The 72,089-nt window shown below is 37.3% G+C and overlaps 2 protein-coding genes, 1 long non-coding RNA gene, 1 other non-coding gene and 1 pseudogene across 6 annotated transcripts; 1 reads left to right on the top strand and 4 right to left on the bottom strand.

The window, feature by feature from the left end:
* Nucleotides 1-8,287: 8,287 nt before the first annotated feature.
* On the bottom strand, nucleotides 8,288-9,772 carry LOC112164118. The gene is made up of 2 exons (XM_024300361.2): nucleotides 8,923-9,772; nucleotides 8,288-8,343 (listed from the first exon to the last, which is right to left on the bottom strand). Exons 1-2 carry the CDS (start codon nucleotides 9,770-9,772, stop codon nucleotides 8,288-8,290), a joined length of 906 nt encoding a protein of 301 aa, XP_024156129.2.
* Nucleotides 9,773-17,305: 7,533 nt separating this feature from the next.
* Nucleotides 17,306-20,783, top strand: LOC121050517. Its single transcript, XR_005803213.1, has 3 exons — nucleotides 17,306-17,701; nucleotides 17,947-18,987; nucleotides 20,362-20,783. It is a non-coding gene; the product is annotated as an uncharacterized LOC121050517 (long non-coding RNA).
* Nucleotides 20,784-21,404: 621 nt separating this feature from the next.
* LOC112174628 (putative ripening-related protein 1) lies at nucleotides 21,405-22,232 on the bottom strand. Its single transcript, XM_024312430.2, has one exon. The coding sequence runs from the start codon at nucleotides 21,963-21,965 to the stop codon at nucleotides 21,405-21,407; it is 561 nt and encodes a 186-aa protein (XP_024168198.1). The 5' UTR covers nucleotides 21,966-22,232.
* Nucleotides 22,233-23,583: 1,351 nt separating this feature from the next.
* Nucleotides 23,584-29,533, bottom strand: LOC112183005 (annotated as a pseudogene).
* A 22,178-nt stretch (nucleotides 29,534-51,711) lies between these two features.
* On the bottom strand, nucleotides 51,712-55,753 carry LOC112190554. 3 transcript variants are annotated; one of them, XR_005810027.1, is made up of 8 exons: nucleotides 55,656-55,753; nucleotides 55,393-55,526; nucleotides 55,124-55,303; nucleotides 54,684-54,820; nucleotides 54,012-54,091; nucleotides 53,143-53,300; nucleotides 52,473-52,546; nucleotides 51,712-52,383 (listed from the first exon to the last, which is right to left on the bottom strand). It is a non-coding gene; the product is annotated as an uncharacterized LOC112190554 (transcript). The 3 variants fall into 3 exon arrangements; XR_005809940.1 differs by having other exon boundaries at nucleotides 54,012-54,186; XR_005810055.1 differs by having other exon boundaries at nucleotides 54,012-54,186; nucleotides 55,393-55,568; nucleotides 55,656-55,724.
* Nucleotides 55,754-72,089: the final 16,336 nt, after the last annotated feature.

A 72,089-nucleotide genomic window follows, 5' to 3' on the forward strand; every position in this document is an offset into this window, starting at 1 on the left:
ATAGATTAGTAATCTTTGATATTTCTTTATTTAGATAATTTTAGTGTATCTTTTTACATTTAATTTATGATTTACATTTATTAGCTTACCAATTTAGCTCAAGTCTACTTATTCTCCAAGTATTGTTAACCCTATAAATATCGGTTTTATAATCATTGTTAAGGAGCTTATGGTTTATGAATAATATCAGTTTATTTGTGGCATGGATTTGCCCTATTTTACGAGGTTGCTACTCCTTATTTTTTGTGACTGTTGGAGGTATGTGTTTGATATCTTTTTCCCATAAGAGAGAGTGAAGTGTGAGTAATAATTCTATAGTCCTAGACTATCATATGGTATTGTCATGTGGTGATCTAAGTTAATAATATAATTTGAATTTAGTGGGGACCATTATAGGGGTAAAAAATAATTAAATTACTGGAATCAATCAGCAACAAGTACAGGTGATATGAACCAATAATATTAATTTGGATCACCACGAGTATTATAGTCCGAAATCATAGAATAATTATTCGAAGTATGAAAGTGGCTTTCTAAAACCAAATAAAAGAGTTTAACCTTTTATTTGAATGATAATACATAAATGAATTTATAGCCATGTCTGAAATAGTCAAGTTTTCAGATTTCACAGAGAAATGTTTGTAAGAGTGAGAAAAAGAGAGCTCTGAAGGAAAGATGCAATTCACATTATATAATATCTTTCAACTCAAAAAATCCAGAAAGAAAGCAAAGGACTATCTAGCTTCATTTAGGGTAAAAAGATAATTATTGTTTATGTGATGGCGGCAGAGGAGGCTATCATGCACACCTAGTTAGGGGCGAGGATAAGATCCAGGATCCTTTTTTCTATGTATGTGGCCAAATGATTTCTTAGAAACGGGTGTTGCTTCTGTCATTTTCGGCGGCCATTACCGGCATCTGGGGTCTGAAAGAGCAGGTTTCTATCCGTGAGGAGGAAGAGGGGATCCTTGTTTTTCAATTCAAGAAGTAGGAGATGAAGGATCACGTCTTCAATGAAGGGCCTTAGTTCTTTAACAACTCCATTCTTCTCTTAGCGGATTATGATGGAATCCATGATCTGGCATTATGGCATTTACTGAAACTGTGGGTTCTTTGATCATGGGTTGGGTAATTGTGACGGAGCACTAACAGCAGTAATGGTGTCAGGTTTGACTGAGACAGCGTTGGTGGTGGTGGACACGGTCAAAGATAGGCTGCCGGGCTGTTTTAAGGTGCTGCCGGTTGTCAGAGGGGGTCCAGAACCTCAGACGGAAGGGACTGTGGTGGTCGAGTCAGCGCCTGTGCTCGGGTCGACATTTGGCCTGGAGGCCGCAGCTGCTCTAATTTTCTCAACAGGAAACCCTAATTTGAAATTAGGCCTCTTTGTTGGGCTAGTAGTAGTGGGCCTGGGGCTGGGGTGGATTGAATGCTGGGCCCTAAATGTGGGCCTCTTGGAGCTAAGGTGGCTGATGTGGTTGCCGGGCTGGTAGGAATTGGTGAAGGACCTGCTAGGCTTGTGGAGATGGGTGGGCCTGCATCTACTAGTGCACATGGGCCTGATGCTGCAAGAAGCACAATATTGGGGGTGCGCAAATGGTGTCAAAGTGAGTGGAGCTTGGAGAAGCGGCTAGCTAAAGCCTAACTTGTTAGAGATACCTCCTAAGTTTCATCTTGGTGAACTTGTGGATGTCCCGGTTACTATTTGGAAGACTCCAAAGAAGAAGGGACGACTAAGGGTTGTTAGAACAAACCTAAGTCTCAAGATGGAGAGTTGGAAACCAAGAGGACCAACCTGATGCCGAGGTTGTTGGATGCTGAAGAGCCTGAGGTAGGTACTAACTCTGACCCCAAGGGAAAGGAGGAGGTACATGCTTAGGCTTTTAACAAAACAAGAAATTTTGGACACGAGCCTTTGCGGTAGGGGTAATTTCTATAAGCTTTTCTAAGACATTTCTAGTTGATATTTTTACCATAATTACGTGCTTGGCAGATTAGACTAGATGAATGTTTTTTCCTTAGAGGGCGAGATTGTTCTTGCTTAGGTTAGGCTTGTTGTTCAGCGAGCGTCCATTTTGATCTTAATGAGTTTAATTGTGGTTTAGATAGGTTTCATTTGGTTTGTCCCGGAATTCCTTATGTAAGTTTTGTTAGACTCTGATCTATCTATCATGGCTTGATTATTAATAAAATCAACCCAATTAGGAAAAAAAAAATTAAGAGCTTTAATCTTCAGCCAAAAAAATTAGAGCTTTAATTCATGGGGTTAAAGGGTGTAAATCGGAAAAAGAGTTGAGAGTTTTGGTGTTGGCAACTCCAACACTCCACATTTATGTTTCTCTAGGCTGAATACGGTGACACCACCATGGGTAAGTGATCGGCCAGCAGTTGCTTGTGGCTTCATTTTATGTGGTTTAAAATAAAAGGTTTTGAAAAGAAGAAGAAGAAAAAAAATAAGGTTATAGTTTTAGCGGCATCATTTAATTGGCCTCTTATTTCTTCATTCATTCATTCATACAGTTCTCAAAGAATGGAAGAGTAAAGAAGAGAAGACGCAGCTAAGGTGATTTTTTTTTTAAAATCATATGTAGCATATACTGCATGCTGCATATATAGCCGATACCATAAGGAACTCCCTCTAGTCTAAAGAGGTATCATTTCAAGAATGTACATTGCCAGTCTTACAGCCTTGCTTGTCCAACTGTTTGAATCAATTTATTGAATCTCTTAATCCTTTTGTGTTTGTCATTTTCCTCTATTTCTATTTCTCATGCTTGTAGCACAGAGACTTGTCTAAGCTGAGCATTTCTTTTAACATCAGATTTATTTTGCTTTTCTTTTACAATTTCTCTTGAATACTTCAATATTATGTAGAACATAATTGAAAAAAGAACAAAAGAAAACCGAAACGAAAAGTACATACATCTCTTCAAAATACTATGTGACATCCAAACAGAACTTCATGCAAACTAGTGAGGAAGATGTTAAGCAATATACGTATTATGTCCAGCCAAAAGACGTCAAACATATATGCACAGGACCATCTCGCACGTAACTTCTATAAACTTTAGCAGTTAATATAATTCCACCTTCAAGCCAACTTTAGTTAAAACCAACATCAAACTATTTTCCCCCTTCTTCTTGATGAATTCAAGTTTCATTAGTGAAAGCGTAAAGAGGAAAGTAAGCTGATCAAGTCCACATGAATTTGCACTACTCGAGGAAAGTTCAAGTAACCTTTGTATTACAGGCACTGCCCCTGCCCTCGCTATCTATATCAAATGGAATACCTAGAACCTGCAGAGAGCATGTAGAAAAGACTTGTACAATCAACCTGGCATGTTAAAGTCCTTATTGCCAGAAAGATCATAATCCCGATTTACAGACGAAATTTTTTTGTGAGGAAAAATATATGAACATGCAAAGGGGTGTCCTTTGGAATTTCTCACAGCAACATCTTCATCATATACACTGAACATCAATTTTGTACTTAGAGCAACAATGCACAAGAGTTAATTAAGAAAGCCAGTATTTTCCATGAGCCTGCTAGTTTAGATGGACCAGAGATATTTTATTCAGAAAAATCCAATGCCATTGCTTTTTCAGATCCACGCCTCAAGCAGTAGGGGCAATCAATGCATTCTTATGGACTATAGAATCGATGGCTAATGGCAACATAAGGTAACAAACAGCTAGAGAGAATTGGGAACCTTTCCTAAGACAAGAGCAGAGCAGAGCAGAGATTGATAACAAAGAACAGAAAGTGGAGATGGATTAGGAATAGAAGGGGATTACACAAGGGATAGACGGAATCCTTCTCTTGATCGGAATCCGGATAAAACAATAAAATTCACATTTAAATTAACGATATTTAATTTAAATTTGAATTTACAAAAGAAACTTTTTTTAATTCACAAAATACTGATTTTTTTTTTTTGTCAAACAAAATACTTAAATTGAATCTTTTTAATGTCTCATGGGACCTCTACCGTTTAGGGTACCTTCTCTATTGAATAAGAAAATTCTACACAAACAAAAAGGAATGAATTTGAGCATTGAATTTATTTTTGGGGAAATGATAAAAAAACAAAAGTCATTTACATGTGTAAAAATAACAAAAATTGACACAAGCACCTCTCCCCTCCCGTTACCCAAACCAGTCTGAACCCTAATCCATTTGCACTCGACCCTTACCAAAATCTCTCTCTCTTGGCGTGGTGTAGATATAGAAAGAGAGAAAACTGACTGACGTCAGTCGTGAGTGTTGGTGTTGTTACGATTAAAACTCTGTGAGAATTGGTGGACTGATTTGTAGAACACAAAACAAAGGGCACTTAAGAGTAAGAGCACAGAGTTTGAAGCCTAAATACTAGGATCGTGCTTTAGCACAGACGCAAAACCAAGCGACATGTCAACATGACATGTGCACTTTAACAAACTTCAAATAATGGATATAGTTAAGAGAAAATGAAATTTTGATTAATAACATTAACAACATGAATACAATATCATGAATTAATTTAATCACTGATCACAATAATTTACATTTCGAACATATAATTATAAAAATTTATAAGTTTTCTTTGAGATCAATTGTCCTTCTAATAGAAAAAATAATGTAGCAAAAAGATGGATAAAGTGTGAAATTATGAATGAAAGAGAAATGGAGCTCTCTTCCGTTGGCATGGAGTGATGGGAGAGAGTAAAGTGTGTGAGTAATTATTTTATGGTCCGAGATTATTACATGGTATTGTCATGTGGTGGTCCAAGTTAATAATATAATTTGAATTTAGTGGGGACCATTATAGGGGTAAAAAAAATAATTAAACTACGGAAATCAATCAACAACAAGTACATGTCATATGAACCAATAATATTAACCTAGACCACCATGATTATATAGTCAGAAATCATATATTTTTCCAATTGTGAAAGTGGCTTTCTAAAACCAAAGAAAAGAGATTAAACGTTTATTTGAATGATAATAGATTAAACGTTTATTTGTGTCACGCCCCTGATTTTACACACATGAAAATCGATATATATAACCCCATAATTATATATGCGTGAACGTCCAGTCATCAATACAAAATACCTGGAATCTTTTTCCCTTTAACTTACACAGATATTGATGCCCTGAACCCTCAAAGTTAATATAAACTCGCTCCATAGAGTTATATATTACAATGCTTACGAAATAGATTGTCAACAACAAAATAAAACGTAAATGCAGCTCAGAGTAACTATACAACGGAAGTCCTTAATCAACGGTAAAGTTACAAAATGGCATCCTACCGTAAAGCCGCAAAGGCGCTACCTCCGCTTCAGCCCCGATTATCCTAACCTGCAGGATTAACCCCTACACCGTTTGAATAGTGTACCGGGTTGCCACACAACAAACCCGGTAAGCTTTTTCAAGCCCGTATGAGTAACTCAAACCACACACAACTCACGCCAAAAATAAGGAAAACAACTCACGCTTTAATTCCTTAAAACACGAAATAAAGGAGAATAACTCACACTTTAATTTCCTTTCAAATCGAAATAAAAGAAAGCAACTCACACCTTGTTTCCTTTTAAAACGAAACATAGAAAACAACCCACACTTGATTTCTATCAATAAAACATAGAAAGCAACTCACACCTTGATTTCTATCAATAAAACATAGAAAACAACTCACACCTTGAATTCTATCAATAAAACATAGAAAGCAACTCACACCTTGATTTCTATCAATAAAACATAGAAAACAACTCACACCTTGAATTCTATCAATAAAACATAGAAAGCAACTCACACCTTGATTTCTATCAATAAAACATAGTAAACAACTCACACCTTGATTTCTATCAATAAAACATAGAAAACAACTCACACCTTGAATTCTATCAATAAAACATAGAAAACAACTCACACCTTGAATTCTATCAGTTGTACCATAAGCGTACCATAGAAAGCAACTCACACCTTGATTTCTATCAAATCGTTAATAAGGAAATCAACTTGCACCTTGTCCCCTTAAAAACCATTAATAAGGAAGCAACTCACACCTTGTTCCCTAAAAATACGTAATGTCATGAGTTGTAAATAACCAATTCCCGTTACCCCATGAATTACCTATATGGTAGACAGATTAGAGCTCTAACTGAAAAACGTAACCACTCGTCCGGCCAAAGACGTGGTCACCTGGTATTCTGCCCAAGGTCTCAGACCTTCGATCCTCGGGTCGCAATGTCCCTTGGAGCAAAACATTAAAGGAGTCGCATTGGACCCAAAATGTTACACAAATCACAACGCTTTTGAAAACAATCGAAATCAACATTTCCATAATTATTGTTTTCCGAAAAAGCCATAACACAAAACAATAAAAAGCATCAATTCATGCCTATTGTTTTCATACCCAAATCTCAACACTTTTCTCAAATCTCAACGCTTTTCAAAACAAATCGAAATCAATCATTTCCACAAATCATTTGTTTTCCAAAAGCCACACCCCAAAACAATAAAAAGCATCATTTCATGCATATTGTTTTCACAAATCCACAAACCACCCAAAACATATATATTTCACGTAAACATATATCTACTAATACATGAATACGTATGTATATATATACATCCCATAATATATATATACACACACGTAATCATCTACTCTAAAGTGCCACTAATACCATCTATAGTTTGCAGTTAACTAAATAACTCTCAAATAATAAGGGGATTCCCGTTCGTGAAATGAACTTCGTGAGATTACTCACCTCTGAATCCCGTTGCGTCTTCTATACAGAACCGAACTAGTACACTATCACCAACAACTCGTCCAATTCACCTTCTAGAAGCACCTATTCACCAATGATCTCAAATCAGTAACGATTCATAACCAATTTTAAGTCCGAAACCCCTGTTTTGAACTAAAATCCCCCAAAGTGGCGCCAATCGAGGCAAAACCACATCCGAGACCTCCCGAAGTCTCTGGAATACGTCCACGATCGATGTGACCAAACCACAAGTCAATCGGACGCTCAAATCCTCACGGATCGAATAAATTCACCGATATGAAACGGTAAAAATCCTAACAATTCCATACGAACTCCAAAATTTGCATATTATATATCGAAACGCTCGTATCAACGAGTAGAACATATATAATACCAAAAACAGTTCCTTAAGTGGCCGGAACACCGCCGGAACACCGCCACAGACGGTGGTGCACCGCCGCCGGCCAAAAACTCATTATTTCACAAAACTCCCAACATCAAAAAGCTTCATCTAAGCATGCTTGTGAATTCTGATAACTGGATCGAAGTCAGAAAACAAGCCTAAGGGATCGAAAACTACCTCACAAGCCGTGAACAGTGATCCAATCCGAGTTGATCGAAGTTTCACGTGAATCGATCCAAACAACCACCATGGATCGACTAGGGAGCTTGTTCTGAACTCAACCCAAGAAAATCGAAGCCGTGCCGACGTCGGAACTGTGTTTTCCGGTCAGGTCCGATTTCTCCAGTCTGCACCGCCTTGAACTGCCACCGAGACGGAGAATCGCCGTAAGAGAACACCAGAGCGAGGACCAGACGGAGGAGACGACCCTGCTGGCCAAGTTTCAAGGCCGGAGACCGCCGCAGTTGGCCGGAAAAGTCGGGTCGGATCGGCCGGGTTCCGGTCGGGTCAGGCGGTTTTCTTCGATACTGAGGGAGCGGACGAGAGAGAAGAGAGAGAGAAAAAAAGGCTTCCGGAAAAGGAAATGAGGAAATGAAAATATATTTCTGATTTTTCCTATATATACTAAAATGGAAACTTTTTCCAATAGCCATAACTTCCTCATACGAACTCCGATTCTCGCGTTCCACATGTCCACGAACTCGTATCGACGCGCTCTACAACTTTCGTGAAGGAAGTTTTCGGAGAATCCCAACGAATAAAAAGTCAACCTTTGGCAACCCCCCTAAAACCATATTCTTCAATTAATTATTCGCCCGAAACACTTCCGCTCCATCCACGAGCCACGAAACCGTCCAATAGTTATAAAATTAATTCTGAAAAAATCCTCAGAAAATAATTATGAATTTCCGGGGCATCACATTCTACCCCCCTTAAAGAAATTTCGTCCCGAAATTTACACGCACCAATCCCACAAGTACGCATAAACCAAGCTCAAATCCAATTTTCATTCTCAGCAAGAATTCCTTCATTTCAAAGTACAACTTCCTCGATCAATAGTGGATATAGGTACCTCACCTAGTATCACAACAATAGGAATCGTTACCACACCACTTGGTGGTAATCCTATCATTCTTGAATTCCCAATCTCAAACCCTGCCCACTAAAACCTTGTGACTGCAATACTACACACAAATCACACAAGAGTCCAGAATCCTGTTATCACAACAGTATCTGCACCACTCAACGATAATGTAACCCTTACGTTACTAGAATTGAAAATGAAACCGTCAATTCAATTCAATTCGACCAAAGCCTATGCATCACAACATGCCACACTCATAGGTCAAACTATAATCAACAAGTAAAACCTATCACAACACAACATACGGAAAGAAGTACGCAACTATCACACATCATTCTAACAACCCAAGTAGAAATAGATAAAGTACCTTCTTCCTCGGTATTCTGCTGACCAATAGCAAACACCCTAGCCTGCCCCTGAGGCAGTTGCCTCTGCTGGTTCCCTTGTCCCCTACCCTGCTGCTGGGTACAATCCCTTGAGAAATGCCCTGTCTGGCCACATGTGAAACATACCAAATTCTTCGGTTTCGTGCAAACTCGAGCAACATGGCCCATCTCATTGCAATTGAAACACTTATGGTTTGCCACCTGCCCCACAGGTGCAACCCTAACAGGTGCAGCTGCAGCCCTAGCTGGCGCCTGCTGATGAGTCCTCTCTCTCATAACTTTAGGTTGGGTACACTCCCGAACAACATGTCCCTTCAGTCCACACTTGTAACATTTCCTGCACTTCGGCTTCACACAACTCCTAGCCACATGCCCCAACTCGTTGCAGTTAAAACATCTCAAAGGCACATCTTGCCCAACAGGTGCAATCCAAGTAGGTTCAGCGGCTACACCAACAGGAGCCTGCTGACAAGTCTTCTGTCTTTTCCGAGACCCATCCTGAGTACCTGGTGCATTACTACCTTCCGCAATTGCCTTTCCCTTTCCTCGGAAATCTCCTACGATTGATGACTCCCTCCGAGAAGCCTGGAGCTCCCGCTCGATTGCCATAGCCCTATCCAATATCATTGCCACAGTAGGCAATCGAAGGATAATCACCTTCTCCCTGATCTCATAGTTCAATCCTTGTTCGAACCTACGAGCCAACTTTTCTGCATCCATCGGCCAGACAAACCGATACAATTGTGAAAATCGAGCCTCATAGTCTCTGACACTCATAGTTCCTTGAACTAATGAGATAAAGTCGATCCCCAATTGCTCCCTAGAAGAAGCCGGAAAATACTTATCTCGAAAGAGTCCCACAAAACATCTCCAGGTCAAGGTGACTACATCCCTAGTCTTCAGTACAAAATCCCACCACTGCTTTGCCTCATCCTGGAGGAGAAATGTAGCTACTATCCACCTCTCAACGTCAGTACAGATAATCATCTTAAAATAGGTCTCCATGTTCTCGATCCAGCATTCGGCTAACATGTAGTCTGTACCACCATGAAATGCGACTGCTCCCAATCTAGTAACTTCCCCAGTCAACCATGATAGGCGAGTAGTATTAATGCCCTCAAAAACAGGCAGAACAGGCTGCATCAAAAGCAATGCTTGCACTTCATCTTTCCGGTAAGACTCCTTCAGAGGAAAAATCTGCCTCTACCTTTAGCACTGTCTCCCTGAAGATCCATTACCTAAAGAACATAGCGTAACCATAAGGTACTCTCCCAATCACAAGTAGAAGTCAATGTTATGACTAAATCAACCACCTTACTACGTCAGAAGATACAATTCTATCCCCTACGTAAACAAGAGTTAAATCTAAAGGTCCTCATTCCTCAAAAGACTATAACTCCTAGAAGCTACCTTAAGCTCCTACAACTTATTCACTGAGCCAACACTACCCTGAAGACTCACATTCCAACACTCATTGCATACCCAATGACTATATCAATACCGAAGAGCATCAGATGGGGATCCGCTGCAGACGGGCCATCACTCGAGGAGTATTGATTGTCACCAAATATGCACCTTACGCTCTGATACCAAACTGTCACGCCCCTGATTTTACACACATGAAAATCGATATATATAACCCCATAATTATATATGCGTGAACGTCCAGTCATCAATACAAAATACCTGGAATCTTTTTCCCTTTAACTTACACAGATATTGATGCCCTGAACCCTCAAAGTTAATATAAACTCGCTCCATAGAGTTATATATTACAATGCTTACGAAATAGATTGTCAACAACAAAATAAAACGTAAATGCAGCTCAGAGTAACTATACAACGGAAGTCCTTAATCAACGGTAAAGTTACAAAATGGCATCCTACCGTAAAGCCGCAAAGGCGCTACCTCCGCTTCAGCCCCGATTATCCTAACCTGCAGGATTAACCCCTACACCGTTTGAATAGTGTACCGGGTTGCCACACAACAAACCCGGTAAGCTTTTGCAAGCCCGTATGAGTAACTCAAACCACACACAACTCACGCCAAAAATAAGGAAAACAACTCACGCTTTAATTCCTTAAAACACGAAATAAAGGAGAATAACTCACACTTTAATTTCCTTTCAAATCGAAATAAAAGAAAGCAACTCACACCTTGTTTCCTTTTAAAACGAAACATAGAAAACAAGCCACACTTGATTTCTATCAATAAAACATAGAAAACAACTCACACCTTGAATTCTATCAATAAAACATAGAAAGCAACTCACACCTTGATTTCTATCAATAAAACATAGAAAACAACTCACACCTTGAATTCTATCAATAAAACATAGAAAGCAACTCACACCTTGATTTCTATCAATAAAACATAGAAAACAACTCACACCTTGAATTCTATCAATAAAACATAGAAAACAACTCACACCTTGAATTCTATCAGTTGTACCATAAGCGTACCATAGAAAGCAACTCACACCTTGATTTCTATCAAATCGTTAATAAGGAAATCAACTTGCACCTTGTCCCCTTAAAAACCATTAATAAGGAAGCAACTCACACCTTGTTCCCTAAAAATACGTAATGTCATGAGTTGTAAATAACCAATTCCCGTTACCCCATGAATTACCTATATGGCAGACAGATTAGAGCTCTAACTGAAAAACGTAACCACTCGTCCGGCCAAAGACGTGGTCACCTGGTATTCTGCCCAAGGTCTCAGACCTTCGATCCTCGGGCCGCAATGTCCCTTGGAGCAAAACATTAAAGGAGTCGCATTGGACCCAAAATGTTACACAAATCACAACGCTTTTGAAAACAATCGAAATCAACATTTCCATAATTATTGTTTTCCGAAAAAGCCATAACACAAAACAATAAAAAGCATCAATTCATGCCTATTGTTTTCATACCCAAATCTCAACACTTTTCTCAAATCTCAACGCTTTTCAAAACAAATCGAAATCAATCATTTCCACAAATCATTTGTTTTCCAAAAGCCACACCCCAAAACAATAAAAAGCATCATTTCATGCATATTGTTTTCACAAATCCACAAACCACCCAAAACATATATATTTCACGTAAACATATATCTACTAATACATGAATACGTATGTATATATATACATCCATAATATATATATACACACACGTAATCATCTACTCTAAAGTGCCACTAATACCATCTATAGTTTGCAGTTAACTAAATAACTCTAAAATAATAAGGGTATTCCCGTTCGTGAAATGAACTTCGTGAGATTACTCACCTCTGAATCCCGCTGCGTCTTCTATACAGAACCGAACTAGTACACTATCACCAACAACTCGTCCAATTCACCTTCTAGAAGCACCTATTCACCAATGATCTCAAATCAGTAACGATTCATAACCAATTTTAAGTCCGAAACCCCTGTTTTGAACTAAAATCCCCCAAAGTGGCGCCAATCGAGGCAAAACCACATCCGAGACCTCCCGAAGTCTCTGGAATACGTCCACGATCGATGTGACCAAACCACAAGTCGATCGGACGCTCAAATCCTCACGGATCGAATAAATTCACCGATATGAAACGGTAAAAATCCTAACAATTCCATACGAACTCCAAAATTTGCATATTATATATCGAAACGCTCGTATCAACGACTAGAACATATATAATACCAAAAACAGTTCCTTAAGTGGCCGGAACACCGCCGGAACACCGCCACAGACGGTGGTGCACCGCCGCCGGCCAAAAACTCATTATTTCACAAAACTCCCAACATCAAAAAGCTTCATCTAAGCATGCTTGTGAATTCTCATAACTGGATCGAAGTCAGAAAACAAGCCTAAGGGATCGAAAACTACCTCACAAGCCGTGAACAGTGATCCAATCCGAGTTGATCGAAGTTTCACGTGAATCGATCCAAACAACCACCATGGATCGACCAGGGAGCTTGTTCTGAACTCAACCCAAGAAAATCGAAGCCGTGCCGACGTCGGAACTGTGTTTTCCGGTCGGGTCCGATTTCTCCAGTCTGCACCGCCTTGAACTGCCACCGAGACGGAGAATCGCCGTAAGAGAACACCAGAGGGACGACCAGACGGAGGAGACGACCCTGCTGGCCAAGTTTCAAGGCCGGAGACCGCCGCAGTTGGCCGGAAAAGTCGGGTCGGATCGGCCGGGTTCGGGTCGGGTCAGGCGGTTTTCTTCGATACTGAGGGAGCGGACGAGAGAGAAGAGAGAGAGAGAAAAAGGCTTCCGGAAAAGGAAATGAGGAAATGAAAATATATTTCTGATTTTTCCTATATATACTAAAATGGAAACTTTTTCCAATAGCCATAACTTCCTCATACGAACTCCGATTCTCGCGTTCCACATGTCCACGAACTCGTATCGACGCGCTCTACAACTTTCGTGAAGGAAGTTTTCGGAGAATCCTAACGAATAAAAAGTCAACCTTTGGCAACCCCCCTAAAACCATATTCTTCAATTAATTATTCGCCCGAAACACTTCCGCTCCATCCACGAGCCACGAAACCGTCCAATAGTTATAAAATTAATTCTGGAAAAATCCTCAGAAAATAATTATGAATTTCCGGGGCATCACAATTTGAATGATAATACACAAATAAATTAAGAGCTTTAATCTTCCACCAAAAAAATTAGAGCTGTAATCCATGGGGTTAAAGGGTGAAAATAAAAAAAAGAGTTGAGAGTTTTGGTGTAGGCAACTCCAACACTCCACATTTTTGTTCTCTAGCTAGGCTGAATATGGTGACACCACCATGGGTTAGTGGTCCGCCGGCGGTTACTTGTGGCTTCATTTTACATGGCTTAAAATAAAAGGTTACTAAAAAGACAAGTGAAAAAACAAAATGAGGTTTTAGTTTTAAGCAACATCATTTAATTGGCCTCATATTTTTTCATTCATTCATTCATTCATACAGTTATCAAAGAACAAATCCATTATTAGTTGATTAAAGTAAAAATGACGCTAGCAGCCTGTGCTCGGTGATCCAAACATGGCGACAGCTGCGGATCTCCATCCTAAGTGGAGAAACGCGCTCCTACCTCCCACAATCCAATATCAGCCCTCCAACACTGGTTCTTCTAGGCGATCACCCAACAACATGAAGGTTTTGCAACTTTCAAGGTTTCTTATCCTTGCCTGATTAAGTTCGGTCTAGATCGCGGCAGACCTCTAGGGACGAGCCTTGTGAGCTTTTTTCCAAGTGGCAGTGGTGGCTTGCTCTTAGGAGAGAGTGGATCTCTTTATTCGGGTCTCTAACTGTCAAACTATAGGACCTGAGGATGGTGGTGAAATCGGTGATTCATTGCCAAAGCAAGCATATCGGGGAAGATGAGTTTGCGAAGATTGGACGGACTCGATCGCATCGGGGACTTCTCAAATTCAGAATTCTTGGTGATACTCGATGTTGGATACCTATGCAAATGTAGAGAGACATGTCTCAGCATCCGGGGTGGAGACAAGATAGACTGCAACTTGTATGTGCGACAGTGATGGTGGCCGCGACAGAGACAGTTGCCGCCAGAGTGGGTGTGTAGGCGGAGATGGTGGCAAGGGCGCAGGCAGAGGTTTGAGTGCAAGTTGACGTGATATAAGCGGCGGCGACATTATTGGTGGTGGCCGGAGTAGTTGAAGGAGAAGGGGAGCCCAATTATGGGGTACACAAATCAGTTGGGATGCCCAAATCCAAGTTCGGGGTGCCCAGATCATTTCTGTGGCCTTATGCAATTTGCAAGCTTTGGATGTCCAAAGAAGAGTTGTGGGTTGACTATGGTGCGGTGACAAGAACATTTTGGAGGCCCAAATCAGTGTGGATGCTGACGTCCAAAGAGTTTTGGGTATCTATGTTTTGGCATGCGTCTATGTACTATGTTTAATTTCATAGTTTTATAGGGTCGCTCTTAATAAATGAGCACTGGTTGCCTAATGAGTGGTACTAACATACCATGTCCTAACCTTGCCTTAGAGTTGGCAAGGGAACATATGTATCCGTGCCATTCTGGCTTGAGATGAATGATTGGTTACTTTGTTCACAAAAAAAAAAAATACAGTTCTCAAAGAATGTAAGAGTAAAGAAGAGAAAGCGCAGCTTAGGTGCATCTGCATGAATAAAATAAAATAAAAAAATTTATCATATGTAGCATATATGAATTTCTAATATAAATGAAAACGCTACTGATATTGAAAACAAAAGCATCGCTGGAAAAGAAACAAAAAAATGGGTCATTAAAAGGATTCTTTTTTTAAAAGAAATAACCATCTTCTGAAACCAACACTTTTGATGTTTTTTTTTATGGGAAAATGATCATTTACCCGATTTTAGGCTAAAAATTGCCCACTTGCTCCACCAACTGTTTTTTAACCCCATTTACCCAAAACACTCTAAGGGATTATTTCCCCTTTACCCAATTAATTCTTTTTTCTTTTTTCTTGAGACTTTTTTGCCCTCTCCTTCTTTCTCACTTAGAGAGAGAAGTCACCTTCCACCTTGCTGTGCTCCAGTGACCAGTGGCCGGCGCGGTCTCCGGCGACCGGTGACCGGACTCTGGCGACCGGTGACCGGACTCCGGCGACCGGTAACCGGATTCCAGAAACCGGTAACCGAAATCCGGCGACCGATGACAGGAATCCGGCTATTATTGCCCCCCAGTAATCATATTACTGCCCCCCAGTAATCATATTATTGCCTTCCAAAAATCATATTATTGCCGTCCAGTGAATTGTATGAACTCCCAAAACCAAAATGAATACACTACAGGCACAATTGATCAATTTATAATCATATTACTGCCCCCCAGTAATCATATTACTGCCCCCCAATACAAAGTCCAATGTCTCTACTGCCTCCCAATAGACCACCAAAAATGCACCATTTTGTAGGATTCACAGATAATTTGACTTTAATACACAGAAAACAACAGGTAACTTATCAAAACACCACACTATAGTGATCCCTGTCCATCGTATCAAAGTCTACTGGGGGCTAATAATGTGTCTACTGCCGAAAAAAATTAAAAAAAAAAAAAAAAACTCAGGAAGCCGGAAAAAAAAAAAAAGTCCGGGCACCCAGAAAATGCTCTGGGCACCCACTTCTTCTTCTCCTCCCATCATTGACTTCGACGGTTGCGGATCTCCCTTCTCCGACTTCAATAGGTGAAGCCCGAAACCCATTGCAGAAGCAGTGAAGGGAATTGCCATGGACAAAACAGATTGAAGATGGGTGAGGCCCGATACCCATAGCAGAAACAGTGAACGGAATTGCGAAGAGCAGCATAAGCAAAGCAATGGTCTACACCAACCTGTTATCGGCCTTGCCGTCGATGCTCTGCATCTAGACTTAGTTAAACTCTGATAGTTCTGACTGGAGCTTCAGGGTGATTCCGGAGTTCGACGCGGCACCGGAGGTGAAAAGAGAGCTTCAGGCAAGATCTGGAGTTCGAGGCCGCCCCGCCGGTGGAAAGAGAGAGCTTCAGGCGTGATTCGGAGTTCGACGCCGCACCGCCACACCGGAGAGAGAGCTTCAGGCATGATCTGGAGTTCGACGCCGCACCGGAGAGAGAAAACGCTAATCCTAATTTCGACGCCGCACCGGAGGGAGAGAGAGAGAGAGAGAGAGAGAGAGAGAGAGAGAGAGAGAGAGAGAGAGAGAGAGAGAGAGAGAGAGAGAGAGAGAGAGAGAGATCGGTGAGGGGGGAGGAGAGAGATTAAAATGAGGGTAATTATGTCAGTAGAAGTTAGATTGGGTAAATGGGGTCAAAAAACCCTTAGTGGAGCAAGTGGGCAATTTTTTGGTTAAAATTGGGTAAGTGGTCACGGCCCCTTTTTTTATATGTATCATAATTCATGAATTAATATGTATATATACTGGAAAACTTGCTTGCGCTTTGCCGCGGGATTTATTGTCATAATGCATAGATATTTCTTCATTTTATTGAGAATATATCCCTAATATTTAATATATCAGGAATACTTGACTGTATCGAAGAAATTTCACAGAAACTGTGGAAGATAATTCCCCATATGATATATCAGTCCTTCTAAAAAGAGAGATATCGGAAAATATATCAGAAATATCACAGATATTTCAATCCTTGGGTTAACCATTGGTAGTATTGAGTTTTGAAGGAATTTTTGAATCGCAATTCTAACATAAAGCAATTGCATTTACAAAATGAGATCTTAGTAAGATGGGATTTGGTGGCTAAAGGAGAGAGGAGGTGCGAGCAATTTTATTGTGTAATTTAACACTTCCTAGCAAGGGAGGATCTACATACAAACTTGGTAATATATACATATGTTAAGGACTTGCAGGTTTGGTTTAGTGTTTTAACAAATATTAAGCCCACCCAAGTTCGAATCTCATCAATAGTAATAATTGAGTTACTAAAGGTGAGTGATTATAGCTATTTTTGAATATTTTTGTGTGTGAGTCATTACGGTACTACTTTTACTATAAATTTTTGTTTTTTCTATAAAAAAAGGTTAAAAAAAAAAAATTGAAATTTTGTGCTTGAATTGTTGAGCATACATATGACTTGGCACTCAGTTTTATTAGAGAACATGGAAGTAATCGCAAAATCATACGAAAAGAAAAGGGGGGATACAAGTCCATGTTTGATATTGTTCTATATTCCACAACAACTTGAAAGGATCTAAGATATCACAGAAGATTTAGTATGTTCACATAAACAGAAGTCTTCTATATTAACTTTCTACAATGTACATATCATACATCCTACATTCATAGACACACATATACAACAACAACAAAAAAGCAGAATCAAACCCCAAATAAAAAAGAAAATAAGCAACAACTTGGAGAAACATTAGACTAAGCGTCAGACCATGTGATATCCAAGTGACCCCAGTCGTCCTCAGATACACCTAAGGCTTTCCAGACAGCCTTGGAGGCATCAACATGTTATCAAAATGAAAATTAACTAAGAATCAATCAGCGAGTGAGTGTGGAAGAGGAGGGATTTACTTGGATATTCGTGTTATGCCATTTGCAGAGAAGGGCTTGCCATCATTGTTGAGGTCCAAAGAACAAGTCTCCTGTAAGTAGAGTTCCTTGATTCTTCTCAGTTAGTTTATGAGTTCGTAATTTGGATTGGATTGGATTTTACATTAAAGTTTCTCAGTCTTGATTTCAATTGGGTTCTTTTTGCTCTTTGATTTCTGCTCATTTTATTCAATTGGGTATAGCATGAGAAGTTTAGGCATATTTGGTCGAGTGAGAGATCGATTGTGTATCATTGATTTCCTATTATAGTTTGCATAATAGTGGCTTTTGGTTTTTCAGAGATTTGGGTTCTACGGACCAAGAGAAAAAGAGAGGAGACGAAGAAAAAAAGAGACATGCCCAGCTGGGAGGAGAAAGAGATGAGTTTAGTATTCACATTTTTATGAATTAGCATATGTATTTATTAATACAAGCTAATTTTGTTTTATGTCTGTATACCACTTGCTTGCTGCGTCAATTCAGATAATGAGAGGAAAAAAAAAAAAAAGTTAAAAGGTCATAGTCTTGGTTTTTGTGTCCATCATCATTTTAGGTTCTCTGCTTTTTGAAGGCCATCAACTCCTCTTTGGTTGTGCTTCTCTATTCCTTAACAAGGGAGTGGTTTCTGGGACTAGTTATGGTGGATGTATCAGAACTTAAAAAAAAAAAAAAAAAAAAAAAAAAAAACCTTTTATCAAGCCATAGTCATGATTCAAGTTTTCCATGATTGTGGACGTCTGAAACACCATTCATATTGCAACTCTTTCTTGATTGCGGCTTTATTAGAATCTTTCTGTGGTTTGCAATATATCTTGAATTTGAACCACCACCCAAAGATAGAAAAAGGTCCTATGCTGGATACTAGTTCTGTATCCTTATGTTCAGATTGAGAAGAAATCCAGGCACCAAGTAAAGTTCAAAAGGGTAGTTGAAAAATCTGTTTTTTAGGTTATACTTGTCCTTTCCATCATTGTGTCCTATACAGAATTAACACTTTCTCGCTATTGCATGTGTAGACTGGAATTCAGCTATTAAAATAGAAGTTCCTATGCTTGCTCTGTAGTTGTTAGAAGAACCATTCTGTTAATCATGGTTGCATAAAAGATTCAGGTATTAGGAGGGATCTAATTTATGAAATCCTTTTCCGATAAGAGGCTGATGGAAAATTGGACAAAGAGTTCAGTGGTGATGAGACTGCAAGAATGATTTGGGCAGCAGCAGATAGAGTTACTGAAATTGAATGTGGAGGCAGTCATGGATTCATAGCAAAGAGTGGGAATTAGGATGCAAGAACAATTGTCAAGGACTGGACTCATTTTCTCCTTCTGTAAAGGTCACGAGGTAACAAATCAACTTTGTTTCTCTTTTGTCTTTGCTCTATTTAATTAGTAATTTATCAAATAGATAGTATTTTTAATAGTGGGTCTAAAATTTATAGAAGACCTGAAACTGATCTTGTTCTTGAAAAGAACACAAAGAACACCTGAAGGGAAAAGGGTGAGGAATGGTGACAGAGAGATATGGTGAAGAACTAAAGGAGAAATGTTAGAGTTCTAGCAACACATCTAGTATATCACAATTTCATGAATCATGGGTTCTTCTGAGTTCTTCTTACATTAATAAAAAGAAAAAATTAACTATTTGTGCATGTATGATACTCAAACTAGATCAACTACACACCATTTAGAAGGATATGTAATGTCATTGATAAGTTCCATGGTCAAGTCCCACAAATTCTTAGTTGTGCTCATTTTTGATGCACTTTTTCCTTTTTCTAATAAATATGGCTGGTGTGTTTGATCGTTATTATAGGAATACTTATTGAAGCATCACTTAGAAGTTACAATAATTTTGGATCTCTCAACTACCACTCATTTGGCTAGTCTTTATTGTGTCTGACTTTATTATAATCTTTCTGCATTTTGGAATAGTAGAAGTACTAGTCTAAGTCCAAGTCTGTTACAAGGCATGAAGGATAATGTATAAGGATGGTAATGCACATGCTTCTTTAATATTAGAAAGATATGGTAATGCATATGCTTCTTGTGTTTCAATTGTTGAAGAACGACTTACAAGTTTATAATAATTTTGGATCTCTTGAGTTACCATTCAAGTGGCAAGAATTCATTGTCTGACAATATTTACAATTTTTTTATGTTTTGGAATAGTAAAGTACAAGTCTAACTCTAACTCTATACTGGGCATGAAGGATAATTTATGAGGATGGTAATACAAATGCTTCTCTAAAGTTAGAAACATATAATGAAATTTTGGAATCATGGTTTGCCTTTGACTTTTTACTGGTTTCTTGATTTTTGTCAGCTTTAGCTTGTGGATTCATTGTCCACTGTTCTGTGCATTCTCATTTTCAATGACTTGTAGTTTGCTTTAACAAAAATTAGAAACATATATGAGCGAAAACTATTGAAGGAAATGTGAGGGGAAAATCAGCTTTCTTGGGTATAGTTCTTGGCCTGTTTCAGTAGCAGCATTAGGCTGGTTAGCTAGTAATGCGGCAAGGATAGATAAGACTTTTTATATAGTGGCAATAAGATTTTGTCATCCACTAACATGGGAAGTGCATTGCAATAATTGTCCATGTACCACAAATATTCTTTCATTTTAATTTTGTAGTTCTACCTCATGGATACACCATTGGTAGTTTTGAAGGAACTTTAAAATTTCAATTCTGACCGAAAGGAGTTGCTTTTACAGAAAGATAACTTAGTAAGCTAGGAGTTGGTGGGTAGATGGAAGGAGAATGGAGGTGGGAGCAATTTGATCGGGCAATAAAGAACTTCATAGGAGATATCATTGGGAGCCATATTCCTTGTGGCAGGGTACGGCTGAGAATGGATGGCTAAGCCACTGTATAAGACAATCTCACATCCTCTTTAGAGTGCTGCAAATTTGTATTGTGGAATGAGGAGAAGATGAGATTTGGGGAAGCGGTTGTACAAGTCGTTTATGCAGCTGCTGTTTCCCAGATATTTGGGCTCCTGTTTCACTTGTGCCTTTACAAGGCAGAATGGTTTGGGTGTTATCTGTAAAATTTTAATATTTGACAGATATCATTTTGGTCAGAATCTCATTATATGACCTTTAATGTTCTTAAATTGAAATTGATTGTTACTGAAGTCTCATGAAATAATTTATCTTTCTTCTAGAAAAAAAAGTTGAAAGTGTGTTTGTCAAGAAATGTCTTTATAGTCAAACTAGGAGAATTTGTTATAATGCTCTGATTAGAAATGCATAGAAGGCTGTATTACAGTTTTAGCTGGCAATACTTGATTCAGAGATAATGTTCATTTGATACTAGTTATCTTTGAGTTTGAAAAATAAATGATCTGGGAATATTAATATGGTGGGATGATCTTTGAACTGAGATTAAAGGTTTGGATTGTCGAGAATACATACAGTTTCTCAAATTATACAAAGGGGATATTGTTAGTGAATAAATATGCGAGTTTCAGAAAGGGACATATGATGCATTAACTTCGATATATGACTCAAATTAGTTTCATTAGAAAGCATAGAAGTTTCAAGTCCATTCTATATTTCACAACTAGATCCTTTCAAGTAAAATATCACAGAAGATTTAGTTTGTTCACATAAACAGAAGTCTTCTATATTAACTTTCTATAATGTACATATGATACATTCCACACACATAGACGCACGCATACAACAAAAATAAGCAGAATCAAACCCCAAAGAAGAAAGAAAATAAGCAACAACTTGGAGAAACTCTAATGTAACTAAGCATCGGACCATGTGATATCCAAGCCGCCCCAATTGTCCTTAGATACACCCAAGGCTTTCCAGACAGCCTTGGAGGCATCAACAATGTTGTTGGGACAAGGAGGCTGATAATCATGGTCAGCATCACATCCCTCAGTAGAGTCACACTCATCCACCACCATGGCCACCACGCTACGCCCATTACCACTAATGCTGATGTTGTTAAGGCACCTTGATCCACCGTTGTACCATCCGGTGGATAATGCAACAACTGGAGTATTGTCATTGTGATACTTGCTGTCACATTCGGATGGGCCTCCTCCGTCACCACCTGCCTCAAAGCTGTTGAGAGTGAGGTATGCCTGGGTGTTACCAGACATGGGTGGCGAGCAAGTGTAGGTTGGGTACATTTTTCCAGCTTTACAGCAGTCAGAGTCATCCTCCTGGTTACATTGTCCAGGTGGTGGTTTCCTTCCTCTGATTCTTCCACTTGGGCGACATTGCTGAGCTGCACTAACCAAGCAAATTGCTAAAAGGAGAATGACTAGAACAGACCCTTTTGAAAATAAGCTAGTCATTTTCTCTCTGTTTTCCTTTCCCTGTATATCTCTTTGCTTGTAGATTGATGCTTAAAAGCAATTGCGGATATGTATTTATAGCTATCAGAATACCAGAAAGTACCGATCGATTGTTCAACATATTTTTTGCAAAGCAGTTGGGTATTACACTCCATCAACGTAACGAAGACCTCACTTGTAAATATGCTGTGAAACCATGTGTCAGCTTCTACTTGAGACTACAATGGTGTCCTCACCTTTTGTTTATTAAGAATTTGTATAGATAGTGAGGTTTAGCCTCAGGACTGTTGCATCTTTTGAATATTGTTATAAAAACTATTGCTTTCAAAGCGCCATTTTCTCCAATAAAGGGAGCACTGTTGTGAAAATCTCTACTTAACAAATCATTGCTCTTGTTTTGTTTTCATCTGAGTGTGACATCTTCTTTGTTTTCCTCCTTGTGAAAATAATGTCGTCTAATGGCACTTTCTTATATCTAAAGAAATTTGAAAGAAATGCCTTGTTATGGTTTTCATTAACTTTTTCCCTGTCCTTCTTGGCCTTCAAGTTAGTCTTCACCCTCAAAGGGACATATACTTGAACATCTAGTATTGATAGATTCCTATACACATAAAAAAATTGCAACCAACTATAGCTTGCAGTTTAGCAGTATTTCACTTAACAGAACTGATTTTGATCACTTGAATTTATATAGGTGGTATTCAATCTTTTTGAAATTTACTTCTAATTTTTCATGAAAACAGATCAACTGACTTGACTAGGTGTGCAGGAGTGCTTCACTCCAATTCTTATAATAAACAAAAAGGGTGGAAAAACCTGGTACTTTTCATAATTTGGAGACAAATCCCAGAACAAATCATGCAAATCAGGTTGAGCTTCTATGTATTAATCTTTTTGTTGTCTTTTTTGCTAAGATTACATGGATTAAATCCTGAATTCAACTATTTTACCCTAGGATCTGTAATTACAAATTCAATATTTCCTGCATATGCTACTCAGAAATAGTAATTATAGAAGGATGTGCCCTGGTCCTAGTGGTATAGACTATAGGTAACATTCGACATGTATCAAATGGCAGTGGATTCGACGTCTATGTAGTAGATGATCCGAATTATGTACACTTTGCAATCCAGTATCAATGCAAATTGTGCATCAACCAACAATGCTTAGCTGATTCTTGGACATGGATCACCAAACCTCTGACTCTGAGTCAATACAAAGATGAAGCATTTCCTCGCAGTAGAATTATTCAAGTGCTAGGCTGGCAGCTTCCAGTGGCATAATTTTTACAGGCACCAAAAGAGTTACCAAATCTTGCATATAAGATTCTGGAGATGTAGCAGTGTCACTAGACCAAAAGAGCTCAAGACGTACAAATGTACAATAGCAGGCAAAAGAACCGGACACCATTTTTAAATCGTGTTTGCATAATCTTTCAGTTAATTAGTGATAAAGATTTAAGCATATATCAAATAAACAAGGAATGAGAAAATGAGATTTAGGGAAGTGGTTGGAGGAGTCGTCTGTGCAGCTGCGGTTTCCCAGGTTATACTTACTGTATGCTACTATTTCCTTGCAATTAGGTTCTGGATTCAGGAGGAATCTTCACCGTGCATCATTGATATCTAGTGGCTATTATTGTATTCAATTAGGGAAAAACTTTATGAGCAATAGAATACATTACATACGTTTTACAGATATACAAAATATAAATACAGCAAATATAATCAAATAATAAATCTAGAATTCACCACCTCCGTCCCAAAGCATGACAACTTGGGTCAAGAACATAATCAGATGAAAAGACAAAAAAACTCCCGTAGCAGAAACCATGATGAAATTCAGAAACAAAGATCAGCGGACCCATGATACAGAATCAACCTCATCCCTAGCTGACTTGTATAATTCAAGCCTTTTAGCACACTGTAGTCTCCTCTCCATCAAATCTTCATCAAGCATCTGACCCAACTGCTTACCCCGAAAAACAAGCCAAAGAAACCATTAACTTAAACCAGAATAAATACAAATTAATCCCAACCCAAATAATCAAGGCTTGAGAATATAAATAACAACTCATGCTTGAAGGTGCATTCACCAATGGAAGCCCTGCTTTTGAAACTAACAGTTTGCATCACAATAATCTTGAACCACTGAACAGTTAGATACTAGAGAACAACATCATATAAAAAGAGCAGTAAAAACAAGCTTGAAGTCTACCAAGCTCCACACAATATACTGATGAAAATCCTGGCTGACATGAAATACAACAGTAAACATCTGAGGAAAGTTTTAAAAGGCTGTAATCATGTTAACTTTCCAATAAGTCTTCAACTTAATTATTTATATACTGCATGACCCTTAGAAGTCAATGAGCTCCAAGAGCGTGTGCTTGTGTGTATTGAGAGAGAGAGCCTTTCTCTTTCTAAATAGAAGTGATTTAGCAATGCCATTTTTGCCTCCCTGACTTGACAGTGAACGACAGCCTTGGGAATCATATTCCTCAGTCTCTCAGACACCATTCTCACATAAGAGGACATGTTCGATCCTATCCTCTGAAAGTGACCCTCTGAATAGCGGTCCACAGCAGCATTGGCAGCTGGATATCCTCCCGGGTTTCCTGGTTTTCCTCCTGGGCCAACTGGTTTCTCCACTTCCTGTGAAAGTCTTCGAAAGAGATCCACAGTCAAGTATGAGGATTCCATGTCCACAAAGCTGCCTTCTTACTCTCATCACAGAACCTTTCCAATGCTTCATTAGCTGCAGCAGCTATTTCAGCTTGCAGAGTCAGAAACCGTCTCATTTCCTATGAGTCACAAACATCAAAATCATTAATCTCTTTATCACTGAAAGAGCACTTGTTAAGCTGCAAACCTAATAAAGGTTCTGTTTACCTGAGTTTCCACTAATGACTTCCTCACAAGTTCTTTCAAGACACAAACTCTAAAAAAAAAAAAAAAAAAGTTCTTTCAAGACAAAGTGGACCTAGAGTATGGATTTTCAGCCAGTCAAAGATAAAGACTTAACAAAAGTTCTTAACTACTGAATAAACTTCAGAAAATCATTTAATACTGGAGATTGCCAACAATGAATACTTACAGCATCAACAGAAACCTCAGCTGGGCCTCTAAAATAATTCAGTGATCCCTCAATAAGGCGGTGGTAACCTTGCTCTGGGGCAATTAAGTGAGGCTGATAACCATCAGCCTCTGAAACCACTCTCCTTACATTCTGCATAGACAGATGTCGATCAAATGGAAGCCTCCTCAAAGCAGCAGGCAGCTGGTTGTCAAAGACACCATAAATCCTATAACCCCCGGGTCGCCTATTATGACAAAATCAAGCACAAAGTTATAGTCAGAGTACTATTATGGATGATTTTTTTTTTTTTCGTGAAAGAAATAAACCAATTCCACTGACGGGTAATGCAAGTTTGATTCTCTATCAAACCCTGTTTTCTGATTGATAGATAAAAGAAACAACCAATGCATACCAATCCATATCATGTCCATTTAACAATACAAAAACGTGACATAAGTCCGTGTTATACCAATGCATTTTATGTCCACTACATGAATTATTCAGCTAGAAACTAAAGATTAGCTCTGCCACCAAGAAGCCAGTACTGACTACTACAAATTGTCAAACCTTGGCTGTTAAAGACTTTTCTTATGTAATTCTTTGCCCGAGAAACCAGTACGTTGTTATTAAGCATTCTGATTAGATATAGAACAATTATATTAAGTTTCCTGTATAATGCACAAGTCATCTCAGATGAATTTGCCATATTTACTAAAGAGATTCATAGTTAAGTATGCAAAGAATATATTAAAGTTAAATCCCCCATAAAAAAATCATATTTTTTAAACAAATTAACAATATAGGCTCCATTTCAACTTCGACTGCAAAATGGTATTGTAGTTCTACAAAAATTTTGCATCTGAAAACACTAAATTCCAAATACACTGATGAGCCAAAATTGAAAGTTTTATGAACAAATCTTCCCTCAAATGCTCTTTAAATATTCGGTCAAATGCAGGGCAAAGTTCCAGGATAGTGTATAACTAAGCCTACAATACAAAGTCTTGGTTACAAACTCAAAATTACCCAAGATTATACATGATGAAATTTGCAAAATAGAGTTAACTCACCCCAGCGTCAACGGCTATAGGCCTACCAAGATGGTCCATCTCGGATTCAGGTTCATCAATGCTTTTGTTAATCAAGGATGTGATACTTGGGATACGAGCCCTAATTACAGACTCCAATTGCTATAAACAAGATCAAATCATCAAAATGGATACTTTATTGAAGGAGCAACATACTTTTAATTGCAGCAAAGATATTAGCGCTCAAACCTATGACAGAAGTTTAGCAAGGTACTCTTAAGTCTGAACCCATTCTATTAGCCAAGTGCCCATAGTCAGAACTGGTTGCAAAGTACTCATGTTCCTTGAACCTTGCGACAATCATGTCCGTAGTTTTAATAATATCTGCTTGGGAACAGTTACAATTCCAACCCAAGGACGTTGCAGGCGATAAGATCTTCCTTCAATAACCTTTTGGGTTAAACATGTAAGAAATTAATATTACTAATATTTCTTTGTTTTTAATACAGAGCTTTATATCAAGCAATGAGTGCAAAGGTCATGCATGCAACAAGCATGGGAACATGTAAAGAAAACGATAAGAGAGTTTTACAGATCACATCCTTTTAAAACAATATATGCCTTATGGTTGAAAACTGTTGTATTTGGAATGCAAATGCAACTAGCTAATTATGACCCAACTATTTTCAGATTTATAATGCAACTAAACATTAGCTTGCTCATTGCAAAAATCATTTGTGAAGATGGTACAGAACAGAGAAACATACATCCACAATATTAGTTCCTTTGCCCATCAAATCAAGCTTTGTCATCACCCCAAACGTTCGTTCACCTGTGTGCAAGTTATAATATAAGTGCATGAGACAAATTAACTGTAGGACAGTCCACAAGCAAGGGAAACGGTTTACTCTAACAAAGTAAACAGGGTATACCTGCTGCATCCACTTCCCATGCAAGTTCGGTAGCATCAGATGTAGTGATTGGTTGGCTGGAGATATTGATAGTATGATGCTATTAGGCTACAATAAGCACAAAATCACCAATCAGAACACAATTGATGTTCATCATGTGAAAAATAAGATGGAATAGATGGAAATACACAGATGCCACCAAGAATAGGAAACCCTATTTGCACTCTATACCAAATGACTTGATCATAACAGATAATGAGAAAAAAGATGGTAGAACACTTGTCTAGCTCGCTATGTTAATGTTGTAATATATTTCCCTTCACAGTGTGCTGAAACCAAGGAGTTTAATATATACATGTTAAGTTGACATAAATTAGTGATCAATTCCCTAACAACTTAAGCTTTAGCTGTCTAATGTCTAGTAGTATACTGAAAGCAAAATAATGGTATTATGATAAAACTAAAGCACATAACAAGTGAGAAAGAGAAATTACATTATTTGCTCAAAAAAAAATTCAAAAGCACAGTGAAAATAATTCCTTTAATCAACGATAATTGCATGTTTCAGTCCATCTGACCTCAAGATTATTGTGTTCTTTTTTTCTTTTTTTTTCAATGTGTACACTCCATAACTTCTATAATTGTGCATGCATGTATGACTGTGTTTGTGTGGCTTTATGACTTCATAATTTATTACCTTCTCAACATAAGATCGAACCATGTTTTCAATATCTTCAACAATACTTTCAGGCTGGCCCTCTGAAAATAATAACTGCCTTATTGATGAGTGACAAATAAAATCACATCACGCAGAACAACAGTTTAATATATAATTAACACTGGAATGAAAACAAACAGGAATTTGGAAAAGTGAATATTATGCATAATTAAGAAAAGTACAATATCTAGAAGTTTTAAATGGGGGGAAGCTAGATCACTCAATATTGCAAACTTGATGTATAAGAATTTGCAAATATAACTTCCTTTGATAATTCTAAGAATATATATATATATAAAAGTTTGCTCAAGTGCGGATATCCGCACCGAAGAAAAAGGTGCGGATTTCCAGTTTTGACCCACTTTCTGATCACATTTTTACATCTTAGCCGTTCAGTTTTTAGATCCTAATGTATAGATCATCTCTACAAAATTTCAGCCAATTTGATGATCGTTAAGGCATCCAAAATAGCAATTTACACGAACGGACAGAATCTGTCGAACCGGAACCGTTCGTATTTATAATGGTAAATTGCAGTTTTGGATGCCTTAACGATCACCAAATTGGCTGAAATTTTGTAGAGGTGATCTATACATTATGACCTAAAAACTGAACGGCTAAGATGTGAAAATGTGATCGGAAAGTGGGTCAAAACCGGAAATCCGCACCTAAGCAAAAAGTGCGGACGTCCGCACCGGAGAAGCTCTGTATATATATATATATATATATATATATATATATATGTATGTATGTATATGTACACATCTTAGGAATTGCTACAGCCCCAAAACTTAGAGAAATCATCATCTTGTTTTCTATACGTTCTACAAGTATTAAGCGGTTTATATGCAAAATAATCATCTGAGAAAACTGCAATGAACAATTATTTCTGGAAATACAGGCGGTGTGGGCACAAGAATGACAAGCCACAATATCATATTAACATGCGAGAAGATGCAGATAGAAACAATAGAGTAATATGAACGGTAGAAGAGTTTCACAATTTCACCAACGATTCCGTATGACTAGGGTTCTCAGGGACCTTATCAAAAATTAAGGAAACTAAAGAAAAAAACAGTAATATAAATAGTAGTAGTAGTAGCAACACACCGTTGGGCGAGTAGATACTGAGATGGATAGGAACAGAAGATATCATTTTTGACCTTCCTGCTAGTCTTATCAGTTTCATCCTGAATTTCCTTCCGAACCGCGGCTGCAGAAAGACAGCAATAAATTAGTTTCGGCATAGCGATATCTTGAAACAACTGAAGTTATATGTAGCAATTCCATCATCTCTACAAAAATTCCGTTCTCTTGTAGCTCTAACTGATGACAGAGAGGTTTATCAAGAACATTAATTAACAAAGAAAAAAAAAAGGTAAAAATCAAATGGCAAACAAGCTCATACTGTTCATAATAGACTAACCAAGAGAAAACATATTAGGATGTTCTTTCAAACAAAATTAAAAACATGTGTAATGTGAACTCAACTTGCTCTCATACTAATCAAAGGAGGTCATGAAATGTGAGCAGGTGGCCAACTCTAAACTCTGTATACTCAGATATGATTCCTCAAATTGTCCAGATTTATCGGGAGAATAAAAGTAACTTTAGAACAAAAAGAAAATCTACCATTTCTCCGCTATTATAATCAATCTGAAGAGAAAATGGAGAAGCTGACCTGGCCGCCGACGACGGCAACAGAAGGCAGGGCTTCCCACGAGGATGAGAAAGTGCTATTGCCACCACCGTAGTCGCCGAGCACAGTACAGGCCCTCTGTATCTGATTAACCAAACCGATCAAGCACTCCCCGTTAAGAAATAGAGAGAGAGGGGGGGGGGGGGGGGGGGGGGAGCAGAAGAAGAAGGAACTTGACTAATTCCCATTTATCTCATTAAGCTTTTTTAATTCACTCTTACCCAAAATATTCTAAGCAGGTCTTCCCTAATCCCCCATAAAAATTTGTTTTTTATTTTTTTAATACCATTTTACCCTTTCCATTTTGTTACTGAGAGAGAGAGAGAGAGAAACCATAAGAGGCTTTGCCGGATCCTTGTCACTGGCCGTCGAATTCTGGTCACAGGTCGCCACCCACCGGACTCTTCTGAAAACCTCACCAGAAGCAAACAAGCCTGAAAAAGTTAAGACTCAAGCAAAGTGGGATTTTCTATGTACTCGTTTTTCTAGTGAAGAGTTATAGGTATCTAGTGTTTCTTTTTTCTAATGGAAACTTGATGGGCTTTTAGATTGTACACCATTTTATTCACATATTTTTCTTTGACTCAAATTTGGCTCCAAATTGGTATTATATAGTACAACAGAATAGTTAATTCTGTTGTATGAGAGTAGATTGCAAAATATCATACAACATTTTTTTTACTTTGCGTTGTCCAAGTGAGGAAGATATATTGGGATGGTTTGGATGTGTCCCAAAATGCCACTCAATCCCCCCCCCCCCCCCCAAATGAATAAATTTTTATCAACTTATATGTGACGATTGTAAGTTCCTACAACTAAATTATTTATCTGTGTCGTCTGAATAAAAAATGCATCTACCCAGCGCCAAAACTAATACTTTGATTACACATAGGTAGGATCTTTCCCTCTTTGGTCGCTCAGTAACCTGATCTATGTGTTGCTTGAATCATGAATAAAAATAAATAAAAAAACAAAACCAAAACCAAGTGCGCTGGGCCAGCGAGTTTGTCTCCTACTTAGAATCTTTCAATAGCTGTGTTTCCAATACTTCAGAAAAAATAGCCTTTTCTTTGAGCATCTCCTCTTAGCACCATCTTTCATCAAAATGCCTGGTTTTCAAAACAATCTCTCTTGAAAACACCATCACTCTACTCAGCCATGTTCGATTAGGATTTTACTCAGCCATCACTCGATTCATCTTGATTAGGGTTCGACTCAGTTTCATTTGTGGGTTCTTCGTACTGGGAAGAAAGAGAAGGAAAATGGTGTTTCTATCTGCTGAAGATTAGGGTTCTTCAATTTGGAGATTTGTGGGCTTCTCGATTTAGGGCTTCTCGATTTGTGGGCTTCTCGATGTAGCTATTGTTGGTTTTTGGTTTTGTTTACTGTTTTGGGTGTTCTACTTTTTCCATATCTTTTGGTGATGGGTGTTCCTTTTAGCATATTTCCTTTTTTCTTTTGGTGAATTTTCGGGCTTTTCTTTTGTTTGTTTATAGTTTGAATCGGTGCTCTGCTTGTGTTTTTGGGTTTTGAGGACAATGCTTTGCTCTGTGGTATTGAGTGAGTAATGAGGGATTAGTAACTTGTTTGCTATTTGCTAATAGATAGGCAATTCTGATATGATTGAGGATTGTTTCTTGTTCCGAGAGGTTTTGCCATGCAAGAATTTCAAAGAGGGAATGTAAGTATGATGAAGGGGCAGCTTATAGGACCTTTATATTCATGATAGTGCTTCAGATTTATGCTCATGCTCTTCAACTTCAAAACCATATATTATTCTCAAGTTTATTTATAGGTGAGGCATGTGTTAGTAATTGCAAAATCTTTGCAGGGTCTTTGTTTTAGTCCCTAAATGAAAATTCATGAGAAGGTTTAATTATGATCAATTGGTAATTTAGCAGTCTTGTATGTTATGAGTGTGGTTTGATCCACAAACTATATATAGTTTCTGAATTTAATATCAGTTTTAAGAGTTGATTGTTTCTTAGGGAAAAAAGAAGAAGAAAATATGTATAGATTTAGTAGGGGATATGCACTTATTAAAGCACATTGGACACTCAATTTTGCAATGCATATTTGTATGTTCTAGAGATCACAAGGCTTTTTAAGCTTTATGCTTTTCAAAAGTTACTAGTCTAATATTTATTGCCTGAGACTTGATAGAGGCAGCAAACCTTGGTTTTGGTTGACCACTTGGTTTCATCGATATCATGGAAATCAATAAAAAAAATGTGTGGATTAAATTTAACTTGCCATTTGTGAACTCTTTCTCTTTTTTGAACAATGTTGGTGTTGGACTGTTATGCCTACAATTTAGAAGCATTGAGATCACAGGTTAGTGAGTTTATATTTGACATTGCTTAATCACATTCTCTATTTTGCCCACTGTTTTCATAATTAAAAGTTATTTTTTAATTTTGTCATATCATAAGACTGCATCATTGATTGCTAAACACTACCGCTGCTATCCGTCTTTGCTAACCATGAATTAAATTGATACCAGTTTGTTTTTAGTCAGCCTTGCATGTGAAGTTTATTGATTTGTTTTTAACTTTTCTGTAGATACCAGACAACTACATGGAAGACCTCTGTGCAAATATCAAGGTCGGTTAACTTCTCTTTCGCCTTTTTTTAATTTCATTTGCAGTTCTAGGTAGTTTTTGAAATATCGTAATAGAGTTTATGTTATTGGAAAGATACCTATGTAGGCTAGCAATTAGTGTTTCCCTTCTTGATATGTCCTGTTGTTCGTGTTGAATTCCATATGAATGACAACGGGATCTGTAGAAGAGGATGAAGAAGCAGTTAAAGAAGTAGAGTCAGCTTAGCAATTATTCCATCAATTAATGATGTCTTGATCAAGTTGAAAATACCTTATTGTGCTTCTAAGGCGTACAAGAATATTACACTATTACTATCTTACAAGTAATGCGGGGGTGTAAGCAGCAAGGCCTACAAGGCCACATAAATCAATGAAATTCTGTAGGTGGGGATTACAGAACTTGAGGTGTGATCAAGACTATGTCACACTATAATTGGCATGTGTATCTGCAATTTGATCAATATTGCTGAAGGTCTTGTTCTGTTTATGTTTGGGATCTGGTTCTGTTTGCACACTTAATTGGAAATATGCAGGTGTGTTACCGTGTTTATGATCAAAGCATCATATTGTGTTTTGTGATAAAGAAAAAAAAAAGCTGTAACTAGTTCTATGTTAGGGCACGTTTACTTACTTGGAAGGAAAGAGAATGATTACGGGGTAAAAACATTCCTGCGTTTACTAATACATAAAGGAATCGGAATGATTCCGGGTAAAAGAATTCCTGCGTTTTCTAACACATAAAGGAATCGGAATGGACGTAGGTCTCACCTCCTTATCAGGAATCGATTCCTGAATACTCAGGAATTCGATTACGAAGGGGGGAGATGGGTTTAGGAATCATTCCTCCGGAATCAATACCGATTCCTTTCTTCTCCCATTTCACTTGTTTCCGATTCATGATTATTTTCCATTCTAAGTAAGTAAACGTGCCATTAGTGTCAAGTATCCTTTTCTTTTCTTTATGTCTTTGCTTCATTTTCTTTTCTATAAAGTTTACTTTTTGATAACATGTTATGGGTCACATAATCTAGTTCACTATCTAATTGGATTCTTTCAACGATTTTGAGGGAAATATTGGTTCTTTAGGTTTTATTGTCTTGATGAGTTTTGCCTGTAGCAGGTTATTTATTGAATTTGTTGATCTTATCTTGCTGTTTCCTATGTAATTTAGCTCTGTTAGGTTTACAATTTGATTTGGGTATTTTTGGATTTAAAGAAGGGAAATATCTTTGATTCTTTGACACTTAATTCGAGCTAAAAATGAGATATTTTACATGTCTTCTCTTGTTTGTTCACTTCTTCATTCTGATCCAGTTTATTGTGGTATGAAATTGAAATTGGATGTAAATTATGGTTGAGAGTTTACCTTTGATGGTTCTTCCAAGTATTTCATCAATCATTGGTATAACTGTTTGGTGTTCTTCCTTGCGGATCATATTGTTCATGACTTCAAGTAATGGATGGTGAATCTAGCTGGTGAAGAGGTTCAAGGACGAGCAGCTATTCAACCTTTATATATATTCTCAAAGTTATTCTTGTGTTTTAATGTATGGATGATTGAGAGATACCATGTTTATAGTACATTGGATGTTTTAATGCATGGATTGGAGTACTCAATTGATGAATTGCATTTAGATTTCTTTCTAATATGGATTAGTATTGTCATACAACAGATTTTATATCATGTCAATGTCATGTTGTCTCAATACACAAAATCTGGGCACTCACACGATGCATTCTTATATATCACAATGGTTTTACAATAAATATATCTTCTTATTTTCACTCACACGACTGTAAAAAACGAACTACGTTGTCCAAAACAAAGCCACACAACAACCATAGTCTACAATTGAAGTGGGACGACAAATCAGAAGATAGTGAAATTCAAAAAAACGTTGTCTGAAAATACTTTCCAACAATAGCTTGAAACAAATTTTGTTGTCTAAAGCATGCACCCGTCATGCGTCGCATGGCTGTGTAGCATCTCTGGCGAGGGAAGGCACAACACTAATAGCAAAAGAATGTCGACTGTTTTTATGTCATGCAACGGTGCAGAACTGTTGTGCCATTTTTCATCACGCAACGCTCCGTTACACAACGGAGATCGTCCAAATCACATAATGATTTTGGCCTGTTGTCTGTTAGCTTTTTTGGCCTAGTGTTTATTTCTATACTGTTTCGAGTTAGCAATGATGACTTATTATGAGTAAATTTTGGGTTAATAGTATTTTACACTATTTTTCATAAATATTTACCGTAGAAACTACTTCAAATTAGTATTTTGATCAAGTATGAATTATTATTTTGATAGAGTAAAGCTGATCCAAAAAAATAATTTTGCGTCAATCAACATGAACAATACAAGGCAAGTTCGTATGTAGTACAACAATTGACTAAAAATGCAACACATCAATTTCAATTAAATAGAAAGGTCAAAAACAGAGAATAAAAAGAAAACCAAGAAGGTCGTCGGTGATTTGAACACGGAAGAATTGTGCAATATTCTTACCAACTGGACGAACAATGCATTCATTTTATGTAGCTTCTAAAATACACACACATATGGCTCTTCTAGTGAGGGATCTCTTTTTTGACCATTTTAAGGGATCGCTCATTAGATTCACTTTTTGATCACATATTCACATCTTAACCGTTTAGTTTTTAGCTATATGTGTAGATTATTTTTGAAAATTTTCAGCCAAATCGGTGATCATTAATGTTTCAAACTAGATTAAATCAATGGACGAACCAAATATGTCAAACTTGAACCGTTCATACATATAATCCTAAATATGAATGAACCGTTCAAACTTGAACCGTTCCTTTTGTTTTCTTAATATTATCTGGTATTCTATGATTAACTTTCTTATTTTGTTTTCTTTTTTCTTTAGCAGAAAAACGTCTTTGAACGAGCGCAAGGGTAGATTTTATGTAAGTCTGTACATATGTCAATTTGTTGCATGGTTATCTTTTGTTTATAGTCCCTAAGCTTATTGTCTTCATATATTTTGGTGCCCAGATTGCAATAGAGACCTGAAGAATACAGTTCGGTATGCTAACCATGTTACTAAGATCCATGATGGTGATGACTCTAGAAGGGGCATTTCACCACCTCCTCCTGAAGTTTTTCGTTGTTCCCTGTGTATAAGGTCATTTGCCACAATGAATGGCCATAAGGCACACGAGGAAAGCCAGGTTCACAAGAAGACCAATTAAGAGGTAATTAGGCAATTCTTATGGTTCTCTTAAGGATGCTGGTTTTAATGTTTATTACTCAATGTTGTTATTAAGTTACTAAGATTACTTTATTTGTGAATGCAGATTGAGCGAGATAAGGATTGACTGACTTAGGTAATTAGACAATTCTTTCTGTTCTCTTAAAGATGCTGGTTTTAATGTTTTTACTCGATTTATTATTAAGTTACTAAAATTGCCTTATTTGTGAATGCAGATTGATCACGAGAGATGTTGTTATATAATAGAGCAGTATATTATGTAATTAGCTGCTATGGTTTCTTTTTTCCTTTTTTCATTTAGGCAACCGTATATATGAACTTTAATGTTTTCTTATGCTTGTTTGATTTGGGATTCAAGAAGAAAATCATATTCTTCTTCATTGGTTCCATTGCAGAGGCATTGTGAATAAAGCGATTACGTTTTGTTCAATGTATTTTCATGGGATTGAAACACGTTTCAATAAAGTTGAATGAAATATTGATGTAGTACACAACCAATAAGATGGTGGCTTATCAATTTTTTCCCAAAAAGTTCGTCCATTTAGTGGGAAGAAATATGTATTGCTCGATCAAAAAGAAGTAAATAAATCTCATTGGTATGTGCTATACAATTGTGAAGAAGTCCAATCATATATATCTCAAGTAAGTGATTTCTATGAATTTTGTGTTTGATTTAATTTTAGATTAACAAAATTTAACATACTTTATTTGATTGTCTATTAACACATGTAGAGAATACAAGGCTGAACTAAAGCAAACAAGTAACGCCAATTTATATAAAAGACAAGAAGAAGAGTTTCCTACTCGGTCTGAAAAACGAGTATGTTACTCGTATCCCAATTTTGATTAATGTTTTATGTAATTTACTAGTAAAAGTATGCTAATTCATCTTATATTATCTCTAGATGAGTCACTTAGTCCAAAGTGGATTGGTGGATGCAACTGATCAACTGTATTGTTTAGCTTGTAAACCTGATGTGCGTGCCCATACATACACTGGTTGTATTGTTGATGGGGTTAGGTTCCACACAAAAGATCTAGATGATCGTCATACCACACAAAATAGTGGTATATATGTACTTGGAGTTTTTGTTGTGGAACACATGATTATTATGGTGTTTTGCTAAATATTGTGAAATTAAGGTACGTAGATATGCATCACATTTTTCTATTCAAACGCAAATGGTTCAACATAGACGAAACAAAAAGAGACGCGAGAAAAAAAGTACAACGTGATTATAATCTTATGAGCATTAATTCAAGTTTTGTCTGGTATGAGGATGAACCTTTTATACTTGCTAGTGAAGCGCAACAAGTGTTTTATCTAGATGATTATAAGTTAGGCCCTGAATGGAAAGTTGTCCAAAAAGTACAAATGAGACATGTGTGGGATGTCCCAGAGGTAGATGACGAGGATGAAGAGGTAGATGAGGAAAATTTTGATCCAATGGCTAATAATGATGTATATCAGCAAGATGAATTCAATGAAATTCAATGGTCAGTTCAAGAAGAGGGTCTTGAAAATCCTCAATTACATCAAGAAGTTATTGAGCCCGAAGTCATTGCTTCAAATGTTGAGAGTGACGAATGGATGGATGATGGAAGGCTGAATGATTTTATCTGCGATGATGTTGAAGAAAACGATACTAATGATGATGACAATGAAGAAATCATTTCAAGTGATGACAATAGTGATTAGTTTGTAATGTAATTTTTTTTATCTTTGTTTATCAAAGCTCCTGCGTATCCATTTCACCCATGTTTTCTTTGTTTATCTTTTATATTAGAATTGCTCTGATAACCTGTGGATTAATGTTATTAAGTTGAGAATTGTGTAGTGTGAATTGGAAAATGTTGTGATTTGGGGAGCAGGGTGGCTCCAGGAGAATAAGGATGGATGGTTTAGAAGAGTAAATGTCTTTCTACAGGTTTTGGGTAGTCCATTTTTAGGGGAAGTTCCGCCAAATTTTTGGTAAAATTTCTTCTAAGGTGGGCTCCACAGGGCCACTTCGGATTTCAGGGTGAAATCCGGGGCGGGTCCTGTCACCCATGATCTTAGTTAGCCAAATATCTGAAAGTGCAAGGGAGAGCAAACTTACGTTCTTTTCTAGTGACAATTGCACACCAAACTCCTCAGAGCTATTACTAAAATGGCGTGCAACCTTTGACAGACCAACCTTGTTACAGATACTATAAATTGATATCCAGTCGTTATTGTACCATAGGCTCTTATGTTATGCCCACAATAAGACTTGTTTCACAGCCTTTCACAGGGAAATGTGTTGAATATTTTTGATAGCTTCTACTTTTTATTTGAACAAAATATAATCGAAACTAAAACTTTGTTGATTTGATTAATTTGCAGTAGCAAATGAGGTATGAATAGATCAACTTAACTCAGCAAACTTGTGTACTTGAGTTTCTGAACTTGTTCACCCTTTTACATCAACCATCTCTTCCCTTATATAGGGTACACAATTAACCTGCGAAATATCTAGAATGAAAGCAAATTAAACTAGATTAAAAGTATTTTAGATACAAAATCTCTAACTTAGTTTGAGTGGAGCAAACAGTAATGCAAGTGGTTGTAAAATATCTTTCACTGCAACTAAGTCTTCCTTCGCAACAAGTCTTCTACAGCGAACAGAGTTAATCTTTAAGGAAACAGACTTAGTTATTCAGCGAACTATAATTTGAGAACACCACTTCTCAGCTAACTTACTTCTGTCTTTTCTCCGTAGTGAACTCACCTTGCAAAAGCACTTTAGCGAAGATTGATTCGTAGCGAATACACTTCAGCGAACCTTGCTGGAGCTTCCCAGATGGACAGGAAAGCATTAATTCCAACACTCCCCTTAATGCTTTGCTTCTTCATTCCAAGTAGGCCTCTGAGGTATTCAAACCTCTCTCTTGGTAGAGCTTTGATGAAAATATCTGCAACTTGGTATTCAGTATTGCAGTAGACCAAATCCATTTCATTCTCTTCAATTGCATCCCTGATGTAGTGAAACTTCAAAGCAATATGCTTTGCCCTACTATGATACACAAGATTCTTGCTTATGGCAATTGCAAACTTGTTGTCGCAGAGAACAGTTGTTGCAGCTTCTTGTTTCTCACCAAAATCTTCAATGACTCTTTTGAGTCAAATATCTTGCGAAGTAGCTATAGATGTAGATACATACTCAGCTTCAGTTGTAGATAAGGACACTTATTTTTGCTTCTTTGAAGCCCAAGAGAATACTCCAGTTCCAAGTGTGAAAGTATACCCAGATGTGCTTTTCAAGTCATCCACACTACCTCCCGAATCACTATCGCAGAAACCAAAGAGTTTTGGTTCCACATTCCTCTCATACATAACACCAAATTCAATGGTACCTTGAATATATCTCAAGATTCTCTTTGCAGCTCCATAGTGTACTCTGGTTGGCTTGTGCATAAATCTAGATACAGACTTGCAACATACATAAGGTCTGGCCTTGTTGCTGTCAAGTAAAGCAAACTTCCCACTAAACTTCTGTATATACTCTCATCTGCACTACCACTTTCATCTTCTTTTTGAAATTTTTCATTGACAACTAGAGGTATTGCAACAGATTTGCAACCAAACATTTTGAACTTCTCTAGAATTGTCTTTGCATATTTTTTTTTTGGGCAAATTACTGTTCACACCCTCTACTTTGGGTGCTTCAACAGTTCAGTCCTTAACATTCTAATTTTAACAAAATACTCCTCAGACATTTAAATTTCACACAATTTGGTCTAAAATGACCATTTTACCCTCACTTTTTTTTTTTGGTTATTTTTTCTGCTTCTCTCTCACTCTCTCTCTCGACTCAGAAAGACGAAACCCTCTCCTCTCTCTCTCTCTCTCTCTCTCTCTCTCTCTCCTCTCGCTTGAGCCTCCCTCGTCGTCCCGTTGCCAACTTGACGTCGTGGAAGCGCGATCCGACCATTCTACCCTCCATCATCCCCCATATTCCGGCAAAGACATGCCACCCCTCCCTAGATCGGAGCTATACATCCCAATCTTGATCGGAACGATCTGATCAGGGCGAAAACCAACCTGATCCGAACGAAAACCAGTAGATCCAAGCGAAGCCGCCACCCGATCCTGCGACCCCAACTCAAACCAATCACGGAGCCGTCTGCGACCCGTCCGAGCATAGGATGACTTCGATCTTGCTTGTCTGCTCTCCAGCCACCATTGAAAGTCCTCACTGAGAATGAAAGTCATATCTGTAATGCTCAAAATAGCTTTAATTTTTGTGATGCTCTGTCCCGCTGGCTGCAGTTGACCATTTACTTGTTAAGGAGAGATTGATTTCTGCAGTCTAGATTCTTCAAGCTTATTAGTTTCTGCAAATGGGAAGTTCACTTTGAATTTTCGTGCTTATGATCATGATACAAACTTGAGCTACTTAGTTATAATTAAAGTGGAATACGAGTCATAACTATGCGTGGGTTGCGATTGTAAGGATTACCATGAAACATCAGAGCATGTGCTATTTTATTTTCCCTCGGAAAATGGGGGTTTCGTTTGGTCTACCTATGAATTATAGAGTAAACGGGCTCAAATCACTACATTTGATAGTTGGTTGGGTTAAGTGTTTAATTAGTTGGTTTCTGATATGGTGTTGTAGGTGGATTCAGTGTTGGTTAGCTTTTACTTTGTGGACCATCTGGAAAGTTAATTGGGAGTGTGTGAGTGTACTTACCCAATCCCGTTGCGGTCATTTATACGGTTTCTTCTGCAGTTTTGAGTTTCTAGCAACTGGAATTCAGAACGAGATAATTCCTATGCCCTAGATTCTAGGTTTATGGTGGTTGATAGAATGGCAGCTGTTACTGCTCTACAATTCAAGGCATTTGCTGCTTTTGAGGGGGTTGTCTCAAAGGATTTGCAGAATATAGTGGTGGATACTGACTTGGAGACTTTGTATCATGTTGTTACGGGGAAAGCTTGTGTCACTATTTGTGAAAGCTACCCGCTTATCAAGTGGATTAATGCTAATCAGCAGCATTTGCGGCAGTTTCAGATTGGCTTGCCCTTCGAGATATATCAATGGATCTGGCCAGATCGTGAGAGAGGAGAGAGAGAGAGAGAGAGAGAGAGAGGAGGGAGGAGGGAAAAAAAATGAAGTGAGGGGTAAAATGGTCATTTTAGATCGAATTGTGTGAGATTTGAATGTCTAGAGAGTTATTTGTTAAAATTAAAATGCTAGGGACTGAACTGTCGACGCACCCAAAGTACAGGGTGTGACCAGTAATTTGCCCTTTTTTTATGTGTAATGAAGAATATTCCCTCCACTGATTAAACAATTTCAATTCTCAGAAAATAATGCATGATTCCCAAATCACTCATTTCATATTTCATCATCATATCAGACTTGAAATTTGAAATCATTTTTTCACAACTTCCATTAAATACCAAATCATCAATATCTAAGGAGACAATAAGAATGCATGATTTACCTTCAGTTTTGGTGTAAAGAGCAGGTTCATTTTCACTCTTTGAAACCCTTTTTCTGTGAAATAGGAATCGATCTCACCGTACCAAGCTCTTGGGGCTTGTTTCAAACCATAAGGAGCCTTCTTCAATTTGTAAACCTTCTTCTCTTTACCCTTGATAATGAAACCTTGTGGTTGTTCCACAAACACTTCTTCTTTTAACACTCCATTTAGAAAGGCAGATTTTAAGTCTAGCTGGTGCAAAAACCAGCCTTTTTGTGCAGCAATGGAAATCAGACCTCTTATGGTCTCATGCCTTGCTACTGGTGCAAAAGGCTCATTGAAATTGACTCCAGGTATATGCAAGCTAGTACCCTTTTGCCACCAATCTTGCTTTGTTTCTTTGTATAGAACCATAAGCATTTAATTAGCTTGGTTTTGTGAATCCACTTTAAACCAATAACATTTTTGTTATCTAGTTTGTCAACCAGCTCCAATGTATTGTTCTTCACAATTACATTAATTTCCTCTTTCATCGCAGTCCTCTATTCATCTTCTTTCACAGCTTCTTCAAAATTCTTAGGTTCGAACAAGCATGCAATGCAACTTTCATACACATCATTCAAGCTTCTCAACCTAATCAGTGTTAAGCTTGGAGTTGATTGTGCATTTGAAGGTGCTGGTGAGAGTTGTTGAGGACTGTGAGGCGGTGGCTGTTGTAATGGAACAAGTTCCAGCTGTTCTGAAGCCTCTTGTTCATTTTGAACAATATTATCTTACACATCTTATTGCAGGACTGAACCTTGATTCCAATCCCAAGATGATTTCTCACTGAAGAGAACATCTTTGCAGATAATCATTTTTTTCTTTTTTAAATTGTTGAGCCTATAGCCCTTTGTATGTGAACTATATCTCATGAATACAGACTTTTCACTTGATTCTTCAAGCTTCCTTCTTAGCTCCTTTGGAATATGTGCATAGCAGATTGAACCAAACACCCACAAGTGGTTAACACTTGGTTTTCTTCTGCTCCAGGCTTCAATTGGTGTCATTCCTTGCACAGCTGTTGCTTGTTCATCAAATACATTGCTGAGTTGACAGCTTCTGCCCAAAATTCTTGAGGTATCTTCTTGTCATGCATCATTGATTTTGCCATTTCCACAATTGTTCAGTTTTTTGTTTCAGCTACCCCATTTTGCTGCGGTGTATAGTTTACTATGAGTTGTAACACCCCGACCTGAATTAATCAACTTAATATCAAATTGATTTCTTTCTTAATCGGAATTCAATACCGATAAGAGTCGTGGATCTTACCTTATAAGTTTAAATAATTAGAGCGTAATTGGTTGACAATTTTGATCAAGCTTGTTAGCTGTGACGATGTGCTTTAGTGCTTGTTTCATCGAGTACCAAAAAGAGAGGCGATGGAGAAAGTCGGTCGAGAGAGTTTTCATAGACGATGATAATTGACTTCCTTGATTGAAACTTATGCCTATGCTATATTGCTTGCTGGTGATCTAAAGAAATTTTCCTAACAACGAACGCAAGAGAAGAGAGGAAAAGAGGGATTTCTCAAGAGGGTTCTAGAGAGACCGAGAGAGATAGAGATCCTCTTCTATTCTTGATCTCACTTGGTATTTATATAATTCCCTATTTAACTGACTTTAACGGGCTTGATCAAGCGGTTGATTTCTATGGTACAGATTGCACCACACAAATTTCTTTTTTCTTTAAAATAATTTGCATAATTCTAAAACTTCTAAAGATCATAATAAATAGCTTCGATGCCCGAAAATTTTCTGAAAATTGCCACAGACCAGTCGTGTTAAGTACATTATTATTGAGTCCACAAATCGAAAATTTCACCCCAAGTAAAAATTTAGAAAAATAATCCTAAACACCCCATGACACCGAGATCGTAAAATAATTATCAAACATCCTCACCTTAGCTAGTTTAATATTTCCGGGGCTCACATTAATGGCCTAGATCTATCTTCTTCTTTTTTTACTTTATTTCTTTACATGTGTCAAGAAAAATACCAGAGAACTCTCTTGTAACATTTATTTATGAGAGTTTCTATTGGAACCTCCAAATTTACTCACTTGGCCTCTATGCTTTTTTACACCTTCTATCAAATTTTTAAATATTAAATTTACTCATTAAACCTCACTAAAGTTCCTCAAATAACCTCACTCATATAATTTACAAACAAACTAAGATCTTTACAATAAAAAACTTAGTCATTTCAATGATTTAATTACTCTATAAATCTTAATTACATCTCCATTCCTTAATTAGACAACATAAATCTCTTATCCAATAAAAAAAAAATCAAACACAAGGTATTGAGTTTTAAAAATTAATAAAAATAAAATAACATGAACTATTATGTGATTTTTTTTATTTACTCTTTCTTTTTTAGCTGTGCAAAAAAAAAAACAGATTAATAATTTTTATTTAATGTTTCTCTATTTTCTGTACCTCATGATTAATTATTTAAATATTTTTTATTTATTTTTATTTGCTAGCTCTATTTTTTTTCTTATTTTTGCAAATATAATGGATAGATTTAGATTTAGGTCATAATACAATTTATTTTGTTCTCCCTGACCAATATGCGTTCAATATGCATATCATACATTTTTATCTTAATCATAGTTTTATTTCTTATTAAATATATATGAATGCTTTAATGAGTATGTAGTGAAATTGGAAAATGAAAATAGATAGGGAAAATAATAAAGAATGCAATATTATATTATTGAGTTGGAAAGTCTAGAGAAAATGAATATAACAATTTTTTTGGTATAATTATTGTCCTTAATAGTCATTTTATAGTAGGTTATATATGTCATTTAATAATTCATAATAGAGTGAGGTCAAGTGAGCAGATTTGGAGGTCCCAATATAAACTCTCTTTATTTATTTATTTTAAATTCCTCGAGTATTACAAATCCACCCTCTTAAAAAAAAAAAATTCGTCCTCGAAATTTATAACAACGATAGGCCTAGTACCATTTGGTCTAGTGGTATAGTCTTCCCTTCGTAAGTGGGAGGTTGTGAGTTCGACTCACGAAACACTAGTTGTAGCATTTGAGTCATTTATCTAAAAAAAAAAAAATGATAGGCCAATAAATGCCTCAAACATTAGTTTTTAGTATCCCAAAAGATGCATTCTTTATTTTAGTTATGTACGCAGTGTCTTTAAGCATGCGATTGAACTTTGAGTTCATGTGTTCCATGAAATGGAGTAGGAAATGTTTTCCACTGCTTTTGCATATATATGACTTGTGGACTTCATAGATTATGATGCCATGTTGCTTTACCAATGATACAGCTTTTTCTTGTACGATAATGGACTCTGGCAATTTTTACTAGTCTACAACCACTTCAACATAATCAAATTTCCCAACTAATATATATTCACCAATAATAGGTTATGGATGGTCTTTTTAGTTCCGTTACCCAACCTTAATTATTCAATGTTTTCCAAAAACTCTAGAATCCAACATCTCAATTACACGTGCAATCTGCAACCTTCCAATTCATATTTAGTTCTATCTTCAGTTAGTTGGAACCCAACAAAACTTAACATCTACACATTGCAATGAACTTATCTAGTGAAAACACTTGGCATGACTTTATTATAAGTGTAAATCTTACATGTATACATATGTATAATGTACTCAAGTTAAGAACACAAACTAACCTGGTGCAGCCATGGTTGATCTTGCTGTTCGTTCTTGGTATTTGTCCTCTGAGCTATCCTTTATGCAATCTTCAATGGGTAAAGAATAATGTATACTTCTTGATAGCTAGAGCAGAGACCAAGGTCTTCTTTATATAGGCAACTGAGATAGGTACCTTCCCATAAAGGCATTCCTAATCCCAATAGTCATAGGCCTATCTTTCCTAGTTCATGTACATAATAGTTTACTTACGATACAATGAATGATCAATAATTGTATCCTCAATGCAGGAGGTAATAAGCCAAAATAATGCAACTCAATCCAATTACTTATTCTGCTAGTAGAGAAGCAAGTTGTTGCATTCCTAATAGAGATTGATAAGTCCACAAAATCTTACAGTCTCCCACTTGAACTATCAATGCTCAAAGCAACAAGAATGCCACTTAACCAGATATAGTAATCATGAAGTGCGCGCTGGATAAGTTACAAATTCAAGTTTAACCTCAAACTCAGTCAATATGAGATTAACCATACCAGACCATTAGAAAACAAGTGTTTAACAAAACACCAGCACCTCACAACCATGATACGGCAATCACAAATCACAGGAGTCATGAATTGTACATGAATAAATGCAAATGCATGCTCTGAAGATAGAATGAGCACATGAAGGTCCAACATATAGGGTTCTGTAAACAGAACGTTACATAAAATATTGCTTACTGATGATGAAGTTTCAAGTTCTCAATTAATCATCATGTGTATGTATTTCTGCAAATACTCTGTTCATGAAATAGCTTAATTATTCAAGCTAGCATATTGAAGGTGCAGACAACATGACATCAGGAACTTGAACAAATGAATACTGAGAAGAACTTTAATTAATACTAATTGTCAAATTAAACTTGAGTAAGTATGTAGTTAATAAGATCAACCAAAAGGAAAAACGGAACCTTTAAGAGACTCCCACTAGTTAGCAGAATCAAAGTCTGCCAAAACCCCCATCCTCTTAACATGTGCTTGATAGGGTGCTACTGCAATTGCTTTTGTAAGTGGGTCTGCTAATTGAGCTAGAGTTCCTATCTTAATGATCTCTATCTCCTCATTCCTAATACTCTCCCTAACAGCAAAGTATTTCACATCTATATTCCTTGAAGCTGTTGATTTTCTATTGTTTTTAGCAAAGAAAACTGCAGCTGCGTTGTCACAGAAAAGCTTCAAAGGTCTTTCAATTGAGTCAACTATTTTCACTTCAGTAATGAAGTTCCTAAGCCATAGAGCTTGACCAGTGGCCTCATGAATAGCTACATATTCAGCCTGCATAGTTGAAGTAGCTGTCAGAGATTGCTTCACACTTCTCCAGGAAATTGCCCCTCCTGCTAACATGAAAATACAACCAGAAGTTGATTTCAAATCGTCAACACTACCTCTATAATCTGAATCTGTGTAACCTAACACTTCTAGCTCTGTGTCTTCCATTCTTTTATAAACCAACATGTAGTCCCTAGTTTTCTGTAGATATCTCAACACTTTCTTGCCTGCAACCCAATGATCATTCCCGGGATTAGACTGATATCTAGAAAGTACACCGACTGAAAATGTAATATCAGGCCGTGTGCAAACTTGAGCATACATCAAACTTCCTACCAATCTCGCATACGGCCTCTTTTCCATCTCTTTTCTTTCTAGTGAATTTCTAGGACATTGTCCTGTATGTAACTTGTCACCTTTTGACATTGGCGACTCGCCTACTTTACATGTTTCCATTGAAAATCGCTTGAGCACTTTATCGATATAGTTTCTTTGAGACAAACCCAGCTGCTTTCTTTCTCTGTCTCTCTTAATCTCTATACCAAGAACAAATGCTGCCTCCCCCATGTCTTTCATATCAAAATTTTTCAACAGAAAACTCTTGGTTTCCTTCAGCAAAATCTGATCACTACTTGCCGATAAAATGTCGTCAACATATAAAATCAAGAAAATAAACTTGCTCCCATTGATCTTCATATAAATGCACTCATCTAGTCTATTTTCCAGAAAACCAAATGACGTGATCATTGAATCAAACTTGATGTACCACTGCCTGGAAGCTTGTTTTAAACCATAAATCGATTTCTTGAGTCTGCATACTTTCTCTTCATTACCCTTACTAACAAAACCTTTTGGTTGCATCATGTAAATTTCTTCATTTAAATCCCCATTTAGGAACGCAGTCTTAACATCCATCTGATGTAGCTCAAGATCAAAGTGGGCTACCAAGGCCATTAAAATTCTGAAAGCATCCTTTGTTGACACTGGTGAGAACGTTTCTGTGTAATCGATGCCCTCCTTTTGCGTGAAACCCTTAGCAACCAATCTCGCTTTATATCTCTCTATATTTCCCTTTGAATCTTTCTTAGTTTTAAATACCCATTTGCAGCCTATTTCCTTATAACCTTCTAGCTTGTCAACTAATTCCCAAACACCATTAACATTCATGGATTGTAACTCAGATTCCATAGCTTCAAGCCACTTATCAGCATGTAATGATTCCATTGCTTGAGAGTAACAAACTGGATCTTCTTCCTCCCCTAAATCAAAATCTGCTTCAGTCAAAAATGCAGTTTCATAATAATCTAGAATGGCTGGCCTTCTTGCTCTTTGTGACCTTCTTAATTGAACTTCTCCCTGCTGCTGCTGTGCTTCATTTACTGGTTCTTGTTGTGTTACTTCTTCATGTTGCTGTGGCTCTATATAAGGCTCATGTTGCTGTAATTCATCATTTTGTTGATCGGTAACATTTTGATGCTGAAAACCATCAATATTTTCTGCAATTACTACTGCTGGAGGTAGCATATTATGTACAACTGGTAATACTCCTTCACTGTTCATATCTGCATTAGCAATTTCATCATTATTGTATACTAACCATTCAAATGCACTATTCAAATCAGTTTCGGCATTTTCAGACTCGAGCTCACTATTGTCCATGCTATCTGAGCTATCTAATTCTCCAACAAAAATTGCTCTATTAGTTTCCAGAATCCTCGTTTGACTGTGTGGACTGTAAAACCTGAATCCCTTAGATTTGTTCAAATAACCAATGAAATAAACACTTGAGGTTCTAGAATCTAATTTCTGCGCTTGAGGGTTATAAATCCTTGCTTCAGCCTTGCAACCGCACACATAAAAATGATGCAGACTTGGTTTCTTTTTGAACCATAATTCAAAAGGGGTTTTGTTTTCCACTGATTTGCTAGGGGTTCTATTACAGATATAGTTAGTAGTCTTCAGTGCTTCCCCCCATAAATATCTCGGCAATCCAAACTTACAGATCATACTTCGCACCATATTTATCAGAGTCCTGTTCCTTCTCTCTGCAACACCATTCTGCTATGGGGTTCCTGGTGTAGTATATTGAGCCTTAATTCCACAATCCTGAAGATAAAGAGCAAAGGGTCATTTGTTTTGCCCTGATTCTATATACCTACCATAAAACTCACCACCTCTATCTGATCTAACAACCTTGATAACCTTACCAAGCTGCTTTTCTGCCTCTGCCTTAAAGATTTTAAAAACTTCCAAAGCCTTTGATTTTTCAGAAATAAGAAAAACTTGACAATACCTTGAAAAATCATCGATAAAAGTAATGAAGTATTGGTTCCCACAGATAGTGTTATGAGGAAAAGGGCCACAAATGTCAGTGTGTATAAGCTCTAATAGTTCTTGGCTTCTAATAGACCCTTTCTTTCTCAGGTTAGTGGTTTTACCCTTAAGACACTCTATGCAGACACCAAAATCAGAAAAATCTAAAGATGACAAAACATTTTATTTTATTAAAATTTTGAACCTTCTGAAATATGTCCTAAACGTTTATGCCAAAGAAAAGCAGATTTTTCATTCAGTCTAGGTCTTTTAAAACAATAGTTTTTTTCAGTCAAAAATACTTCAACAGAATTTCTACAATTCATATGCCAATAACCATCAAGTAGTAAAGCATCACCAATAAACTCAGAATTTTTAAAGAAATCCAGACTTTTATTATTGCCAACAAAAGTACAGCCATGATTTTTGACTAAAAGAGATCCTGAAATCAAGTTTCTTTGAATAGAAGGAATACAAAGCACATCTTCTAAATCTAAGGTAAAACCACTAGAAAAAAAAAAGTCTGACAACTCCTATGGCTTTCACAGTTACTCTGTTCCCGTTCCCCGAGCTAATCCTAGCCTCATCCTTTCTTGGAATCCTCTTTCTTAGAAAACCCTGCATAGAAGTTATTACATGAATTGGCGACGCGGAATCAAACCACCAAGAGCTAGAAGACACACTGACAAGGTTAGTTTCTAAATGAAAAATTTATTTATTACCTTTTTTATTCAACCATTCTTTAAAACCTTTGCACTCTTTCTTCACGTGTCCTGGCTTGCGGTAGAAAAAGCACTTAACAAAGCTAGATTTTTGGTTCTTAGAATTGCTAGATCCTTGAGAAGCTCCTGTTGTGGCTTTTGAGGTGGATGGTGCTGAATAGTGAGGTTTATAGCCTTTTCTCTTAAACTGAGGCTTGCTAACCAAATTAACCACCACTCCTTTTCTTTTCTTAATCCTGTCCTCTTCTTGAACACATATAGATATCAGTTCATTCACACTCCACTTCTCCTTTTGAGTATTGTAGTTACACTCTAGCTGACTATACTGAGGGGGCAGTGAATTCAAGATGAGGTGAACTAGAAAAGGGTCATCAATATTGATTCCTAAGGCCTTCAACTTCGCAGCAATTTCTGCTCCCTCACTATGCCAAAAAGGCCTTCAGACGACATAACTGTTCTGTCGTCTGAACGAACAAAAATGTGTCGTCTAGTATGGTGTCGTCTCTTAGGGGCATCAGACGACAGAAGTGTTCTGTCGTCTGATTTTTCAGACGACATAAAAAAAAAAAAGTCTTGTGTTGTCTGATGAGTTTTGCATTTTGGGAACATTGTGATCTGTATCTTTAAAAGCATTCAAACAACAGTTTTGTATTGTCTGATAAACAAAACAACCACAGTATTTTTTAAATGCTATTGTGTGAAGCATATTTGCAAGACTTATTTGTGTGGTCTGAATGCCCTTAAATAAGAAATATGAACACTCATATGTAGTGTCTTCTCTCATACAACAACAATTAAAGGTTGTGCTAATTTACTTTAAACGACAATTATATGTGGTCGTAAAGAGTATAAGAGGACAATTAAGTGTCGTTCTAGGGTCCATACATACGACACTTAAGTGTTGTGTGAAAGGTCTTTTATTAGGTCTTTTATATTGTCTGTGATTGATTCCAACCACACTTATTTGTTGTTATTATATGCTTCAGCCAATACTTTCGTCTAACTTATGTTGTTGTTTTGCCCTTTAGACTACAATTTTATGTCGTCCCAATGCCAAAAAGACAATAGACTTCTAATTGGTTTTTGTGTTGCTTTTGTACAGCTGCAACCACACATTAGTGTGCTTTTGTTGTAGTTTGCAATTTGAGATAACACATGGTAGTAGTCCTTTGTTACAATTGGTATGCATGCATTTTGGAAATTAAAATTGCTCATTCATGAAACCATAAAATCCACATCCAAAATCATTCATTACAATTTCCATTAATCCACAATTGTCTCATGTACACAAACCTAATCATGAGCATCAGTTCAAAATGACCGATATATACTAATCTGGAAGTCCAAATGCTTAATAAAGGAAGAACTTCTACTAGACACAAGTCAATAAAGGAACTAGCTAGTTGTACTGCTGTACCAGTTTCACGATCTTATCATGAATGGAATCACCCGAAGCATAGAAGTGGTCATAGAAAACTGAAGGTATTCCGGGGTGCGTGAGCATACATGCATAACCCTGCAGATATGCTTTGCCAGGACTCAAAATACCAAACTTGATGCCAACCCATAACATATACTGTTGAGAATTCCAAACCTTAACAGCAAAAACATAAACTTGATTGCAGAAAGTGAGACAAACATAGTAATAGCAAAAGTCAATATCAAAATGAAGCTAAAGACTCAATATTTACATAAAAATGTGGGGAACAATGAAAAGGTTTATTGAGACCAATAATCCTAAACCAAATAATCGAATTCTTCCATATCTAATTCTAGTAGATTAAGAAATGAATTTGTTGCTAGTAGGTATAGTAATCTAGTATATGTGCTTACTCTAGAGTTTGTCTCAAAGCTGAAATAGGGTCACGGTGATGACTACCCCATAATTTAGAGGAAACAAAAATGTCCTCTCTTTTTATAGTCCCATCTTGAAACGTACGTCTCTGTTAAAGTGTTTATAAGGGCAGCCTCAGAACCATATATCTTGACTGTGCCAAAGTGCATGTAGCCCATCTGCATTGTACAAATCAATTATTTCAGAAATTTGTAGGTAATATTGAAAATCACATTGATCCGAGTTTTCATCAATTTCATCGACGACTTACCAACACATGCAAAAATTATAAAGATCAATTACCTACAAATAGAGAGAACAAAGCAGCAACAAGTTGCAAGGAACTTAATTTCTCTTTACCTTCTTATTTCTATTCTAAGAAAGATTAAGAATTAATATAATTGCTTTTCCAGCTAGCTACCTACTTGCAGATAGTTTAAGAGAGAAGGAAAAAGAAGCAATTAACAGAGACGTTTGGCAGCAATTCACACCATTGCAGGTATTATGGCTGCTACTGTTTTTACGTTGGACATTACCAGAAAGTAATCAACACCATTGCAGGTATTTAAATTTTCTGACATCCAAAATATAAGAGAACGTTAATTACAGGTATTTACCTGAGTAGCCAAAGAGAGCATCAAGAAGACAGTCCTTGGAAATCTACCTACAAATAGAGAGAATAGAACAGCAAGAAGTTGCAATGAACTTAATTTATCTTTATCTTCTTATTTATATTCCAAACATGCCAAAACTTTTGTTCAAATATCCTAAGCTATAGTACCAGACCCAAACTTCAGATTATACAAATCTCTCAGCATGATCTAACAAATTTGAGCCAGCTTAGCCCCTGCCCTTCCCTTCCCAAGCCTTAGGCTTCCTTTCTACCCAAAACAAGAAAAAAAAGACAAAGACAAAACACACCAACAACAAAGAAGACAGCAGCAAATGCTGCAAATCTCGACTGAAGTCACTACAAATCAAAACCATCTCAAACCTGCATCCAGAAACCCAAATTCAAACAGCACCAAAGAATCATAAATCGAAGAAATCAAAGAATCAGAAACTGCAAATCTCGACACAATGTATCCTCTCCAACCTCCAAAGAATCAGAAATAGAAGAAATACTCAAATCCCTAACTGATCTACTTAAGCTTCCAAACAATCAGATTCAAAGAGGCTATGGGCTGCCCTATATTCCACTCTAGCTCAGCAGCCCATAGCCTCTTTGAAACTCTTCAAAAACTTCACCCTATTCTCATATATAATTCCAGAAACTCAAATTCAAATAGCACAATGCCTACATAATTAGTAGAAAACAAAAATCACACATACTTAATTCATAGCTCTGGAAAAAGTAACGAAACAGATGCGAACTGCACGAGGAATCAAAAGAAACTATCTAACAACAAGAACTCAATCAAAATGGCTGTCCAACATTTTAAAAACCAAACAACAAAGACCAATTTCAAAACAGAAGATGAAGGGAAAATACAAGTAGTTTGGAATCTATATGGATCCAATTGCCAAGCCCCGTCCCAATTAACTCTTTACAGTCTTCAAAATTTGAACGAAAGAAACAAATTCAGGAGCTCAAATAAGATCAAACCAACAATCAAACAGATCGAATACAAGTAAATGACACTATAAAACTCCACACACTTACTTTGAGTTTTCTAGCATTCTTGCAGAAACTTATAACAGTTGCCTTTGAGTTGCTACTAGGATCTCTACTAATTCTCTTTAGAAGAGTCCTAACCCTTTGGTCAATACTAGAAAATCAGCCTCAGCCTTGGCTTGGTAGGTTTTCTGTAAAGCTACATAGTGCCTGCAAGAAAGTAGATAAAGCACACATTTCAACAAATTAGTTTTTAAAGCACAAAAGAGAAACATGAAATTCTGGGGATGTCGACTAACTCAGTTGAAGATGTTATATCTGGTACTGATCCCTCGAGGGGTGCCTCACCACCACCTTCATTTGCTAGGAATTCCTGTAAAGTGAAAATTTATGATTATACAACTAAATAAATGAATAGTGGTATGGATTGTATAGAATTTGACTAGCTAAATACAAGCATTTGATTACTTGATAAAAAATATATATATATATAAAAAGTAACTTTTGCAACCTTCATGCATCCAAAGAAAACGGCAGAAATCTAAGAGCCTCATTAAAGCGAAGACTTCTAGTCAGATTACTCAGGTGTTCCTTCCCTGCATGGACCACTCAATTAGACAACATGCTTCAACTCTGAGCATTTATTTCTGTATTTACAATGATCATGTCGGAAAACCGAGGACTAGAGCTAAAAACTCTGTTTGCAAAAAATATGAGTTAAGCCATTAACACTAGGTTTTACTTTTTTTTCCTTTTTTTTTTAATCAATGCATCAAAGTTAAACTGCCTTACACTCACAACTAAGAACACTGAACCATTTTGAAACTACAGTTTAGGGTTATCAATCAATTCAAAACTTACCATAAGGAAATCAGTTGGAGATTAAGGAAATCAATTCAGAACTTATCATAAGGAAATCAGAGACTCTAGAAGATGTTATAAATGTTAAGTGATAAAAAACACTCTCACCAAGATAAACAGATCTAATTTATGCACACTATATCCAGTTGTCGCAGATTCAATCTTGGTTTCACAAATCTTCAATGCCGCCACCATGACCCAAAAGTCTGATTAACCGGAATGAACTTAAGAACGGCTGTCACTAATTATTTGTTGCAACTCTGGACCTGAGACATAAAGTAAGAAAAATCAACCACCTGCTTAATGGGGATTGATATTCACGCATGAGTATTTGAGGCTGAAACACTAGTTATGACGGCAAACTCCAAAGAAGTGTGTGCAAAACCATAAAGCCAATACCAACCCCAAAGGAGTGAGAATGTAAGCAATAATTGACAAAGCGTGACACCGACACTGCATCTATGCAGGTGCAGTAATTGAGTGCAGTTTGTAGCTTAGTTAAACAAATACTAATTTTAGAATTTTTCCTGACATGAAGAAACAATGTCATTTCGAATTTTAGTGACAACTATATCCTATCTTGAAAATTTCCATTCGCAACAGCCTCTTCAACTAAAAACGTTCTCAAAATTCCAACCAATGCTTGAATAACATATCCTCACTAATTCCTCAAGGAGTAAAGACTTTAAAGGAGTTCTCAATGCTTCACTGTAGTTATCTACATCATCTGCAGTCATCCTAGTTTTGATAAGCTCCTTATAAATTCAAGAACACAGGAAGAAAAATCACGGTGCTGAACAGCAATAAAACGATTGTTCAACATAGTAATTAATATACAAATCAAGAAGGTAAACCTTGAACTCTTTTTTCTCTTCCCTAGTTGTTGGAAGTACACTACTAGGACTTTTTATCAGAAATGCAAAAGAGACTGACATTGATAATGTCTCAGATAACAACATGAAAATAGCACTCTGTACCTTCTAAGCTCAGGCCATGGATTATTCAAACGAAGGTCATCCAGAAAATGTTCAGGCTTGGACTCAATCACAGTATGTTTCTGCACCCAGAAAACCATAGAGAAAATGAAGGACATGCCCATTTCATTTCATTTTCTTCTCTTTTATTTTGTCTTCAATATCCCAGCAACCAAAGCTAGCAAGAAAAGCATCAAAAACCCAATAAAAACCAAATAGAATGACAACCCAGATCACATAAATCCCGGAAACATTCACCAAAGCCAACACCTTTTTCAAAAACAAAGCTTAAACAACCAGAACTAGCACCTGATCTAATTCGAGGACAGAGGGAGAGGGCTAGTGCTGGTAACCGTCCAGGAGAGATTGAGAGAGAGAGAGAGAGAGAGAGAGAGAGAGAGAGAGAGAGAGAGAGAGAGAGAGAGAGAGAGAGAGAGATGAAGAGTCGCTAAGTGATTGACTTCGAATTCATGGAGAGACCAAGACAAGAGTCATTGAACCAAAGCCAGTCTATGAAATCAAAATGAAACAAAATCAAAACCTACTGACCTATCAAATCAAAATACAATTGTAATCTACATAACTAAGTTCTAATGGCCCAAACAAGACCTTCAAACTCAAACCCATATCCGTATAATCCCAAATAAGAGATGAGCTGCTGAAAAGGAGACTTACAAAACCAATAGTCATCGAAGCATAGGTTAGCAGAGTCCATGAAGGATATACAAGAGGCTATCTGTCCTCCCAGATTGACCATGATCAAGAGGAATTGTATAATAACACCCATATTCTCTCCTGGAATCCCACTAGCACTGCAATTCCAAGCATCAAGCTACCAAAGTGAATAAAGAATTGTATGAAATTTGCCCAGAAACTTAAGATAACTTAGCAGCCTATTAATGCCACTGACCACTAAGCTCTCAACCTATGTACTCAGCTAACACACAGACTTGCCAATCCGATATCATCAAAGTAAAATTAAAAATTTCACCCAAAGCCCATTATAGAAGCATAACTGTGTCTAGCAATTTGTTCTAAAAGCAAACAAACGATGCAATATGAGTAGAAAACAGCTTGTACAATAAAAGAAAGAAAATCATCTAGTGTAAACATACCTTTTAAAAGTGGGCCTGTTGATTTGTGTTATCGACAAGATGAGCAGCCTTGCCAAAAAAGGTATGAACACTAGTGGCAATCACCACAGCTTCAATCTCTCCTTGTTTTCATGTAGACCCCAAATACACAATGTCACCAGGGCCTTTGATCACAGGAAGTGACTCACCGACAAGTGTAGACTGCAAAGACCAAATGCAAAAAATGAGACTAAAATCTAAATAGCTCCATTCAATCATATAATCTTGCGAAAATGTGATTGTTAAATCACCTGATCAATTTCAGTGGATCACCATCGAGGAGACAAGCATGTGCTGGAATAATATCCCCAAACTTAATGTTGATTATATGATTTATATCAGCAGGAACAAGAACGGAAGCATCCTCCTCAATCCACCTCCCAATCTGATACACGCACAAATTCAGAGAACTCAAGCCACCCAAGAACTGGGATATATTATTAACAATTTCATTAGCTTTAATAATTTCAATTTGGGTTTTATCAATTAGGAGATGAATTGGGTTTTAGAATACCTCTTTCGGTGGAGTGACCGGAGTGAATAACCCAACAATTTCGAACTGATACAAGACATATAATCATGAATCTTAAAAAGTTACAAACTGCAATTGAAAAAGAAATCAACATTAAATGGAAATCAAGTTATCACACCCATTTCTAACTACCCAATCAGTATCATTAGTTCATTACCTTAATTAAAATCAACATCAAGATCAAAACTCAAATGGAAATCGACATCAACATCAAGACCAGATCAGTTAATCAGTAACATTATCTTTGTTAAAAACTTAAAATTACCATCAAGATCAAAATATCAAATGGAAATCGTCAAATCAAACCCATTTCAACTTTACCCATTCAAAATCTAATTTCCCATCATAATTTCCCAACAAGATCAAATGGAATTCAAAGTATCGAACCCAAGTTTACAGATTAGAAATTTAGAATTCAGAAACTCAAAGGAGAAGCAGAGGAGGAGCGGAGCTCGGAGAGGGAGTAAGAGATAGTGAGATACCTAGAGCCTGGAGGAGGAGCTCGGAGACTGCAGAGGCGGACTGGTGGAGACGGATTGCTGGTTGTAGCCTTGCAGGTTGTTGTGTTTGGTGTTCCATATTCCTCGTTCAGGTCGGGACTCGGGAGTGCTCCAATTCTCCAACTGAGTTCAGCGGTGGGGCTTGAGTCCTACCCAGTCGGGGCTGAATCCGCCCCTGCTCTGTGATTTAGTTCTTGGGAAGTGAAAGACTTGTGGTGATGGACAGGTCCCCATCCCCAAATAGAAGAAAAACCTAATCGAAACTAAGAAGAAGAGGAAGAGACTAAGAAGAATAGAGAGAGCGAGAAGACAGAGGAGGGGGTGAGAATCAAGATCTGAGAGAGCTGAGTGAGAAGGAGAGAGGCTGGTTTTTGAGGTTTTCAATTTCGCGAGTTCTAGGTACAGCTGAGAGAGCTGATCGATCGAGTGAGGATTCGAAGGACAGAAAATGACTTGTATCAAAAGTTCAAAACGCACAAGTCAATATAACCTAGAAAATTTTAAAACAAGCTCTACACTCGGACGACATTTAAATGTTGTCTGAATGTCACAACATTTTCTAGTCAACTAGAGCTTGGTTATTTGAGAGGGAAAAGTATTTGATCAAATTTTGGATATCCCTCCAAATTTGGGATAGGAAATCATCATCTATTACAACAACAAATATGTGTTGTCTGAAGGCTGGCCATTTTTTCAAATTGAACGGGTATGGTTTTAGCCTATATTCAGACAACATAACAAAAAATTATGTCGTATGAAAAACTCAGACGACACAAAACGAAACTTATGTCGTCTGAAGTGTGTCGTCTGAAGGCTTTTTTGGCATAGTGCCTTTAATATATATTCTCGGATACTACCAACCCCATCAAATTTCATACCAGTAAGAGCATTCATAAGTGCCCCAGTTTCAGCTTTATCGGATACCTGGTATTTCTCCTCAATGTTCTTGTAATACACTTTTGCTAGTTTTGCTTCAGGAATACCACCCTTAACTGCTTCTGACATAGATTTCTTCATAATAACCAAGGCCATCCTATTGTGCTTGTGCCAAGGAGCATACTTATCTTTCATCTCCCTAGTGCTAGTGGGTGTCAATTCAGCTGGTGGATCTTCATTGAGGACATGCTCATAATCACAGTATCCTAGACACAGTTCTAGGTCTTGTTTCCATCTTTTGAAGTTTGAACCATTAAGGGTTTCAATTTGGTTGAAATTAAAAGGCATATTCATAACTGAAATTAAGATTTAAAAGTTCCTATCAGTAAGCAATATATAATTTAGCAGAAGAGGCAAAAAATACAGTGCCTGAATGAATGTTTTATGAATGTGTCATGCTTTACCTAGGGTGGCAAAAAGACTTTTGACACTTTTACTTAATTATATACCCAGAATCTAAAACTCAACAATAGGTAGTTTAGAACATATCAGCACCTAGAGTGGTAAGAAGACAGTTCACATCACCTTCTGGAGGCAAGTTTTAAAGCCTGTTATATGCTGACATTTATCTCAGGAACCATAATCATTTAAACCTCCTGTGGGGAGCAAGGATCCCAGCTTCTGAGATTAATGTCACAAGATGTTGATCCAATACTCAGGTTTAATTAAAGTTTTTAACATGGGATTGCTATTGACAATACTATATGTAAGGGGGAAAAAAATTAACTAAACTGGATCAAGAAAATTTTAAGTGTTTCGAGTTTTATGAATGAAGGCTTACTGTGTAGCTTTACAAAGAATCAGGAGACTTAGATTTTTCTAAAGGCAAACAACACAGCAACAAGAAAACATATACTCAATCAAAACACAAACTCAATCAACCATCTAGTGCAATCACATATATAGGCCTCAACAAGGCTATCAACAAACTCAATTCAATATCCAAACATATATAATTCTGATTGCAAAAGAACAAAATTTCTGGGTTTTAGTATTGGTACAGCTGCATACCTTAGAGCAAAATTGTACTACAAAAATTTTATCGATGGCAACAAGATGAAAGCAAACTCTTCGGTAAAAAGAATCCTTCGATCAAGATTTCAATTGTAGCTTTAGAATTTAGGCGGAAATTCTACAATTAAAATCTCAATCGAAGAATCCTTGAAAATCAATTTGGGGTCGTGTCTGTTGTGATGAAGTTTTGAGTTTGGTTTTTGGAAAACTGACGGGAAAACAAAGCCGCTGATAATGTAGGCTTTCATCTTATCACCATTAACATTGGGCTTTAATTTATGAAGGCCCAAAATTGCAGCAAAGTTTTTTTTTTTTTTTAAATCACCAAAGTTTGATTCTTAATTGAGCACAATGGCTCTGATACCAAATATAAGTGTAAATCTTACATGTATGCATATGTATAATGTACTCAAGTTAAGAACACAAACTAACCTGGTGCAGCCATGGTTGATCTTGTTGTTCGTTCTTGGTGTTTGTCCTCTGAGCTATCCTTTATGCAATCTTCAATGGGTAAAGAATAATGTATACTTCTTGATAGCTAGAGCAGGGACCAAGGTCTTCTTTATATAGGCAACTGAGATAGGTACCTTCCCATAAAGGCATTCCTAATCCCAATAGTCATGGGCCTATCTTTCCTAGTTCATGTACATAACAGTTTACTTACGATACAATGAATGATCAATAATTGTATCCTCAATGCAGGAGGTAATAAGCCAAAATAATGCAACTCAATCCAATTACTTATTCTGCTAGTAGAGAAGCAAGTTGTTGCATTCCTAATAGAGATTGATAAGTCCACAAAATCTTACATTTATGTCTATTTTTTTGAACGCTCTCACTTTATCATTTCAAAATTCATGCCTAGTGCTATTTTCAATTCAGCTCAAATTTAAAAAATATACCATATGATTGCAATCTAGACCATACCTGGTCTTGCAACTCTATTTTAGCACCAGTGTGTTATATCCCCAGCCTATTGATTCCACTACAACTATAACTTAGACATATATATTCCACATAAGCTTCTTTATAAGCAATTCCTTGCTCTCTAGATCAGAACTAGTATGTTCATTTATCATAATCAAGCAAGCAAACACATTCCACATTCCTCAATTACCGAACTGTGCTATTTCTAAATAATATTTTCATTTATTTTGTTCTTTCCCCTGGTTAGTTCAACCAGCTTTCGTAGCATCATTTAAAATGCAACTCTATTCGTATCCAGTTTCACAAATCAACTGATCATATACTTCTCATGACAAGGAGCAGCAATTCCTTTCCATTTTTTTTTTGGTTCTATATCCTAGTTAGGCCCAATATCTCTCGAATTAAGGCAATCGAGAACACCCGTACTGATGTAGAATGGATAGCAATCCGATTTGAAGAGCAGTTGGATCGTGCAAAAGGGGGAAAGTTACTATTGCAACTTTCGCATTCAGTGTCCGATTTGATCGTGCCATAGCTTTCCGGAAAGGGAATTGCGCCAGGAGTAAGACTCGTTGTTATGCTATAACGTGTGGGCTTTTTGGGGGTTTCGGGGTCGTTTAGGGCCTCAAAACTGCATTCTACTATTTTTCAGAATTTTCGGTTTCCTAGTTTGTTTTGGATTTGTTTTGTTTTTACGTGTGGGCTTTAGGGTTTCATTGTTAGTCGCCGTAGGGTTTCTTTTCTCATATATATGCAAACTTAAATGGCTGCAGAACTATCTTTTATCATATTATCAATTAAATTGAGATTTATCTGTTTTATCTCTGGTGGACTCTAGAAACTTTGTTCTAGGTATATTGATTGTAAACCTTAGGTGATCTTTCTGACTGAGTCAGGTGGTATCAGAGCAGGTCTTCCATGTCTGTCCTATTTACCTTGGTAGCAATGGGTGAAGTTATGAAAGCAAATCTTGATGCTCTTACCGCTTCTCTTACCGCAACGTTTACCGCTGCCATCAACACCATGAACAATCAGATTGGAGAAATTCATGGATTGGTGGGAGAAAGAAACAATGGCAACAACAACAACAATCAGAATAGAGGCGGGGAAGGAGGCCTGCGAGCTAGGGCTCTGGGTGGTGAAGTTGTTGTTAATAATTCAGAAGATGAGTCTAAAGAAGAAATTATGCAACCTGAAAAACAAGGACAAGCTGACCAGGATTACAAAGTCAAGGCTAAAATTCCTTTCCTTTCGGGCAACTTGGGTGTGGAAGATTATTTGGATTGACAGTTTCAGGTGGACAAATTCTTTGAGATTATGGAGGTGCCTGAACACAAGCAGGTTAAGCATGTTGCCTGGAGATTGAAGAGCACTGCTGCAGTTTGGTGGGATAAGTTGTAGAGTACTCGAAAGAAGCAGAGGAAGCAGGGCGTTAAAACATGGAGAAGAATGAAATAGCTGATGCTGGAGAGATTCTTGCTAGATGGTTATGAGCAGATTCTGTACAGGTTGTATATTGAATGTGTCCAGGGAACTAGGACAGTAGCTGAGTACACCGCTGAGTTCTTACGTTATTCAGAGCGTAATGAACTAGGAGAAACTGAGGGCCAGAAGGTGGCTCGCTATATTAGTGGGCTGAAGCCTTTCATTCAAGACAAAATTGGGTTACAAACTGTGTGGACTGTGGCAGAATCTTAAAATTTAGCATTGAAGGCAGAATTGTTAGAGAAACCTTCACGAGCTTCTTCTTTCTAGAGATATAACTAGCAAAGGAGGACAAATTTGGTAAACGCCTCAACTGACAAGGGTAAAGCCTTACAGCAGAATACAGGAAGTGCTTTGAGGGCTTCCAATACCCTTCTAAAGGGACTGGCAATTCTAGTGGTGCTCCAAATAGAGCCCCAAACCAGAGGCTTAATAATCCTTATGCTAGGCCTACAACAGACATTTGCTATAGATGCAAAAAGCCTGGGCATAGATCTAATGTGTGTCCTGAGAGGAGACAAGTTGCTCTTATAGGTGAGTATGATGAATATGAAGAGGAAGTTGGAAGAGATGACGATTATGGTGGGGCTGAGTTTGCGGTGGAGGAATCTCCTGAAAAGGTTAATATTGTGTTGCAGCGGATTTTATTGTCTTCTAAAGAAGATGGGCAGCAACGCAATATTTTCAGGTCACTTTGTTCCATTAATAACAAAGTGTGCAATTTGATTGTGGATAATGGGAGCTGTGAAAATTTTGTAGCCAAGAAGCTGGTGGAGTATTTGCAGCTACCTACACAGCCTCATGAGGCACCTTATTCCATTGGGTGGATCAAGAAAGGTCCACAGGTTCGAGTTGCTGAGTCCTGCAAAGTACCGGTATCCATTGGTAAGCATTATAAAGATGACATTTTGTGTGATATTATCGATGTAGATGCTTGTCATATTTTATTTGGGCGACCTTGGCAATATGATGTGGATGTGACTTACAAAGGCAGAGATAATGTGATGATGTTTATGTGGCATAGTCATAAAATTGCTATGGCTCCTATCTGTCAATTTGAGAAGTCCGGTGGAAAGAAAGGGGAGAGTTTTCTGACCTTGTCTAGCAGTGAATTTGATATGGAGGAAGCCTTTAAAGAATATGAAATTATTTGTCCGGTGGTGATTAAAGGGTTGTTGGCTGCGGAAAAGGAAGAGATGGTGATCCCTAAAGAAGTGCAGAATATGTTGGGAGAGTTTGAGGAGTTGATTTCGGATGAGCTGCCCAACGAGTTACCACCTATGAGGGACATTCAGCATCAAATTGATTTGGTTCCTGGAGCTAGTTTTCCAAATCTGCCCCATTACCGCATGAGTCCTAAAGAGAATGAGATTTTGAGGGAGCAGATCAAAGACTTGCTGAAGAAAGGATTTATTCGTGAAAGTATGAGTCCTTGTGCAGTTCCAGTCCTCCTTGTTCCTAAGAAGGGTAATCAATGGCGGATGTGTGTTGATAGTCGGGCTATAAATAAGATCACTGTGAAGTACATGTTTCCTATTCCTCATTTGGAGGACATGCTTGATGAGCTAGATGGTTCCAAGGTGTTTACCAAGATAGTTCTTTGAAGTGGTTACTATCAGATTCGAATCAAGTCAGGGGATGAGTGGAAGACAGCGTTTAAGAGCAAGGATGGGTTATATGAGTGGATGGTGATGCCATTCGGGATGTCTAATGCACCCATCAACTTTATGAGGCTTATGAACCATGTTCTTCGTCCTTTTATTGGTTTGTTTGTCGTGGTGTATTTTGATGATATATTGATATATAGCAGGACCAAAGAAGAACATCTTATACATTTGAGGCAGGTTCTGGGAGCTTTGCAAGAAAATAAACTGTACATTAACCTTAAAACATGTACTTTTTGTACCAGCAAGCTGTTGTTTCTGGGTTTTGTGGTTGGAGAAGAAGGCATTTAGGTTGATGAAGAGAAAATAAGAGCTATAAGAGAATGGCCAGCTCCAAAAACAGTTTCTGAGGTGTGGAGTTTCCATGGTTTGGCTACCTTCTACAGGAGATTTGTACGAAATTTTAGTACCATTACTGCTCCTATTACTGAATGTTTGAAGAAAGGCACGTTCTAGTGGGGAGAAGAACAAGAAAAGAGCTTTGCGTTAATTAAGGAGAAACTTTGTACTACACCAGTTCTTGCTCTTCCCAATTTTGACAAGGTGTTCGAGGTTGAATGTGATGCTAGTGGCATGGGAGTAGGAGCTATATTGACACAAGAAAAGAGGCATGTAGCCTTCTTTAGTGAAAAGTTGAGTGAAGCTCGTCAAAGGTGGAGTACTTATGATCAGGAATTTTATGCAGTGTTTCGGGCATTGAAGCAATGGGAGCACTACCTTATTCAGAGAGAGTTTGTATTGTTCACTGATCATCAGGCCTTGAAGTACCTTAACAGTCAGAAAACTGTAAACAAGATGCATGCAAGGTGGGTGAGTTTTCTGCAGAAATTTCCTTTTGTGATTCAGCATAAATCTGGTACTCTTAACAAGGCGGCAGATGCTTTGAGTATGAGGGCTTCTTTGCTGGTCACTTTAGCTCAAGAGATTGTGGGATTTGATCTCTTGAAGGAATTGTATGAGAAAGATGTTGACTTCAAGGAGATTTGGGCCAAGTGCAGTAACCATAATGCAGTCGCAGATTTTTATGTGAATGAAGGTTATCTGTTCAAGGGCAATCGATTATGTATCCCTAGCTCTTCATTGAGGGAGAAACTGATCAGAGATTTGCATGGAGGGGGTTTGAGTGGCCACTTGGGCCTAGACAAAACTATCGCTAGCCTTGAGGAGAGGTATTTCTGGCCACAGCTGAAGAAGGATGTAGGAGCTATTGTGAGGAAGTGCTACACCTGCCAGGTTTCTAAGGGTCAGTCCCAAAATACTGGTCTTTATTTACCTTTACCTATTCTTGAAGATATTTGGCAGGATCTTGCTATGTACTTTGTGTTGGGCTTACCCCGTACCCAAAGGGGTGTGGATTCTGTGTTTGTGGTAGTTGACAGGTTCTCCAAGATAACGCACTTTATAGCTTGTAAGAAGACTGCTGATGCGTCCAATATAGCCAAACTGTTTTTCAGGGAGGTGGTTCATTTACATGGAGTGCCCAAGTCCATTACCTCTGATAGAGACACTAAGTTCCTTAGTCACTTTTGGATTACATTGTGGAGAATGTTTGGAACTGCTTTGAATCGTAGCAGCACAACTCACCCTCAAACTGATGGGCAGACAGAGGTTACTAACAGGACTTTGGGTAACATGGTGCGGAGTGTTTATGGAGATAGGCCTAAACAGTGGGATTATGCTTTGCCACAGGTGGAGTTTGCTTATAACAGTGCTGTGCATAGTGCAACAGCGAAGTCACCATTCTCATTAGTTTATACTGATGTTCCTCGATATGTGGTTGATTTAGTACAGCTTCCTAAAGTTCCTGGTGTTAATGTCACTGCTGAAGGCATTGCTAAGGATGTGCAGACTGTTAGAGAAGAGGTTAAGGCCAAGTTGGCAGTGACTAATGCAAAGTATAAGGCTGCAGCTGACAAGCATCGACGAGTTAAAGTGTTCCAAGTGGGTGATGACGTGATGGTGTTTCTAAGGAAGGAGAGGTTTCCTGTTGGTACCTACAACAAGTTGAAGCCAAGAAAATATGGTCCTTTTAAGGTGCTTCGGAAGATCAACCATAATGCTTATGTTGTTGCACTTCCTGATTCCATGGGCATTTCTAACACCTTTAATGTGGCTGATCTGCATGAGTTTCGTGAGGATGAGGTTCTTTATCCTGAAGAGAACTCGGGGTCGAGTTCTTCAGAGGTGGAGGAGACTGATGTAGAACGGATAGCAGTTCGATTTGAAGAGCAGTTGGATCGTGCAAAAGGGGGAAAGTTCCTATTGCAACTTTCGCATTCGGTGTCCGATTTGATCGTGCAATAGCTTTCCGGAAAGGGAATCGCTCCAGGAGCAAGACTCGTATCTATGCCATGAAGTGTGAGCTTTTTCGGGTTTTCGGGGTCATTTAGGGCCTCAAAACTGCATTTTACTATTTTTCAGAATTTTCTGTTTCCTAGTTTGTTTTGGGTTTGTTTTGTTTTTACTCGTTGGCTTTAGGGTTTCATTGTTAGTAGGGTTTCTTTTCTCATATATATGCAACCTTAAACGGCTGCAGAACCATCTTTTATCATATTATCAATTAAATTGAGATTTATCTCTTTTATCTCTGGTGGACTCCAGAAACTTTGTTCTAGGTTTATTGCTTGTAAACCTTAGGTGATCTTTCCAACTGCGTCACGTACTTAGTGGAACCTCAGATTAAGGTCACCGAGGACACCCCGTACTAAGCGGATTCCTGATTGGGTTTTGGGTCTTTCACCCTAGGGAGGCACAATCCCTACTTAATTATCCGCTCGAATCCACGAGACCTGATCGAGTTTAGGGTCTTTTACCCAACGAAGACACAATTCTTACTTAATTATATCCCGGGCCTAACCAAATTCAATCCATTAACTTGTTGTTTTTCCATTCATGCCACATTAACCCCTTTTTATTCATAATGATTTGATGATTTCACACATATATGCAGACCTGTTCATTCAAAATGTGCATATATATGAAAAGAAGTGAGAATCAGTTGCAACCCAATCCAAACAGAGTAACGATGCAAGTAAATCCAACCTTAAGAATCTAAAGGCATATCACAATGGTAAAAGTAAATTGACCCAGTAAAAGTAGTTTACCTGATAAGATACTTGCAGCAGAGATTGATAGGTCCTTCCCTGGCTTTGTTGACGGGACGGGCACAGCGAAGGAATACATTTCTACTAATAAATATATACAAATGGGAAATAGATAGATATGTGAACTCCTCAAAATCAAGTATGAAGGCTAATTTAACTCCTTGTGAATCTATTACTTTTGCACAACTTCTCTATAATAATATTAGTGGCCGGAAACTACCAATTGAAAGCAAATCAAAATGATTAAGACAGAATAATTTAAGAAGTATGGGATATACGAGCAGCAACATGTAACGTAGGAAATTCTTATACAATAAACATAGACAGAACCTCAAACACTTAAATAAATGAACTGAACTGAACTTGTACCCTTTCAGCTCATCATGTAGTGACCAAATCAGAGTCACTAAGACGTTCTTAAACTATAATGTGTTTGTATTCAGGTTTGTGCCGTATAAAATTTTCAAAACAAATCTACCCATATCTCAGCACAACCATATTCACAATGTACAATTTAAAAAAAAATAAAAAAAAATAAAAAAAAATAAAAAAATAAAAAATCTGAAATGACTAGTAACTCTCCATTCACTTTGGAGTTCTCAGACCTTGTAACACACACAGCCAAAAAGTCATAAACAAAAACTCAATCAAAGGTAGTTGACAATTGAATTCAAAAGCCCATGTGAAAATCAAAATATTAAAACAATAAAGGCTTCTATGATAATAACAGACCCCAATTAAGACTTATATGATAATACCTTGCTGTAAAGGAGAAGCCTTGAAACACTCCATCTCCAATTTTGTAATCCACATGTGCCAAACAACCAATCCAGTAAACTGTAAGCATATGCAAATATTGTACGCAGTTTTATGTTGTCCAAGTGACCAAGTGTTTGAACCAATATTTGGCAAGGCTCACGTGGTAGATAGGTGGGTCCGACCCACAAAGCGTAATGAATATCCACGGCTAATTAGCCGCGACACATTAAATGTTTATTGTCAAATTGATGACTAAAAATAATATGTGCAGAAAACCATTATTAAATCGGAAGAGATCAAATAAATCACAAGGTTTAATGAATGACAGCAGACCCACAAGTCATAATGAATGACCGCGGCTAATTCGTCAAAAAGGTTGATTGTCAGGAGAAACGTTACCAAAGTTTGGGGCAATTAACTTGAATGAGCATCAGGATGTGTTATTGCCAATCATCAGTTACAAGACCTGATTGATTGCTCATGATAGAATTAATCATTGATAACGATATCACAAACATGAATATTGTTCTATTTGTAATCAATGCGGTCTTAACTGTAAAGGCTGAGATTGTTTCTTTTCCTTCATTCAGTAGTTTAGCTTCACTATAAAAAGGACCATAGGATTCATTGTTAGAGGTCCTCGACCAAAACGCTCTACGCGATTACTCAAATTTTATCTCAATATATTTCAACATTTTAGCAACACTTATCAATTTTTACATGTTTATCTTATCGCTTTCTGTACCGGTATTTATCTTTCCTGCACCTTTACATTGCTGCACTTTCTTTACCTGCACTTTCGTTTATGCTATTTATTTGTTGTTATTTACTTTACGATATTTACTTTATACAAAATCACAAAAAAAATCATCATCACTTCACTTTCACCTCAATCACCGAGTTACACAGCACTGCAGATAGATAAGGCCGATATGTGCTAAAGTCCTTGCATTCAAGGCAGAGAGAACCCCGCGGCCGAGATCGATCCTTCCTCGGCCCACAATTAACTGATCAGAAGTCAGATCGACGCAAGATCTATAATCTAGAACAAAACCTCGCTTGGCCTACCGGCCGCGAGTTGGCATGCCCGCACACACGTCACCACTCCAGAAGGACACGTGTAAGCCAAAGAAGCCCTCGGCCTAGTGACACACGGCCGGAACATTTTTTGAGCGAACACCAAGTCAGAGTGTAAAATTAACCTCTTTTTAGACCTAGCCTATTTCTTCCATTACGAAACTGGATTGACGAATTGAAGCTCTCATAAATTCCTATCTTAGTTGCTCAAACCAAGTTCAACCATAGAACCATGAAATCAATCATATTACAGGATATCTGTTTATATATCAAATCAAGCACACATATCAGATATACATATAGGTATATGTAGTTATAATTCTCTCTTTTTTTTATATTTTTCCTTTTCTTTTCTTTTGTTGTTATGATCAAGTACCAAGTACAGATGCAAAACAAAGTGCAGAACCAAACCTTTAGTCATAAATGCATCACTTTTAGTATCAATTACCGAAAGTACTGATTGACAATGTTACACAGATCATCCAAATATACCAAGGGAGAGTTTAGATGATAACAATAAGTTTGAAGTCAAAATCAAATGCTATTGATCGAAATTTGTCATACTAATCAAGAATCAAGAATGGACCAAAAAGATACATATCAATACAACAGAACGAATATCGATCTAACCATTGGTTTTGAAGTTTAATATCTCAACACCTCGGAAAAACAAAGTTTCGGTTTTTCAGTCATAAAAGAAAAACTTCAGACCTAATTGGAACCGTTCTCTAAGTTAAGCCAGTAATAACATTTTTTCTTTTCTTTTTCAGAACCAGCTGCATCAAGAACGGGTAACTTCATTCACACATAACTCCTTGTACAGTTAACCAACATACAACAAGAACGACTTCGATCAAGCTTGTTAGCGGCGACTTGGTGCTTGTTTCATCGAGTACCAAAAGGAGAGGCGATGGAGGAAGTCGGTGGAGAGAGTTTTCATAGACGATGATAATTGACTTCATTGATTGAAACTTATGCCCATGCTATATTGCTTGCTGGTGATCTAAAGAAATTTTCCTAACAACGAATGCAAGAGAAGAGAGAAAAAGAGGGATTCTAGAAAGACCGAGAGAGATAGAGATCCTCCCCTTTTCTTTTTCTTTTTTTGAAAGAAGCTCCCTTTTTCTTGATCTCACTTGGTATTTATATAATTCCCTATTTAACTAATTTTTAACGGCCCTGATCAAGCGATTGATTTCTGTGGTACAGATTGCACCACACAAATTTCTTTTTTCTTTAAAATAATTTGCATAATTTTAAAACTTCTAAAGATCATAATAAATAGCTTCGATGTCTGAAAATTTTCTGAAAATTTCCACAGACTTGTCGCGTCACGTACATTATTATTGAGTCCACAAATCGAAAATTTCACCTCAAGAAAAACTTTAGAAAAATAATCCTAAACAACCCATGACACCGAGATCGTAAAATAATTATCAAACCCTCTCACCTTAGCTCGTTTAATATTTCTGGGGCTCATATTAATGGCCCACATCTACCTTTTTTTGTGTCAAGAAAAATACCAAAGAACTCCCTCATAACATTTATTTATTTATTTTAAATACCTCGAGTATTACATGAGTTGTCTTTCCAAACCAATGTCCGCACATAAATTCCCAAACTCATTTGATGTATATTCACCTCCTCTGTCTGTTCTCAATACTTTGATCTTGAGATCTAATTGTCTCTCAACCATTGCTTGAAACTTCTTGAATACTAAGAACACATCAGATTTCTGCCTCAGGAAATAAACCCAGGTCATTCTTGAATAATCATCAATGAACGTCAGAAAGTATCTGTTTCTAGCTTCAGTTATGATCTTCATTGGACCACAAACATTAGAATCAACTAACTCAAGTGGAACTTTGGCTCTCCATGCTCTCCCTTTAGGAAATGAGATAATGTGCTGCTTTCCAAGTGCACATCCTTCACATACTTCAGTAACTTCTTTGATCTTTGGCAATCCCTACACCATTTCATTTTGATGCAGTTGCTTGAGACTTTGAAAATTCAAATGTCCAAGTCATCGATGCCAAAGCCAAGGATCATCATGTAGCTCCATTTTTCTTGCACTCTCTGTTGCATATTTGAGAGTCAAAGGAAAACTTTTGTTCCTCTTCATCTCAACTTTTACCGTCAACTTCTTGCTACTTCCTCTTTTGAAGATCTTGCAAGTGTTGTCACCAAAATGTAGGTGATAAGAGTGCTCAATGAGCTGATCAACACTTAGCAAGATCTGGAACTAACATAACATCTCTAATGAACATTTTTCCATTTTTGGTTTCCACCGCAATACTTCCTTTGCCTTTCACTACTACAAAAATTGAACCAGACGACACCTTTTAGACGACAGTATGTAATTGTCCATCGTGTGATTGAATTTTTTTTTTTCAGACGCCGTTTCTGTAAGAGCTGTTCTGTGATAAGGACTTAGAAATTAGTTCAGAAGATGTTTAAGATAAAAACTGTTGTCTGACGCTCAAAAAAATTGAGCAGCAAGTTTCCCACTGTGTTAGTGGTGCCAAACCCTATATGAAACCCAAATTTTTTTCCAACATGTATTGATCAGACGATGAGAAATAATATAACTGTGGTCTGATCAAATAGTTTGACAAAAAGGATGGAGATTTCCCACCACTATTTGACAGGGCATGCCCAAATGGACTCGAAACCATAACACTTAAACGAAAAATAATAACAAAACAAAACCAAAACCAAATCCTTTGTATTCAAACCCGACCTAATAACTCCTCTCGACAGCTAGTGAACCTCCTCTTCACTCACGTCTCACAAAACCAGAACCTAGCTCCTCTTGCGTCTCACAAAACCAAAACCAAATCCAATTGAAGGCTTAATGGCAGATTTCCCAAGACCCAAAATCTCATCTTTCATTCCCACAAACAATACCCAATACACAAAATCTCATCTTATTGTTGCTGATTTTGTTCTTTTGCTAGTTTCACTTAGATCTAAAAAATTTTAGAAAGCTAAAGGAAGTCTCAAGAAGAATAAGGGTCCGAGAAGAATTCTTATCAAGTCAATATGAGACTCGAGTGCAAGAGCCAAAGCTAAAGGTAAATGTATGATACATCTTGCAGATTAGATCGATTATTTTGCTTATTGAATTGAATCCCTATCTCTAATCCCTCTTTGTTGTTAGGGTTCCAAGTTTGAAGAAGCTGAGCTACGGCGGAGAAAGCATCTTGATTGAAGAAGCCTTGAATGACTTGATTAGTCAATCTTTACGATTGGGAGAAGCGAGTTGGCGAACTCGAAATTGAAAACAAACCCTTTCAGGTCACTATTTCGATCTTTCTGGTTTCATTTTCAGTTTCAATTTGGTTTTGCAGTGTCACCACTCAAATTCGCCTTCCCGACGGCTTCAATTTTTTATCTTTCTGATGGCTTCATTCACCCCTCTACAATAGTTCACCCTAATACCCATAGAAGCCTGTAGGTTACCTCACTAGCTCATGGGCGCCTCACTAGGTTCAAAAGCTCCTCTGTAACAGATCAATCTTTATATGTGTTCATGGATTCTCTCTCTCTCTCTCTCTCTCTCTCTCTCTCTCTCTCTCTCTCTCTCTCTCTCTCTCTCTCTTATTTTTTCTTTCTTTGGTGAGAAGATCATGGATGAGTCTGAAATACCCTGAATATATTACCAGCTATGGTGTTATTTTCTTTCTTTGAACTATTAATTTGGACAATGAAGTAAATTCATGGACAAAATTGAGGAGGGACTGTTGATCAAATTTGGTTTAAAGTTTCTATAGTTATGTTGTTTAGGTAATCTGTTCATGATTATTCTCAATGCTCACTGGTCATTACTCTTTTGAATAGCCCTGCCCTTGTTGTTGATGTTCTCAGGGATAGCAACATAACTGGTGTGCATTTCTTACTTCGACTTCTCTATATATACTTCAAATTCATGCAGTCTTTTTAGAGTCCCATTTACAGTTGATCAATTTAATGTCAATATTTTATATCCCATATTTCCAATGACGAGTTTCAATTTTGTTTAATTTCTTACTATCAAATGTTAAGTTTGTTCTAGCACTTTTGTATCTCACTTTTCAAGAAACTGATTTCAATTTTTCTGCATTTGAAATACTTGTTTTTGGCATACCTTCACAGCTAAAGTGATGAAGTCCTTAAATATTCCCAAGGGTACTCGCCGAGTACTTTTCAGGACATTAAATACTGATAGGTAAACCATGAGAAATTGGGTCCTCTGCTTATATATGTTCTTATATGTTGAATTGTTGATAATGTATTGTAAACACAGAAATCTGAAAACAAATAAGATGCAGACACGTGTACAAAAAATAATAATTTTATTAATTTAAATGCGGGTTACAATCTTTGGTAATCCTCTGATTTGATCTCCGACGATGAATTTCACTCAAGAGCTTGACGCTTGATCTTGAGTTGGACGATGGTCACGAGAGTCGACACGTGACGAATGTTCTGACTTGAAGTTAGTGATGAACCGGCTATTTGGCAGCTTGAGGGTTCTTCACACGTGCTTCGGAGGCTTCTGGAATTTTGAGAATATTTTCTTCTCTTTTCTGAGAGAAAAGTCATTTTCTTGATTTGTGAAGCGGCATTTATAGTCCTTTGCTCACACGCTATAACGTCATTGCCCCCTGCTGGCTTTTTTTTTTGATGCCCTGATCTTCATTTAATCTACCTTCTGACATGAGCACGTGCAAGATTTTTTAAAGCTCAAAGGATGATTTCTGAGTTCAAAGCATGTTTCCCTCTTTTTTTTTTTTTTTTTTTTTGTGTCTGAGTTCAGAGCATGTCTCCGTTTTCTTTGTTTAGCTGACGTCATTGCTCCTTTCTTTTCTTTTTTGCCGGGAAAGCTTTGAGACTCCACCATCATGTGTGTATATTATATATATACACACACACATATATGCACTGCATTCCAAGCATGATTAATCGTTT

The sequence above is a fragment of the Rosa chinensis genome, chromosome 1 (assembly GCF_002994745.2).
Source record: "Rosa chinensis cultivar Old Blush chromosome 1, RchiOBHm-V2, whole genome shotgun sequence".
NCBI lineage: Eukaryota > Viridiplantae > Streptophyta > Magnoliopsida > Rosales > Rosaceae > Rosa > Rosa chinensis.

Bases quoted from the DNA above. Each gene is read 5' to 3' on its own strand.
- LOC112164118 (XM_024300361.2), bottom strand. From the start codon at position 9,772: ATGCAGCCTGTTCTGCCTGTTTTTGAGGGCATTAATACTACTCGCCTA. The intron at 8,344-8,922 runs GTACCCAACCTA...ATTTGTGTGTAG, and splicing joins GGGACATGTTGTTCGGGAGT to TATTGCAGTCACAAGGTTTT.
- LOC112174628 (XM_024312430.2), bottom strand. From the start codon at position 21,965: ATGACTAGCTTATTTTCAAAAGGGTCTGTTCTAGTCATTCTCCTTTTA.